The 54914-nt window shown below is 40.7% G+C and overlaps 2 protein-coding genes across 9 annotated transcripts; one reads left to right on the forward strand and one right to left on the reverse strand.

Annotated features, from left to right (window-relative positions):
• The first annotated feature begins 5344 nt into the window (after window positions 1-5344).
• UCN3 (urocortin 3) lies at window positions 5345-14644 on the forward strand. Of its 2 annotated transcripts, none has more exons than XM_051834792.3 (2): window positions 5345-5596; window positions 13663-14644. In XM_051834792.3, the coding sequence occupies exon 2, from the start codon at window positions 13669-13671 to the stop codon at window positions 14170-14172; it is 504 nt and encodes a 167-aa protein (XP_051690752.1). In that variant the 5' UTR covers window positions 5345-5596; window positions 13663-13668; the 3' UTR covers window positions 14173-14644. The 2 variants fall into 2 exon arrangements, with proteins under 2 accessions (XP_051690752.1, XP_089168522.1); XM_089312396.1 differs by lacking the exon at window positions 5345-5596 and adding an exon at window positions 6048-6113.
• Window positions 14645-29399: 14755 nt separating this feature from the next.
• TUBAL3 (tubulin alpha like 3) lies at window positions 29400-50097 on the reverse strand. Of its 7 annotated transcripts, none has more exons than XM_051834763.3 (4): window positions 49977-50095; window positions 45539-45782; window positions 32289-32441; window positions 29400-30796 (listed from the first exon to the last, which is right to left on the reverse strand). In XM_051834763.3, exons 1-4 carry the CDS (start codon window positions 49977-49979, stop codon window positions 29856-29858), a joined length of 1341 nt encoding a protein of 446 aa, XP_051690723.3. In that variant the 5' UTR covers window positions 49980-50095; the 3' UTR covers window positions 29400-29855. The 7 variants fall into 7 exon arrangements, with proteins under 7 accessions (XP_051690723.3, XP_051690727.1, XP_089168519.1 ...); XM_089312395.1 differs by having other exon boundaries at window positions 30623-30800; window positions 32252-32441; XM_051834767.3 differs by lacking the exon at window positions 45539-45782 and having other exon boundaries at window positions 49977-50097.
• Between the last annotated feature and the right edge of the window lie 4817 nt (window positions 50098-54914).

The raw sequence follows: 54914 nt of genomic DNA on the forward strand, positions 1-54914 counted from the left end.
AACAATGACAAATCCACCATACCAGTCAGGGCCACTTTTTGGCTTGTACAGTATCTGGGTCCATGTGTCCATGTCTCTCCTTCAACTCTCCCAGCATCACAATAATTTCTTTCTTTCTTTCTTTCTTTCTTTCTTTCTTTCTTTATTATTATTATTTTTTTTTGGACAGACAGAGTTAGAGAGAGAGACAGAGAGAAAGGTCTTCCTTCCGTTGGTTCACTCCCCAAATGGCCCCAATGGATGGTGCGCTGCGCCCATCAGGAGCCAGGTGCTTCCTCCTGGTCTTCCATGCGGGTGCAGGGCCCAGGGACCTGGGCCATCCTCCACTGCCTTCCCAGGCCACAGCAGAGAGCTGGACTGGAAGAGGAGCAACCGGGACAGAATCCGGCGCCCCAACGGACAGGCGGAGGATTAGCCTAGTGGGCCGCGGTGCTGACCAATAATTTCTCTTAGTAGTTCTGATCAACTCCTAACCAGAATTATAAAAGGTAGTTCTGGGAAGCATATTCAGTTTAGCAAAATTGGCACATCATAAAACTACCACAGATATATCTATCTAACAGAAATGCCCAGGGAATATAGTACAGAATGAGGAAGAGGCAATATTGAAATAGATAACGTGCCGCCACCGCAGCTCAATAGCTAATCCTCTGCCTGCGGCGCCGGCACACAGGGTTCTAGTCCCGGTCAGGGTGCTGGATTCTATCCCAATTGCCCCTCTTCCAGTCCAACTCTCTGCTGTGGTCCAGGAGTGCAGTGGAGGATGGCCCAAGTGCTTGAGCCCTGCACCCACATGGGAGAACAGGAGGGAAGCACTTGGCTCCTGGCTTCCGATCAGCGCGGTGCGCCGGCCACAGCACGCCGCCGCTGCAGCCATTGGAGGGTGAACCAACGGTAAAGGAAGACCTTTCTCTTTGTCTCTCTCTCTCTCTCACTGTCCACTCTGCCTGTCCAAAAAATAAAAAATTAAAAAAAGAAAGAGATAACGGGATTTCCAGAATTAATATATTAATAAAGCATCAGATTTAAGAAATACAGTAAGTCCTAAACAGGAGAAAGTAAAACGTTATTGTAAAACTACAGAGCCCCAAAGAGAAAAAGAAGATGACATCAAAAGCACCCGATAATAAACTGAATTATCTCAATGGGGACAATTCGTAGACCTACAGAAAACTCTACAGGAACAATTGAAAAGAGAGGACAGTAGAATAATATCTTCCCTATATGAAGGGAAAATGTCTGTTATCTAGAATTGCATTGCCAGATAAATTATCTCAAAAGAGGGAGGACAAAATAAAGACATATTCAGATGTTGGAAAGGTTTATGATTTATGAGCTTCCTGAATTATAAGGGAAGTTCTTCAGCAAGACAGAAATTGAACACTGAAGGAAGGTGTAGGGTTCAAGGAGCAGTGTCTGCAAAGAAATTGAAAATGATATGGTCAAATCTAAACAAGCACTGATTACAAATAATCATATGAATGCCTAATTTGGTTGGTGTAATGAATACCCAAGCAGAATGAAATTAAGATGAACCTAAAATATTAGACAGTAATAACATATAAAAAGGAAGGAGAATATCACAATTAATTGGTCTAAGATCCTTTTATTGTTCAAGAGGGCAGCCATACTGATTAATTTTAAAATTCCTTATGTCAAATACACATCCAAAAAGTTTATATAACTGGATTGGGCATTTCGCTTAGCAGTTAAGATTCTGGTTAGAATGCCCATATCCCACATAAGAGTACCTATTTTTGACTCCCAGCTTCAGCTTTTAATTCTAACTTCCCATTAATACAATCTATGGAGTACAGTGATGTTGAGTTGTAGCTGAGTTCCTGCCACACACATCTAGAGGTGTGGATTGAGTGCCCAGCTTCTGGTTTTAGTCTGGCCCAGTTCCAGTCACGGCAGGCATTTCAGGGCATTAACCAGTGAATGGAAGCTCTCTCTGTCTCTGCCTTTCAAATAAATCAACAAAATTTTCAAAAATAGGAGCAGTGTCTGCAAAAGTTACTACAAAGCGCAGTAGGTCTTAAATACATTAAGACAATAAGCACTAATTGAGATAAAGAGGCTTACAGCAAAATGATAAAAAGGAATCATTTATATATACCTAACCCTACAACTGTATGAAGTGGAAGTGGACAGACTTACAAGAAGAAATTGACCAATCACAAACACAATAGGAGATTGATGTATCCCCTTCTAAAAGCAAGAAGTCAAGAAAATCCAACATTTGTCAGGGAAATTAGGGAGAACTAAATGAAAAAGATGACCATAATATTCTGTACTCGTCCAAAATTTTGTCAAGCCATTGTAATATTATCTTAACATCAACCTTGTTTTAAGAAATAGGGAAGATAAATCAATCTACTGTTTATGAAACAGGAAACAGAGAACTCAAGAATTTTAGTGACAGAATCAAATAACCAAACTATCAACAAAAGCCAAAATGGAAACTACTTTTGTTCCAAGCTGAAACCCCCTATAAATCAAGTTTTTCTTGCTATTACCTTAACTTCTTTATTCTATCCTTTTCTTTCACTGCCAAGATCAGTTATTGAAAAAATAATTATGTTATTATATTAAAGTGCTTCAACAGCATGGAGAATTGGGCACTATTAATATAATAAGTTGATCCACCCATTCTTCTCACTGTGTCCCCACACACACTCTCTAGAGTATCTACCGCCTTAAATAACCTTCCAGGTGTTGCTGCTGAGTTCATAAAAGATACCAATGGCTCACCAAGGCCAGAGAGAAGCGCAAACACTGCAGCATACACATTTACACTTTAGCAATAGGTGTGGAGGGAAATCATTATTTGCGGGAAATGACACCACTGGGATCTTGCTCGCTAACCATCCTCTTGCTGTCCAAGATGCTCCTCCACCAAATGCAAGCAGAAGCAGCTTTCAGGTTGCAAACTGAATGTTCCACTTCTTAAGGTTTGAATTTCTGAGAAAAAGACACTTAAATTGGCACCTTTCTTGCTGCCCAGATCTATGAGGTACTCTGAATGGAACTGTCCAGAATGGTGAGAGTCAGTGGCCAACCCCAAGAGCCCACCCTGGCAGGATTAGTGGGAAGAGATGAACTTGCCCTGTGTGGGTGAGAGGACACAGGGCTCAGGGGACTAAGACACATTAGTCCCAAGGAGATCTGGCCTAGAAGAGGGAGGTTTCCAGGAAGTTAAGAGGAAATAGGACAGATTCCTAAGAAGCCAAGATTTATTGTCTCTCTTTACACCCCATACTCCAGAGCAGTGATTCTTCGTTGCGGGCAATTCTGCCCGCATGACACATGGCTGGAAACAATCCTGGCTGTCTCAAAGTTGGGGGAGAGGGAGTTACAAGTTTCTAGTGGGTGAAGTTCAGGGATGCTGTTGAACATCCCACAATGCTCAGGGTGTTCCCCAAACCAGGAAATGCATGGCCCAAATGTCAACTGTGCCAAGATTGAGAAATCCTGCTCAGCAGGCACCATCCAAGACAGCCTGTCCTCACACATCAGAACTCATAAAGACAGAGAAGGGCATTAAACTCAGATTTCCAATTATCTACCTCTCATCCTACATAAATCCTATCACTGTTGAATTACATGAGGTAGAAAAAAATCTAAAACAAAAACTCAAAGTCTGGAATACGTGAACAAATGAACAAAGTAATGGATTTGTATTAAAACACATTTAGTTTCACGTTGCTGTGAATCTCAAAAATATCCCAGCCCAGACAGCCGCAGATAAAGAAACAGATTGAGGTCCCATTTGTATCTCTAGAAAGAGGCTGAAACTTGGATGGGGGTTATCCCTCCACAATGGCTTTCCATATGACTCCCAAAACACTCATGGCTTTCAAGAGCTCTGATAACCTCAGAAGTCCACTGACCTCTCTAGAAATCCACTGACCTCATCTAGAAAAATTTTGGGAGCTAAGATCAGCTGTCTGTGAGGGGGGCTGAGGTCTTGCTCAAAGGCCTGGGGAGCCCCAGCTCTCCTGCACTGCCCCTCATTACTGCCTCAGCCCAAAGTTCAAGGTGGATATAGAAAGCAACAAGGCCCAGTGTGAGGGCTGGTTCTCACCCTAACTCAGTCACCCTAGGCCTGTGTGGTCCTGGTAAGTCACTTCTCACAGCCTCAGTTTCCTCATCTGTTAACTAAGGGGTCACCTGGCTGAAGTACTTCACATCTCCCTATAGAGTAAAATCCAAGCTCCCTAGGCCATCCATCAGGGCATGCCTCCGTGTGGACCAGCTCCTAACCCTCCACTGCCCACCTCCTTTCTGGTTGTCTTCCTTCCCCCTAGTCCCTCTCTTCCTTGGCTCTGTCCACATTAATCTATCCTTTTTGGTGATGTCCCTTCTGCTTCTCTCCTCTCCTGACAAAGGTGTACCTGTCTTGAGGTGGACAGTGTTACTTCCTGTGTACTGCAGCATTTATTGCCACAGGGAAATAGATTCAATGTTAGCCTATCGTTCTTTTAAAAAAATATTTACTTGAGAGGCAGTTACAGACAGAGAAGGGGGAGACAGAGATAGATCTTCCATCCCCTGGTTCACTCCCCAAATGGCCACAACTGGACCAATCTGAAGCCAAGAGCCAGAAGCTTCTTCTAGGTCTCCCACATGGGTACAGGGGCCCAAGGACTTTGGGCAATCCTCCTCTGCTTTCCCAGGCAATCAGCAGGGAGCCAGACTGGAAGTAGAGCAGCTGGGACTCAAACAGGTGCCCATATAGGATGCCAACCCACAGGCCCACGCTTAACCTAACGTGCCAAAGTGCCGGCCTGTCTTTCTAAACTGTGAGTGCCCTGTCTGAACAGACACCACCACTGACTTCTCTCTGAAACCCTGAGAGTCCTGGCAGTACCTGGCACACAGTAGGTACTCAATGAATAAGAAATGCATAAACCAGTGAAATTCAGGTGATTTTTCCATTAAAAGCTCTAGGCACAGAGCATATGACAAGCACAATCATAACAAGGCACAGATAACACTGCTCAGTCAGAACTCACAAAAATGGCAGAACAAAGATACACTTCAAATCATCTCCACTTGCAAAGAAACTCCTGTATTCAGATTTCCCAAAGGAGGGTTACAGTGAGAGGGATGTAAATAAGGCTGAAATTAGTCAGACACCACATCTTAGTTTACCAGTGAGGTGCAGTTTTGTTTATCTGTTTGTTTGTTTTATCAATGAAGCAATTGGCTAAGGGCAGGAAGGGAATTGGGAGGTGATAGGAGGGGAGGGCAGTAGGAGGGGTCAAGGCTATGGAGCACCTGTCATCTGCATGACGTCAACAGCTGGTTCTGGTTGTATTTTAAATGAAATCTCATCCCAGTGTAGATACTACGTTTGGAATTACGATCCACCCTGTGATCTGTCACTTTTATATATATACACAGGGGAGTGAAGCGGTTTCCATAGAGAAGGAATATCACAGCCCACTTACTAACAATACAGGAGAAGAAGGAGCCAGCGACCCCAGAGCCTGCAGAAGTTCAAGGTGATGTGCCTGGGGCAGACCTCCTGACCTTGAAGCTGTGCCAGCCTTCCTGAGCATTTCCACTCCAGAGTAAAGTCCACTCACGGGTAGGATTGTGGTTGGGGACTGGTTTATGAAGGATAAACGAATTTGCTCTGAGTGGGGCAGGAGGTGCTGGGTATCAGACAGGTGTGGGGGGTAAGTGTTGTTAGCATCCTGAGTAGGCACCTAGGGGAGTGAGTACTGAAGTCCCTGTATTTTTAATCGACATAAATTGGTCCCAAAGAGGGAAGTTTCATCCTCCCCTTGTTGGTATAGAGAGATCTGCTTTGCAAAAGATGATAGAACAGAAGCAGAATGTGTTCATACAAATCTACTGTTTCTGAACAGAGTTCAGTTGTGAACATGAAAGGCAGTGCTTGGTGACAGTCTCCAAACTGAGGATGGGGTGGGGATTCTGGGAAAAACAGAAACTCCAAGACATCATCCCACAGCAAAGCCGTGAGGATATTTGAACTTGTATGTTTACCATGTGCCAGTCATTAACCCTTATCTCCTTTCATTCTGTGATACACCTGGGAGATAATGCCTTCTTTTTAGGATTCAGCAACTGGAACAGAGAGGGTAAGTGACTCACGCAAGGCAAGCTGTAAGTGAGGAAATGTTGGAACCCAGGTCCTCTGCCTTATAAGCCCAGAGTCCTTTCTTTGCCACACTGTGGGGTGGGTAGGAAGAGGAGTCAGATATTTACAGGGGCTAAGTGCTAACTGTAAAGGGACGAATGGTAAAGATGAATGTTTGATGCTTATATTATGATGTTCAAGTTTTCTGAGAAATCTTGTTTGCCATTTTCTCCCTTAACATAGCTATGCAGGAATAAAAGAAAGGAGGTGGGGGGGCACTTCTGAGACCAGATTGAATAAGATCCTATAATGACTAGGGTGTCCAGAGCATGCCAACTTTCTCCTAGGTGTTCCTACTTCTTCAAGGGATATTCCTCTGATGCATAAACCCTCAGTGTTTATGTTTGTATGTGTTCCACATAAACCCTGCCACAAATCTAAAAAAGAAATTTGAAACAGCTGATTTCTATAATATTTTAAGTGCTTAAGGGTCCCCTAGGATCTGCAGCCATGGCTTCACAAAATGTTTTTCAATGGTTCATTTTTTAGTTAAAACTGGGCCACTCAGAAAATAGCTCTGCCTTCATTGTTGCCACACTTGGCAAAAGAGTGGAATCTGTGCCATTTGCCTCCTGACTTTTCTGTCCTACTTTTTTTTCCCCTCTCCCTAGCAGGTGCTCTGAATTTTAGTCTGGGCTGCTCCTCATTGCCTCACATTTTAGGCTGAACTCTGTCACAGTTTTCAGAAATAACTATAGCTCTTTAAAGAACCATCAAAAGACACTACTATAATAATAATTCAAAGGAATGGTTGAGTTTCAGGCATTCAAAGAGACAAATATTGGTATAAAGATTTGTCCCTTAAACATAACTAGAGTGCTCAGTTTCCATGGCAGGTATTAGGAAATATTAAACCTCTGTGTTGATTCACTGGGGAGTATGGTAAAAGAGTCCCAAGAATGAACAGGAGTAACTTGCTAAGGAATTAGGCTATGTGAGGAGTCAAGCACAACTTTTCTGTGTGGAAAGTTTCTTTTTGTGTATCCTGCAAACCTGAAACAAATCCTAAAATGAAAAGTCCCAAAAAGATAACTGAATCTGCCTTCCATCCTTCAGCCACTCACTTTGATGGTAAAATATCGAGGATGGCAAAAAGCCCTTATATTTTAGAAAAAATCTAAAAGTAAGATCAGCATGAGGCATCCCTGTCATGTACAATTCATGATTCTGGTGAGTGGTCTTTGCTTTATAACTCTGCATCAATGCTGAGGACAAGGGGACACTATCCAAAACCCCCACAATCCTGCCCATGCTAGAGCCAAGGGCTTGCAGATATAGAGGGAGGTTTTGCTAAGCTTCAGGCATATGTGGCAGAACCCCTGCACAGCACTTGCTCACAGGAACACTTTGTAGATGGTTTAGACACTTTAGGTACTCTCTACAAATACAATGTCTTCCCCTAATGGGCAACATGAGATTTGAAAAGCAAGAGGGTAAAATATTTTTAAAGAGTTTGTCCGCCAAAAAAATTGGGGAAAAGTAAACAAAAAGTAAAAAGAGATCACCTCCTCCATACCCTCCATGGATTGCTTTTGTAATGGACTTGAGTTCAGTCACTTTTCCAGGAGGCTATATCCTTTGGCAGCCCACTGCATGGAAAAACCTGTATTTTTTCCCAGGAAAACTGTAGGAAGTTCTTACGAAGTCTGTCTCATATTCAGAAATCCTTTTATAACTCTAGATATAGATGTATGAGTTCAAAATAAAGCACAAAACAAAAAAAAGCCTTTTAAAGGATTTTTCCCTCTGTAATCTGCAAAACTATGCATTTGCAGAGAGAATATATAGCCATGAAGAAAATTTAAAAGAGATTGCTTTGTTTTTGGAAAATGAATTGGTTTAATTAAGTGCCTGGAATACTAATCTAACTTTAGTTCATTTGACAAATCTTTATTGAGTCTGTCATTCAGTATAAGACATCATTGACCACCTCGGCCCCTCCCTAGCCTCTCAAATGGCACCACTAAGGAACAAAATGACACACAGGGAAAATCTGCCCATAATGAAATGTTTCCACATTGTAGCTGAAATGGAAACTACAAAGAAATGCAACCCTCAAAGTGTTCCTGGGTCTTTAAAGAGTGGGGGATATATGGGCAGATAAATTCAGGTGTAAAAAAAAAAAAAACTAAAAGGGCAGCCAGTGTGGTCAGAAAGAGAAATATAGATAATTTCTAGGACAGAAATATGGACTTGGACACTAAATGCATTTGGAATTCTCAACAATTCTTGTATAAAATTGCAGGAGATTGAGGCTGAAGGCAGAATGTCCTGGGAAGGAAGGGAGGGTTCTGGGGAGAGGGGAATATGATTTTGTCTGGTGCTTTGGGTTTTGTGGCAACAGTTTTGGTGAGGAGGAAATGGAGAAACCCTACAAAGTGGGGGATGGGAGGACAGCTCCAAGGCTGCACCTCCAGACAGCTCCAAGGCTGCACCTCCAAACCCTCCTTCTTTTTTTTTTTTTTTTTTTTTTTTTTTTTTTTTTTTGACAGGCAGAGTGGACAGTGAGAGAGAGAGACAGAGAGAAAGGTCTTCCTTTTGCCGCTGGTTCACCCTCCAATGGCCGCCGCTGCAGCCGGCGCACCGCGCTGATCCTGGCAGGAGCCAGGAGCCAGGTGCTTTTCCTGGTCTCCCATGGGGTGCAGGGCCCAAGCACCTGGGCCATCCTCCACTGCACTCCCTGGCCATAGCAGAGAGCTGGCCTGGAAGAGGGGCAACCGGGACAGAATCCGGCGCCCCAACCGGGACTAGAACCCGGTGTGCCGGCGCCGCAAGGTGGAGGATTAGCCTATTGAGCCACGGCGCCGGCTCAAACCCTCCTTCTTTAACTTAGGCTCACTCAGTGCCCAGGCAACCTTTACTGAGAAATCATTTCATTCTTCCAGGCTTTTTTGTAGAGGGGCCTCCTGCTTTCCAAAGTACAAGGATAAAGAAATCAAAGACTCCCAAACTGAATTTGCTGCTCTCACACAGGAAAACAGTGAGACCCGGTAGGGGGGTGGGGGCGGCATTTAGGCCTGAGCTGATTAGTGGGAGGGGCAGTCTGAAGCTGCTCTTTGAATGGAACAAGGGGACAAAGGAACAGATTTGCTACCAGCATTAACCCTTTCTGAACTGGTTTTAATTAATTCAGAGTTAACAAATCATTCAACACTGCTCCCAAGCATTAAGATGCCTTCGAGTTATAAGAGAGCTAAAACGTCCATCTTTACTTCATTTATGTATAAACAGCTAGCTATTTAATAGTACTTCGTACTATTTCCTTAGTACGAAATAAAGCCATTTGTGTGGTGTTGGATGCAATGTTTAAAAGAAGAACAAGCCCATTTTCTGAAGGACAGTCAATCCACCCTGTAAAGTATTCTCCAGGAGGTCCGGCCTGCATTCTAAGGAGAATAGGGGTGCTTGGAACTCATGGAAAAGCAGTTGTCCAAGTATGGTCCACAGACCCACAGCAGCAGTATTACCTGGGCCCCTGTGGGAAGTGCAAGTTCCCAGGCCCTGTAGTCAAATCACTGAACCAGAAACTCTCTCTGGATAGGACTCCCTATTCTGTGTTTGAACAATTCCTTCACAGGATTCTGCAGTTCTCTGAGTTAGGGAACACTCACACTAAGTTAAAGGCAAAGCTCACCAGTGTAGTTTGGGTGCATGAGAGGGTGGTATAGCCAAAAACTATAATCAAGAGGTACAACACAATCAAGGATACTGATCTGCAGAAACAAATTGCTGGCTCAAACTATCTGACATGCATGTGTGTGTGTGAGAGAGAGAGAGTGTGTAAATTGCACATTTGAAAAGATTATGTGCAGAACAAACCTTCTAGTAGGACCTGGAGATTATTATATTTATGTATAAATAAGCATAAACCAGCCTTCATTAAGTGTCTGCTTAAACAAACAGCTTTCACTGACGGACATTTTTAATTTAATCTTTCACTTAACCTTTATGAAGTATTTATTGTAAACCCGTTTATCAGCACAGGAAACAGAATTTCTCAGAGCTTAAGGAATCTACCCAAGGTCCTCAGACAAACAAAGATGAAGATGGAATTCGAGCATAAATCTGTGTAACTCCAAAGATTTCATTGTTCTCACAGCATGACATAGCATGTCCACATCTGGCTAGTGTACATATTGAATTACTTAAAGCAAGAAGGGTGAATTTTTTTATAAAATATTATGAAAAATGTTAGATAAAATAAGCTGCAAACTTTTGTAAGGCAAAACAAAAGAAAAACAAATAAAACAAACCCTGGTTTCTAGGGAAAACATTTAAAATAAGAAAGCTGATACAAGGGGGAAGGCTAAGGAAAGCAGCAGCTGCCACAGGAAACTTGTCAAGCAAAGGCACACATGTGTGTATGTGTGTCCATGTGTGTATACATATATATGTATTTTGTGTACATGAGATGTGTGCATAAATGGGTACATATACACATCAACACTTTATGTGTGTGTGGAAAGTGTGTGCATGTACTTGTGTTTATGTGTATATTGTGTAAAATGTGTATATGGTTGTGTGTCCATTTGTATATGTCTGAAGTATATGTAAGTTTTTGTATATACATATGTGAAAGTATGCCTATGCATACATTATGTGTACATGTCTGTGAAGTTTTATGTCTTAAATGTTTATATGTGTGTACATATATGTTGAGGTGTACATGAAATGTGTACATGTTAACTGGATTTTATGTGTGTGTAGATCTATGTGAGTTATGTACATGTGAAGTATATGTTTATGTGAGTCATGTATTGTGAAGTGTATGTATGAGTGTCTGTGTGTGATGTGTGTATATGTGCATGAGTTTGAGGTATATATGTCATGAAGTGTTAATGTGTGTGATATACATGAGATATGTGTATGTGAGGTGTGTAGAGCTTTGTATATGAGTAAATGTGCAGTGTGTATTTGTATACATATGTATTTGTATAGATGAGGGTACCTCAAGACATTCGCAGAAAAATAGAATTAAAGATAAGTTTATTTTGTTGCAAAAAAAATTTGAAATCCATTCATAGTTTTTTCATAAACATTTTATTTTCCACAAATGTTTTTAACACTCCTCTTATGTTTGTGTAGATGTGTATGTTTGTGTGTGTTTCCAAGGTAAGTGAAAGAGCCGGAATTTGCAGGATCGTCTTTCAGGGGAGGCTCAGTTTAAGGGCCAATTCCGATTCCACCATCTGGTTCCTTAGGCAAGGAAGTCTGGAAGGGCTTCCCACTGGAAGTCTGAAAGGTCCAATCCCACTAATGTTATAGGAAATATCCAGGTCCAGATCAAAGTGATAGTGAGCTAAAGAGCTGGGGCTGGAACTCAGGTTTCTGTTGTCATCTCAACTTGGCTGGCTCTACTCTGTGCTGTCACTGTAGAAATCCCAGTCCCAGCTTCACACTGCTGAATGCCTGGGAGAATCTCCCTGTTGATTTATTTATACAATTGTTCATACTTACTTAAAAAAAAAAAGATGCCATAAGACAATAACTACCCCAAGTGTCATAGTTAACCACATATTTCTTGCTCCTTTTGTAGAAGCCAAGTGTTATCTTGGCTAATAAAATAAACTCCAAATCCAAGTAATGCAACACAGTGTGGCAAAAGACTCCACTGTTCACAGGTACCCCATATGACAGTCCAGGAGCAGATTCATTCTGATGGTGCAGCCTGGGAACAAGCATATGTCATACTATACTGGACATCAGCTATGTATATCCTAGGAGGATGAAACTCTGGAAATTTTGACCTCCCTTTTTTTTCTCATGCATGATCAAGGATGCAAATGAAGTAAATTAGTGTCATGTCTTTATTTAAGAGCTGTGTGTGCCCACAGATGAGGCAAAGGGGACTGGGGTACAGGGTGAGTTTAATTCCAGGGCACAAGAAGTAAACTCTACCTGCCTCACAATTTCCCTAAGTAATAATGATCACAGGCCGGCACCACGGCTCACTAGGCTAATCCTCCCTTGCAGCGCCGGCACACCAGGTTCTAGTCCCGGTCGGGGCGCCGGATTCTGTCCCAGTTGCCCCTCTTCCAGGCCAGCTCTCTGCTGTGGCCAGGGAGTGCAGTGGAGGATGGCCCAAGTCCTTGGGCCCTGTACCCCATGGGAGACCAGGATAAGTACCTGGCTCCTGCCATCGGATCAGCACGGTGCACCGGTCGCAGCGCTAAGGCCGTGGTGGCCATTGGAGGGTGAACCAACGGCAAAGGAAGACCTTTCTCTCTGTCTCTCTCTTTCTCACTGTCCACTCTGCCTGTCAAAAAAAAAAAAAGAGAGAGAGAGAGAGAAAAACTTAAAAAAGTTAATGACCACAGACAATCCTAATTCTGATGACCTTCTGGCACATACATCTGTCTGCTTTTACATCAAAGGAGACTGGGCAGGAGGACATGGGTGACTCAGCATTAGTCCTCTTCCTTGGGAGAAAGCATCTTGAAGTCATAACTGATGCTATTGATGGTTGCTAGACCAACAAATATATGCGATGGCTTGAGGTCCTAACAGTCTGAGTTACAGAAGGACCATTATTCTGGGTGTTTGCATTGCCAGCATGTTTCATACAATAAGACTTAATTGTTTCCTTTTATAAAATAGTGAAAGAATGGATTCAAGTGGTCACTTTGAAAATATAATCCTTTCATACCCATCAAGGTCTTGTATTTTGGACAATTGCACATCTCACCCAGAATTTGGAAATACCAATGAACAGGCACCTGAAGAAGGTATGAGGCCTCTCTAGGTGGAGCATGTCCTAAAATAAGAGTTTCGGCTGACTGCTCCTGAGACCCTCAGCCTCACTCAAGTCTGGGAGGCAAACAAGAACACACACATGTGATCAGAGGTGACTGTCTTAGGATGGAGGCTCCAGGCCTCCCTGGGAGTTGCTAGGCTTCCTGCTGACATTTTGCTGACTTAGGTCTCATAAAATCAACCAAACTAATAAGCCTGGTTATTCTTAAGAAACTAGGAATAACTTACCAGGAAATTAGCCTTAGAGATCTGCCTTAGAAGCAATGAGCAAATACCCACCATACTGCTTAAGCCATGTGGATATATTTAATCTGCCTTCCTAATGATGACATGAATAAAAATTCATGTGGCCATTCTAATTAACCCAGTTAGGCTGCTAAATGCCTACTTGCCATATTTGTTGTTCACTTACAGGGCCAGTGGCTGCCTACATAGCTGAATTATATAAAACCCATATACTCGTAGACTTAGGGGGTCTCAAACTTTAAAGATCGTCAAAATCAAGGAAAGTTTGTTGAAACACAGATTGCTATGCCGCAGTAGTTCTGAACAAGACCAGATAATTACTTACATCTCTAACAAATTCCCAGATGATGCTGAGGCTACTGATCTGGGCACTATACTCTGGGAACCCCCATAGTAGAAATCAACAACACCCTTTGGGTGTCCTTCCATGTCCTTTCAAACTCTATGTCACCTCTCATATCACCTCCCCGTGCCCCTCTTTTCCACTGCAGGGAGAGATGCTGAGGCCTGCTCACTTCCTGCTGCTGCTGCTGCTGCTCCCAGCAGGCCCAAGAACAGGCCTCTCCCATAAGTTCTACAAAGACAAGCCCATCTTCAGCTGCCTCAACACAGCCCTGTCTGAGGCCAAGAAGAGCCAGTTGGAGGCTGTATCCCTGCTGAGCAAGAGGAGCTTCCTCTACCTGCCCAGCCAAGGTCCATCCTCAGGAGAGGAAGAGAAGGAGAGAGAGGAAAAACAAGACAAAGAGAAAAGGACTTCCCCAGGCTCTGGAGGCAGCAGTGGAGCTGGAAGCATTCGATACAAATACCTGTCCCAAGCACAGCTCCGGGGGAAGGTATACCAAGACAAAGCCAAGAGTGACCGGCACACCAAGTTCACTCTGTCCCTCGACGTTCCCACCAACATCATGAACATCCTCTTCAACATTGCCAAGGCAAAGAACTTGCAAGCCAAGGCAGCTGCCAATGCCCACCTGATGGCACAGATTGGGCGGAAAAAGTAGAAACAGTGACCAGGCAGGAGGGCAACACATCGAAGACAGAGGTCAAAGCCAGAGAGTGAGGGGGCATTGAGGGTATGGTTTAAATTACCAGGGATCAACCCAGTTTTACAGGTTGCTTCACTGCTGAGCCCCTGATCTTTCCTTGTCTATAACTCTGTTTCCCTTGTGATCTGTAAATACCCAGGGAAGTGCAGTATTAGTCAACCCTCACAGATATAAGGTGATTAATGTCTCTCCCAGTATTCTGTGTCTCAATTCTCCTTCCCTGTGGCAAAAGACAAAGGTCTCCCATTCCTCTTCTACTGTCTTCTCCCCATTTACCCCATGCCTGAGAAGAGAGCCTTTGGGGCTCCTTTCTTTCTGTACATGAACCCCTGCCAAGAAAAGAAAAAAGGAGATACAATGCTGAACATCTTGCCAGCAAATCCCTTTCCTACCTTTTCAACCCCATTAAAAACAATGGTTTCCTGAACTCCTGGCTTGTTTCAGTTCCTCTTCCTTCAAACCCTGAGCTTGGGAAAGGGAAGGCTAATGAGGAAAGTTATTGGTGAGTCAATTCCTGCTCTCTCCAAGGAGGGGAATTGTGGGAGATGTCAGAAGTAATAAAGCAGCGTTTTGGTCATCAATCTTTGTGGCTTGGTCTGACCCAAGGACCATATTCCCAGAAAGAGGGTTCACAGTACCACTCACTTTAGCATGGTGATAAAACTTAAGTAAATAAAATTAACCTTTTCATGGTAATAAATTGTAAGTAAATAAAATGGACTTCTGTGTGGTAAAACATAGCAACCACCAAATGACACCACATGACCACCAGAGGTAAAGTCAAAAGACAAATAAATGACACATTTGGAAAAATGTTTGCTACTCATATAAAAGACAAATGATTTATTGAATATATATGCTAAAATTGGAATAAGAACAAATCCAAGAGAAAAAGAAGCAAGGGCATGATTAGATCATGCGAATGCACATATGCACACATGAAAATACAACACACATGCATATATATACATATATACACACAAACAACCCTTAAATATGTGAGAAGATGCTCAACTTCATAACTGCACTGATATACAATTTCTGTTTTGTTTCTTTTTTTTTTTACAGGCAGAATGGACAGTGAGGAGAGAGACAGAGAGAAAGGTCTTCCTTTGCCGTTGGTTCACCCTCCAATGGCCAGTGCACTGCGGCTGGCGCACCACGCTGATCCGATGGCAGGAGCCAGGTACTTATCCTGGTCTCCCATGGGGTGCAGGGCCCAAGCACTTGGGCCATCCTCCACTGCCCTCCCGGGCCACAGTAGAGAGCTGGCCTGGAAGAGGGGCAACCGGGACAGAATCCGGTGCCCCGACCAGGACTAGAACCTGGTGTGCCGGCGCCGCAAGGTGGAGGATTAGCCTAGTGAGCCGCGGCGCTGGCCCAATTTCTGTTTTTTTAAGATTTATTTATTTGAAAGGCAGAGTTACATGAGAGGCAGAGGCAGAGAGAGAGAGGGGTCTTCCATCCACTGGTTCACTCCCCAGGTGGCCACAACAGCTGGTGTTGCGCCAATCCGAAGCCAGGAGCTAGGAGCTTCTTCCGTGTTCCCCATGCGGGTGCAGAGGCCCAAGGACTTGGGCCGTTTTCACTGCTTTTCTAGGCCACAGCAGAGAGCTGGATCGGAAGTAGAGTAGCCAGGAATCGAATTGGTGCCCACATAAGATGCCAGCACTGCAGGAAGCAGCTTTACCTGTTACACCACAGCACCGGTGCCTACAATTTCTAATCTATCATATTAGCAAAGTTAGTAAGTTTGGCAATATACCCCTTCTCTATTGCTGGCTGGTTGGAGTGTAAACTTACAAATTTGACCATATTTATCAAAATAATAAATTCATTTTTCTTTAACCTAGTCATCTTACTTCTGGTAGACGTTATGAGAAAAAGTTAGAAGTTAAATTTCTTAAATGTTAAAAATAAATGTCTGAGAAGATAGATGTTTACCATGATTTGAACATATACAAGGTATACATGTATCAAGACATCACATAACCCATAAATATGTACAGTATGTATCAATTAAAATGCTTTTGATTATTTTTAAACTTTTAAGTTAAAATTGAAATTCAAAATACTCTATCTCAGGAGTGGGCATTTGGCCTAGTGGTTAAGATTACTATATTCTCAGCTGGCTCCTGAATCAAGCTCCCTGCTGATGCAGACTCTAGGAGGCAGTGGTGATAGCTCAAGCAGTTGAGTTCCTACCACCCTCGTGGGAGATCTGCATTACCTGGATTGTGTGTCTAGAGCCCCCAGCTTCAGCCTCTACTCAGTGTGGATTAGTCACTGCGAACATTTGAGGAGTGAATTAGCAGATGAGAGTGCTTGCTTTCTTTCTCTCTCCCGCCCTCCTTCTCCCTGTCTTTCTGCCTCCCAAATAAAATAATTTTATATATAAAAAAAAAATATCCTGTCAACTAAACCAATGCTCTAAAAAAGTAAAAATGTCACTGTTGTTTCTATGCTGGAAAAACCACATGGTATAGCAGAAAGACTTTCGTCCCAAGCCTGCAAACAGTTATGTCTGAATGTAGTTTCTTCTATGTGTTAAACATCAGTCCAGATTTTTCACATCTGTGGCAGGAATCCGACTGCTTAAGGTACCACATTCTTTCATCCAGGGTGCACATAAGCAAGAAGCTGCAACTGGCAGCAGAGACAGGACTCAAACCTCTGCACTCTGACTTCCAATGTGGGCGTCTCAAACAACAACCTAACTGCTGTGCCAAACACCCACCCCCTAACAATCGAATTTAATAGCAAGCTTCTGCACCCAGAGAGTAATTTATGAGAATAAGATCAGCCCCACCCACATAGTCAATGATGATACAGTAAGTTTAACACATAAGAATCTGACATTGAGATTGGGACTTTTTTTGAGCACTGGATGCACAATAATTTGTCAGCTTTCTGAGACACAGTTTTGAATTACTCTTCAAGGCAGACATGTACAAATAGGCTACTCATCTGGTGAGGGAGCCTAGGCCAGTTACAGTCCCTGTGTCCCCAAGAAGACAGTGGTGCTCATTACTAATTATCACATATACCCCATACCATTAACCATAAGGTTGCATAGGTTTTTCCCAGTTAAGAATTACTGCATTTTGCAGAGGAAATTACTGATAATCTGGCAAAACACAAATATCTCAGATTTTTTCTATTTGATTCTATTTTAGGCATACATCAGAAAACCATACCTCATCCTGTTCCCTAAAACAATGATACAGGCATGATAGAAGTTGTATAGATGGGGCCTGCACTGTGACGTAGCCGGTAAAGCCGCTGCCTGCAGTGCCAGCATCCCAGAAGTGGGCACTGGTTTGAGTTCCAGATGCTCCACTTCTGATCCAGTCCCTGATAATATGCTTGGGAAAGAAGCAGAAGATAGCCCAAATCCTTGGGTCCCTGCACCTATGTAGGAGACCTGAAAGAAGCTCCTGACTCCTGGCTTCGGATCAGCTCAGCTCCAGCCGTCACAATTTGGGGAGTGAACCAGTGGATGGAAGACCTCTCTGTGTGTCTCTACCTCTCTCTGTAACTCTCTCTTTAAAAAAAAAGATTTATTTATTTATTTATTTATTCGAAAGTCAGAGTTACACAGAGAGAAGAGAGGCAGAGAGAGAGAAAGAAGTCTTCTATCCGATGGTTCACCCCCAATTGGCTGCAACGGCCAGAACTGCACCAATCTGAAGCCAGGAGCTTCTTTTAGGTCTCCCACATGGGTGCAGGGGCCCAAGGACTTGGGCCATCTTCTACTGCTTTCCCAGGCCACAGCAGAGAGCTGGATTAGAAGTGGAGCAGCCAGGTCTGGAATAGGTGCCCATATGGGATGCCAGCACTGCAGGCCAGGGTGTTAAATCACTGCTCCACAGCACCAGCTCCCTGTAACTCTCTTTCAAATAAATAAAATAAATCTCTTAAAAAATTTGAATTCCCAGCCGGCGCTGTGGCTCACTAGGCTAATCCTCCCCCTGCGGCGCCAGCACCCCTGGTTCTAGTCCCGGTTGGGGCTCCGGATTCTGTACTGGTTGATCCTCTTCCAGTCCAGCTCTCTGCTGTGGCCCGGGAAGGCAGTGGAGGATGGCCCAAGTGCTTGGGCCCTGCACCTGCATGGGAGACCAGGAGGAAGCAGCTGGCTCCTGGCTTCAGATCAACACAGCATGCCGGCCATGGTGGCCATTTTGGGGGTGAACCAACGGAAAAGGAAGACCTTTCTCTCTCTCTGTCTAACTCTGCCTGTCAAAATAAATAAATAAAATAGAGTGATACCTACTGAGCATCTACTCATCTTTAAAAAAAAAATTTTTGAATTCCCTCCCCCACATTGCTTTCATCATTTATTGACACTTGCATCAGGCCACTTCATTTCTTGCTCATTTTGGCTCTTGTCTTAATTTTTGGTGACTTGAACATATATGTAGGTGACCTCTCCAGGCCTTGGCCCCTCAGTTCCTGAAACTCTTTTACCTCTCTGACCTTGTCCTCCACCAGACCTCACTCACTCATTCCCATAACCATGCCACAGACTTTGTTGTTACACATCATAAACTTTCTGATCACTACCTCCTATTTTTTTCAGATCATTCTCTCTAGGATTCTAATTCCAACAATCTTTCAGCCCCTCTGAGACCAAGAATCTGTGAATCCTGCTCCTCTCTCACTGCCCTCACCTCCTATCTCATAACTCTGGTCTTTGCCAGCCTAAATGCCACGGTCAATATTATGGCTGCTCCCTTGTAAATACCTAGAATTTCTGATCCACTTTTGTATTGCCTCACTTTAAAATCCTCACTAGACTCCTTAAATAAATGCTTTATACTGCCCAGAAGCTACACCACATTTCCTCACACCACATATATCCATATTATCCTAGGCTTTCATTCATTCTCTTCTTTCCTCAAACTTCTAATATGTCCTCCCCCTTCAGATCTCGTTGGTGATCTTGCTTATGTTTCCAAAGTAAAATTTCACAGAAATTCCACCACCTCATTGACCTCCCTGAGGGTATCTATACTCATATACTGTGCCTTCCTTTCTATTAAGTTAGACAAACCATCCATGATCCTACTGAAGTGTTCTGCACTAAGTTCCCATACTCTCTCACCAACTTGGGATATGGATCCACTAACTTTTTCCTCTTTATTGCATATTTCACATCAGCATACAAACCCATTTTTACTTCTCCCATGTAAAATATGAAAACAGCAAACTCTTCCAGAGAGTAGTCCATTCCCTGCTCTTTCTCTAGTAACACGCTTTTTTAAAAAGATTTACTTTACTTATTTGAAAAACAGAGTTACAGAGAGAAAGAGAGAGAGGGAGAAATAGAAATAGAGATCTTTCACCCCCTGCTTCACTACCCAAATGGCTGCAATGGCCAGGGCTGGGCCAGGTTGAAGTCAGGAGTTCCATCCAGGTCTCTCACATTGGGGCAGGGGCCCAAGGACTTGGGCCATCTTCTGCTGCTTTCCCAGGTGCATTAGCAGAGAGCAGGATTTGAAGTGGAGCAGCGGGACTCAAACCAGCACCCATGTGGGATACCAAAATTGCAGGCAGCGGCTTAATCCATTACACCACAACACTGATCCTCTGCAAGTCTCTTTGAACAACTAATCAGTCTGTCTCTTCTATATTCTATTAAACTCATTTCAGTCAGGTTTCCAACTGTATAATTCCACTGAAACTGTTCACCAAGGTCAGCCAGGACCTTTGCATCGCTAACCCCAAAGGTCAAGTCTCAGCCTCTGTCTTACCTGACCTAGGACCATCGTTTGGCACAGAAGACTGCTCTCTTCTTCTTGATACACTTCTTTCCAGTTTGGCTTCCTGGACACTAAATTGGGTTCCTTCTACCTCAATGGCTGCTCTTTATAAATCTCCTTAACTGGTTCCTCTCTCTGAGTTCATTCTTTGTCCAGGTATGTGCCTCTCCTTTTTTGCTTCCTTGAAACTCTTATCAAGTGCTTCTTTCTATGGATAGTTCAGTGATCACCCTACTTTGTAAAACTACAATCCTAGGGTGTTTGGCTATTGGAAACACCTCATTTGGGTCTCCCACATCCCGTATCATTGAGTCCCAATTCCATCCCCATCCTCGTTTCCTGCTAATGTGCACCCTTGGAAGTAGCTGGTGATGGGTTAAGACTTGTGTCCCTGTCACCCATGTGGGAGACTCAGATTGAGACCCTGACACCTGGCTTTGACCTGACCCAGCCTAGCTGTTGCAGCCATTTGGGCAATAAACTGGTAGATGTGAAAGACACCTCTCCCTCTCTCCCTCTTACCTTTGTCTTCCTTTCAAATAAATAAATGTTTTTTTAATTACAATTCTTTCCGCCTCCTGTATTCTATTGTTTTCCCAAAATTATTTTTCATCTTGTAACATGCAATATGATTTTTTATTATGTTTAGTGCCTTTCACACCCTACCTGCATTAAACTCTACAAGGGCAGGGATTGTTTTGTTTTGTTCACGTTGTGTTCACAGTGGCTAGAATAGTGTACAAGCACATGACTGGTGCTCAGTAAGGAACTGGTAAATGAGTAAATTAAATAACAATGTACCATGATAAGAAGACTCTGTATATTTGTACTTAAAGTACAGCATTTATAATGTTGAACAGTACTGGCTTAAAAGAAAAAAAATCAGGGGCTAGAGCTGTGGCGTGGTTGGTTAAGTCTCTGCCTGTGGTGCCTGCATCCCATTTGGGTGCTGATTCAAGTCACAGCTGCTCCGCTTCCAACCCTTTCTCTGCTATGGCTGGGGAAAGCAGTGGAAGACAACACAAGTGCTTAGGCCTTTGCACCCATGTGGGAGACCTAGAAGAAGCTCCTGGCTCCTGGCTTCAAATTGACCCAGCTGTGGCCATTGAGGCCATTTGAGGAGTAAACAGCAGATTGAGGATCTCTCTGTTTCTCCCTGCCTCTGCCTGTAACTGTGCCTCTCAAATAAATAAATCTTAATTTAAAAAAAATGTTGTAAATACCCAGAAAAGAAAAAATCATACTCAGCCTTGAATTTCTAATTTAATTTTCTGGATTGTAAATTTTGTAAATATATGGAAAATTATTTTCTTAAGTAAACATCTTACTAGTTATAAGTAGTTTTGGAACACTTATCAGTATTAAATCACCATATTTATAGTTTATTGGGTTTTTAATTATTTAGGGTAATTAAAGTACTTAAAAGACGCCGGCGCCGTGGCTCACTAGGCTAATCCTCCGCCTAGCGGCGCCGGCACACCAAGTTCTAGTCCCGGTCGGGGCGCCGGATTCTGTCCCGGTTGCCCCTCTTCCAGGCCAGCCCTCTGCTGTGGCCAGGGAGTGCAGTGGAGGATGGCCCAGGTGCTTGGGCCCTGCACCCCATGGGAGACCAGGAAAAGCACCTGGCTCCTGGCTCCTGCCATCGGATCAGCGTGGTGCGCCGGCCGCAGCGCGCCGGCCGCGGCGGCCATTGGAGGGTGAACCAACGGCAAAGGAAGACCTTTCTCTCTGTCTCTTTCTCTCTCTCACTGTCCACTCTGCCTGTCAAAAAAGACAATAAAATATTAAATTTATATGTAATTTGAAATATTTAAGAGCATTTATCTAAAGCTTTAAAGACCAAAAATTCACATGCATACCCTTTAGAAGTGTTTAGACAAATTCATTAGGCTTATAAACAAGATTCACAAACTGAACTAAAAGCTTAATAACTGAGTTTTCATCTGACCTTTAGTAGATTATTAACTTTTAGACACAAAAGGAAATCCATAGTCTTTTTCAGGATGCTTAAATTCACACTGTATACACACACACACACACACACACCTAGACACACACATTATTTAAACATCACACTCCTGCCCTCTGGTGGCCAAAGGGAGAAACAACACATGTATATTAAAATTTTGCTTCATATACACTTAATAAAAGTGTGAAGTATTATGTAGGAAATACAAATAAGTACCTACTTCAATGCTGTCCATATAGTGAGAGGTTCCTATAGTGTATACCAATTATCCACAAATCCGGGGTGAGAATTCATGGATGCTCAAGACTGCTCTGGTAACTCAAAAGAACACAGAGAAGAAACCTGAGAGGCTTCACAGAGCAGGTGACATTTGAACTAGGCTTTGAGGTAGAAATTAAATAATGTGATTATAGGGGGAAAGAAGGAGCAGAGGAAAATTTATGCTTAGAAGTGGTGAGCAGCCTTGTTTGCCTGTGGTGTATGAGATCACAGTGAAGGATAGGATAGGAAATTTCAGTGGGATCTAGTTAGAAGAGGCTCTGCATGCCATGTGTGGGAGTTTAGGCCCTATGCTAAGGCAAGTGGAAATCATTAAATCTTGAGTAAAAGAGCAAAATAATCCAACAATGTTCAATCACAGAATAGTGTATAGGTTGGGTCAGGAAGGCAAAAAGAATCAGAAGCAGCTGGCATTGTGGTGCAGTGGATTAAGCTGCTGCTTGGAATATTTGCATCTCATTTCAAAGTACTCATTCAAGTCTCAGCTACTCTGCTTCTGATTCAGCTCCCTGCACCCTGGGAGGCAGTAGATGATGACTCAAGTACTTGAGTCCCTGCCACCCACATTGGAGACCCAGATAGAATTCCTGGATTCTGGCTTTGCCCTGACCCAGCCCTAGCTATTGAAGTCATTTGGGTAATGAACCAGTGAAAGAGAAGATCTCTATCTCTCTGTCTCTGTGTGTGCGTGACCTTATCAAGTAAATAAATATTTATTTAATAAAAAAAGAGAAATAAAAGTATTTAGATATTAGAGCTCTGGTTAAGGGGAGTGGACTTGATGACCTGAAGGAAAAGGGAAGAGATTCTGGAAACATCACAGAAGTAAAAAAAAAAATCAGAATTACTTCTATGTGGAGAACAAGGGGAAAGGGCAGTTAAAAATACAATGTAGTTTAAAACCAGCTTATGTAGGAAGATGATGATAAATAAGCAAGACAGTGCTGAAAAATGTTTAGGGAAAATAAACAGAGAGAAGAATTTAAGCATAGGCAAAGCTTCTAGGAAGATGAGCCCAACAAGTAGACAGAAAACTTAGTCACCACATAGAGATAATGTGGTTGTGAGTAAATAAGGTCAGGAGAAGAGGACCAAGGGTATCTCCATTAGGAAAAGACCACATAAAAGAGGATCCTGGGAAGATGCCAGACACAGGAAGAAAATCAAGCAGTGTCATAGAACGCAAAGAAAAGGCTTCAGGAAACTTGCCAGCTACTTAAGGGCATGACAACCTGAAGGCTGAGAAAGTCATTGTTTTGATGAATTATCAGTGATCTTCAAAACAGTTGTTTCAGCAGAACAGAGAAACCAAAAAAACAAAGTTTGGGGAACAAGCAGAAGATAAGGTATAGGCATTGAATATTTCTTGAAAAAGAATGATTGATTGAATGATTATTGATTGATTTGAAAGGCAGAGCTACAGAGAGACAGAAGCAGAGACTGGGTCCATAGGATTGACGGGGCTCCAGGAGGAAGTTTAACCTGCTATGCCACAGCTCCAGCCCCTGAACATATACTCTAGGTAATTTTGACAGAGTGGAAGACATAACAGTACATTATGTGGGTAGGAAAGTCCAGGGCAGGAGCGGAAGGGTATTGATTTTTTGAATGAGGAAAGCTAGACGTACAAGTAGGGAAAAGAACATAATCAATGAAGAAAGGGAAATGGACTACAAGAAAGACTGAGGAGCTAGATCTGCTAGATATTAGGAGTCAAATGGTACAAAAGTAACAAATGATCTTAGAAAAGCAACCATTTTTCCTGTGAAATAGTGGAGGATAATTAAAGATTCAAAATCATTTTAAGGAGATTGAAAAGAAATATAAGAAGTTAAAGTCAGATATACATGATTTTAGTTAAGATAGGAAATAAGATTATGTCCTGGTACTTTACAATTTAATAAATATTTGAGTTCCTAGAATGTTTCTTATATTACATATAATTAGCATTTACAGTCCTCAAAATGATTTCAATCATGATCTCACTCTTTGAGAACAAAAAGGCAACCATCATAACTTCTCAACACTGACATTAAATATGAAATCAAAGGACATCATAGGAGTTGATCAAAGTTAATCAACAGTTTTGACGATGACACCTAGACTAGAACACAGTATCATTTTCTCTACTGAACTGTCACTACAAAATATGTCCTCTGTCAGATGTCACTTCACAAATATCTGATTATTTTAAAGTTTAGCTTTTAAAAGATTTGTTTTCTTTATGTTGCAAGTCAAAGTTACAGAAAGAGAGAGAAATAGACAGAGACAGAGAGAGATATCTTCCATCTGCATGTTCACTCCCCAGATGGCCACAAACAGCCAGTGCTGGTAAAGGCCTAAACCAGGAGCCAGGAGTCTCATCCTAGTCTCCCACATGGCAGAGACTCAAACATTTGGGCCATCTTCCATTGTTTTCCCAGGTGCACTAGCAAAGAGCTAGATTGGAAGTGTAGAGGCTGGGCCACAAACCAATGCCCACTTGGGATGCTGGCATCGCAGGCAGTTAACTTTACCAGCTAAGTCACAACAGAACTACAAGAAATAAGATGGTAATAAGAAAAAGTTGCATGGGGCCAACACTGGCACAGTGGGTTAAAGCCCTGGCCTGAAGTACTGGGATCCCATATGGGCGCCGGTTCAAGTCCCGGCTGCTCCTCTTCCGATCCAGCTCTCTGCTATGGCCTGGGAAAGCAGTAAAAGATGGCCCAAGTCCTTGGGGCTCTGCACCTGCATGGGAGACCTGGAAGAAGCTCCTGGCTCCTGGCTCCTGGCTTTGGATCAATGCAGCTCCACCTGTTGTGGCCATCTGGGAAGTGAACCAGTGGATGGAAGACCTCTCTCTCTGTCTCTACCTCTCTCTGAAACTCTGTTTTTCAAATAAATAAAATAAATCTTTAAAAAAGAAAAAGTTGCAAACATGTATCTCAAAACAATTACCAGGAACATCATTATATCTTCAAGAGACATTTATGAGTATTCACTATATGCACACAGCTGTGTCAGATGCCAGAAGTACTAAGATTAACATTCTGCTCTCTAGTAAATTGCAGTTTAATAGAAGTAAAGGCAAAAGTAAAAATTAGAGACTTTGTAATTCCCAAAGAAATAGAACTAAACAGCCCTGTAAGCTTTAAATATCATATAAAATCATTTCTCATTCATTATTTTAATGCATCTTACGTACTTTAAGCATCAAATTTTGTCTTTCCAAGTACAAAGAATCTTATTAATTCTCTACAGTTTTTCCAGGTATCATTGGAATAAACTGTCACAAGTATAACCATTTTGAACTCCAATTTAAAAATGTACATAAAATAGTAATAGGACTTTTCATAAATGCATGGATCTGTATCAATTCAAATGGGTTTCCAATGAAAAACAAAGATCTAACAACTACCAATAAACAGAATTGAATTGTCTTTGGAGTTTAATAGAACAAACAGATTTGATTATTTCCACACTGTATCTCCCAAAACTTAGGTAAGGTAGAAAATATACAGCTGAGGCCGTTGCTGTGGCGCTTCGGGTTAAAGCCCTGGCCTGCAGCACCCGCATCCCATATGAGTGCTGGTTCAAGTCCTGGCGGCTTCCCTTCCCATCCACTCCCTGCTAATGTGCCTGGGAAAGCAGTGGAGGATGGCCCAAGTGCTTTGGCCCCTGCACCCATGTGGGACACCCAGAAGAAGCTCCTGGCTCCTGGCTTTGGATCAACTCAGCTCCAGCAGTAGTGGCCATTTGGGGAGTGAACCAATGGATGGAAGACCACCTATTTTCTGTTTCTACCTCTCTCTCTAACTTTGTCTTTCAAATAAATAAAACAAATATTTTTAAAAAAATAAAGAAAATATACAGCTGGAAGGAAAGAGAGATGGGAAAAAATATTTAAAATAAAAAAATTTGTAAATATGTGGAAATATGTAGAACATGTGTTGCCTGAGTCTTATGAAAAGAGAACTTGGTCAAAAATAATATATGAATAAATGCTGGCCAAGCATTTCTACAATTTATAGACGATATCAAGCCACAGATTATAAAAACTCTAAAAAAAAAATCCCAAGTAGCATAAACACAATAAAAACCATACCTAAGCACAACATTGTTAAATAACTGAAAGAAAAAACCTTATCTTCAAAGATACAAAATGGATAGCTGAATTCTCAATAGCAATAATAGAAACCAAAGGGTAATGGAATAACATCTTTTGAAGTGTTACAGCAGAATAACTATCATCCTAAAACTCTATACCTTCAAAGGTGAAGGCAGTATAAAGATGTTTACAGGGGCCTGGTGCTATGGCATAGCAGGTAAAGCCACCACCTGCAGTGCCAGAATCCCATATGGGCGCCAGTTCGAATCCTTGATGCTCCACTTCCAATCCAGCTCTCTGCTGTGGCATGGGAAAGTGGTAGAAGATAGCCCAAGTCCTTGGCCCCTGCACCCATGTGGGAGACCTGGAAGAAGCTCCTGGCTCTTGGTTTTGGATCAGCTTAGCTCCAGCTGTTGCAGCCATCTGGGGAGTGAACCAGGAGATGGAAGACCTCTGTCTCTCTCTCCCTCTGCCTCTGCCTCTCTGTAACTCTGCCTTTCAAATAAATAAAAATAAATCTTTTAAAAAAGATGTTTTCAGAAAAATATCCTCATCAATTAAAGGTTTTCTTTCACACTTAAATAAAGAACCAGACAATTCACTGTTGGTCAATGTTGGATATGAAGATAACCACTGAGGATTACCAAAACACTTCTTTTGGGGAATTTCTCTTTAACATGTTTGACCATAGCAAGGCAGAGACACGAGATTGAGTTAGGTTCATTTCCCAGTTATTAAAACTAAAATCTTAGAACACCTTGAAATTAGCAACCTACAAATTCCAAATGAAATTCTATAATGTTGTTCTAGTGTCAGCACAGATAAAGTGCTTAGCAAAAGGGCTTGGAAGTCCAAAGGGGACCCAGACAGATACTTGGAGACTGAAAAAAATGCAACTTCTGATAGTTGTCTGAGCTGCGAAACCATAAACTTTACAGGCACTGAAGACTAACTATCATTGCCACCCAACTGTTTGCTGTGGTTTGGATATTATTTGCACCCCTAAATGTTCATATGTTGGGAGCTTGGTACTCAGTGCAGCAATGTTTGGTGGTAAACCTTTAGAGTAGGAGGTCCTTGGGCCAATTGCAGCATGCCATTGAAAGAGACCATGGCACCTCTCATGAGACCTTAGTTCTCTTGAGAGGATTGCCATAAAAGCCTGTGCCTGGCCACAGCTAGTTTGAATCCGGTTTCCTATATGGAGATGTGCTATCCTCCTCCTACACACACTCCTGCTGTCTGCCATGAGGCTTTGTGGAAATCTGTTCCATACTGTTTGGTCTTTTAGCCCCCAAACTGTGAGGTAAATAAATGTTTTCTCTATAAAGACATGTTGCCTCAGGTGTTTCATTACAGTAATGGAAAACTGACTAATATACTAAGCATTGTTGTCCACTATGACTATGGTTTTCCTGTTGAAAATAGGCAAAAATGGCATATTGCTAAAGGTCACATTTCAGGACCATGATTTTAGAATGTTAAAGAATCACAGGGCTGGAGTTGTGATGTGGTGGATAGAGCAGCTGTCTGTGACACCAGAGTCACATGTGGGCACTGGTTCATGTCCCAGATGCTCCACTTCCAATCCAGCTCCCTGTTAATGGCTTGCGAAGGCAGCAGAAGATGGCCCAGGTGCTTGGGCCCCTGGAAACTCCTGATTTGGCCTGAACCAGTCCTGGCCACCGTGGCCGTCTGGAGAGTGAACCAGTAGATGGAAGATCTTCTCTCTCTCTCTCTCTCTCTCTCTCTCTCTCTCTCTCACTGTGACTCTGACATTCAAATAAATAAATCCTTAAAAAATAAAAGAAAAAAGAATATCCAGAGAACTGTTAAAAAATGGAGAGTCATGCTTTCCACTCAATTGTGCTGTGAAGCTGAAATAAGTAAAGCACATTTTACAGAATGAGGAGAAGGAAGAAGAGGATTCAGGAGGAGGAGGAAGAGGGGAAGGGAGGAGGAGGGGAAGGAAGGAGAGAGTAATGAGGAGGAGAAAGGAAAAAAGAAAGAGAGGGAGGGAAGGAAGAAAGGGAAAGAGAGGAAAGGAGGGGGGGAGGAAATGATGAGGTGATGCACAAGCAAGAGGAAAGTGGCAGCAATGTAGTTTGGGAAGTCTCACAAAAGACACGGCTTCGTGTCTCTAGCTGAGACTGTAGTACCCACTACCTTTAGATGTCTATGTGGGCTAAAAGAATTTACCATGTAGAAGGCAAGAGGAAAATGCAGCTGGAGAGCTAAGGCCCTACGGTAAAGCAGCAGAGGAACGAGGCTCCTGGAGAGCACCCTCTGTTCAAGAGCAACACCTGAGCCCACACCAGCTCGTTTGCAGTATCTACTTCACCTTAACTCTGAAATATTAATTGGCCTAAACATCATGATTTTTAAAAGTCTTACTAGTGGTCTTAAACCATTTATAGTCCATTAACAGTTATTTTGTAAACTGTATTCCACTGATATTTTTTAAATGTTAAATGCTCAGGTCATAACCCCTATTGCTCCCCATATTGCCATTTAATATTTAACTCTTGGGGCCTGCGTTGTGGTATAAGGGGTAAAGCCATCAGTCTATGAGGCAGGTATTCCATATGGGCACCAGTTCAAGTCCTGGCTGTTCCACTTCCAATTCAGCTCCCTGCTAATGGCCTGGGAAAGCAGTAGAAGATGGCCCAAGCGTTCGGGTCCCTGCACCCATGTGGAAGACCTGGATGAAGCTCTTGGCTCCTGGCTTCTGGCTGGCCCAGCCCTGACCCTAAAAAATAAACATTCCCTCTCTCTCTCTGTGTCTCTGCCTCTCCCATTCTGTAACTCTACCTTTCAAATAAATAAAAATAATTTTTATATAAAAAATGGAAAAAAGAATCAGACTCTTAACTGAATGTCTAAAATGGCTCTGATGGGCTCACTGGACACGCTTTGAGGACAGCTCCTCAAGGACAAGGTTGCTGAAGAGACAATTTTCACTCTCTGACCTACAGGACACCCAGATCCAAATGTTGAAAAGATCTAAGGATTTTCTTTTTGTTTGTATGATAAGCAAACTGATGGCTTAAGGTATACATCTGCAGGAATAAAAAGAAACATATTAAAAATGATCATAATTTAATCAATGTATAAAATATAGATATGGGGAAACAACATTCATAATCATCATGTGATATTTTCCATCTCAAGTACAAGAAATAAAAAGCATAAACTTTAGGGATTCCCAGTCTCGGTTAAAAAATATAAGGAAAGAATAAAGCCAGGTTTTCATTCTGACAAAAGGCAAACAAACAAACAAAAATCACCAACTAGAATAAACCAGTTATTCAAAGAACTCTGAACCTCAGAAGGCTCTCAGGGATCACAGCTGAATTAGACAAAGAAATATGTGATCATTGTTAATAATGACCCACGTAATTTAGTGTGGAACTTAGGGTCTTGCCTGATTTGATTTAGATACTCTTCTAAAAGGAGAAACTATCTATTAAATGTATAATGGCTTGAAGAGAAAGCACATATTAGAACTTAACATTCATTTCCACCATTCACACTTGCATCAGGAACTATGCCCCACTTCCTCATAATCCTTCTCCAGGGCAGCCAAATCTTCCCTGGCCTCTGAGAATTCTCCTTGTTCCATGCCTTCTTGAATGTACCAGTGCAGAAATGCCCTCTTGGCATACATGAGGTCAAACTTGTGGTCTAGGCGGGCCCAGGCCTCCACAATTGCCGTGGTGTTGCTCAACATACAGACAGCCCTCCGGAGCTTGGCCAGGTCCCCCCCTGGCATCACCTCTGGTGGATGATTGTTGACGCCCACTTTGAAACCAGTTGGACACCAATCTACGAACTGAACAGAGTTCCTCGACTTCACAGCTGCAATTGCTGCATTCACATCCTTAGGGATGACATCCCCCCTGTAGAGCAGGCAGCAGGCCATGTACTTCCCAAGCTGAGGGTTACACTTGACCAGCTGGTTGGAGAGCTCAAAGCAAGCAGCAGTGATGTCTGACACGGAGGGCTGCACATGGTAGGTTTTCTCGGCAGAGATGATGGGGGCAAAGGTTGTCATGGGAAAATGTATTCTTGGATAAGGGACTAGGTTAGTCTGGAATTCAATTAGGTCCACATTCAAGGGCCCTTCAAACCGAAGAGAAGCAGTAATGGAAGATACCACCTGACCTATCAACCTATTAATGTTGGCATAAGAGGGGCGTTCAACACCAAGTTTGTGATGGCAGATGTCATAGAGGGCCTCATTGTCCACCATAAAGGCACAGTCCAAGTGCTCTATGGTAGAATGGGTAGTGAGGATGGAATTGTAGGGCTCTACTACAGCAGTGGAGATCCTGGGAGCTGGATAGACAGCAAACTCCAATTTAGTCTTTCTGCTATATTCTGCTGAGAGCTGCTCCATTAAGAGAGATGTAAATCCTGATCCAGTACCTCCTCCAAAGCTTCGGAAAATCAAAAACCCCTGGAGTCCACTGCACTGCTCTGCCTGGGTAAAGTAAACACAATGTGAGAAATCAGACAAGTAAATCCAGAGGCAGTGAGCTTGAGGGTAATGGAAGGATACAATTCCTCAAAACAAAAAAATTTCAAGAAAGAACTAGCTTACCACTAACTCCACAGCAAACATAGCTACTTTGAAATATATCTGAGAGGTACTAATTCATAAAGAATAATCTAAAACATTTTGAATCCTGACGTGATGCCACACGTGGAAAATTCCAAACTTGACTTCATGTGATGGGTGTAGTCAAAATGCAGACATGCTAAATATATAGTATAAAATTATATAAAATTATCTTCAGTCTGTGCATATAAGATGTATATAAAACATAAATAAATTTTATGTTTTGATTTGGATTTCATCCCCAAGATATCTCATTTCATATATGCAAATATTTCAAAATCTAAGAAAAACCTAAAATCTAAAACATTTATTTTCCCAAGAATATCAGATAAAGTATACTTAATCTATATAAGCAAAGCATAAAAATTAAATTTTCACTACCCTCCATGTATTTATCTGTATAAGATCTATAGCAAGGCTTTTATCAATCAAAAAGGAAAAAAGAAAAAGAAAGAGAAAATGATAAACAAAATATTCAAATGGTGCAGGGGGCAGATCATTTGGTGAACCAATTAGGATGCTCACATCCCATATCACAGTGCCTAGTTCAAATCTGGCTCCCTCATTTCCAATCCAGCTTCCTGCTAACACGCACCAATAGTTTGGTCCCTGCCATCCTTGTGGAAGACCTGAATTGAGTTCATGGCTTGAAGCTTTGGCCTGGCCCAGGCCAGGCTGATCACTGTAGGCATTTTGGGAGTGAACCAACAGATGGGAGACCTCTTGTCTATCTGTCCACTTCTCAAATGAGTAAATCAATAAAAATTTTAAATATATGTATACATAGAAGCAAAATAATGTTCCCCCATAGTAGATGAAAAGCCCATTATTTGTATGCTCTATCTGTAGTGCTGATGTAAAAGTATGGCGTTAGGTAAAGATTATGCCAAACACCAAAACACTTACTCAGCAAGGAATCTTCAGACTCAGCTCCTTAACAGAAAAATTAACTGTCAGTAAATAGAATAACTAATCTCCAGGCAGGGTGTGCTCTGTTAACGTCACAAATAGTGATGACTATTGGAAAATTAAAATGTTTTGGAGTGCTTCAGAAGTCTCTGAAAACAAGGCAAGCCCTGAGTTAGCAGAAGAAGGAAAGATGGGGACTACTGGGAAAGAATAAGGGCTTTTGTCATCCTTCCCACCTAACAGGGTGTGTTCAAAGCCCAGATTAAGAGCCTTCCCCAGTTCTGATCACCCAGAGTGAGAAGGCTAGGTGGCAATGGTGATGGTGAGATAGATTGATCAATAGATAGGTCGACAGATCAATAGATAGATAATGCTAGGGAGTTCCGGTACAGGATCATAACTACCCAGGCACAGTCTGGGTCAGAGCAGAAGAGGAGCCACTTGCCAGCTTCCGGATCCTCTCTAGCACAAGATCGATGATCTCTGACCCCACAGAGTAGCGACCGCGTGCGTAGTTGTTCGCAGCATCCTCCTTCCCACTAACCAGCTGCTCTGGATGGAAGAGTGAACGGTACTTCCCAGTACGTATGCCATCTGCAGAAAGTGAAAGGAAGTCAGCTGTTAGCCCTTAGCTAATCCTCAGGGGCCCCTATCCTGAATCCCATCTTTCTCCAAATGTTGTGGTAAAGGAATGAAATTTAAACTCCAGAATTCCTAATCAAGAAAAAGATTTTTCAAAAAATAAGTGTGTGTGTGTGTGTGTGTGTGTGTGAAAGGAATAATAGCAGAGAAAGAGATCTTCCATCTGCTGGTTCATATCTGAAATGGCTGCACCAGTTAAGGCTGGGCCAAAACCAGGAAGCAGAATACCATCTGGTCTTCCATGGGGGTGGCAAGGGTACAAGTTCTTGGGCCATTCTCCATTGCCTTCCCACAAGCATTAGTTTCCCACTGGATCAGAAGTGGAAAAGCCAGGACTCAACCTTGGCACCAAAGAGCTGTGTCAGCCCTAGAAGCTTACTGCCTAAGTGGAGATTCATCAAGAGCAACAGTGTTCTCTCAATTCACCTTGCACTCCTGTGTATGACCATGAATTTCTAAACCCCCATTTGCATACCCCAAAATGATCTTAAAATTGAGTTTAAATAACTTTTAACTGCTTACGTACAAAAGAAAACCAAGGTTTAGATGTTGTGAAGATATAGTCATAAATAAGATATATATGCATATAATTCTTGGTTGACTATTTGCTTCCTACTTGTAGCTATATGGTAATTTTCAGTCTAAGGAGGTAATTTACAGACGCCTTCTTGTGACAATTTCCAGTGGGGTTCTTATTGGCCATTAGGTCCATAGATTCCTTTAGTAAAATTCTTGCTTCAAGTTTAGTAGTTATAGAATCTGCTATTCATAACAACACCCATGCCATCCATCCTGACTTTCTGGACATTTGCATACTTTGCTCGAAGACTTCTGTACCTGATCTGGTCTTCTAAACCAACATCCTCAGAGATTTTGATGGTTTTTTAACACAGCTGTTTCACTGTCCCTTAGCTTCCTTAACTCCAATGTCAGTCAGCCGCACTTGAATCATCATCACTCAGAACTATTCCATTTCCAAAATCTTTTTTTATTTTTTATTTTTTTGACAGGCAGAGTGGACAGAGAGAGAGACAAAGAGAAAGGTCTTCCTTTTCCCTTGGTTCACCCACAATGGCCACTGCAGCTGGCGCGCTGTGGTCGGCGCACCGCGCTGATCCGAAGCCAGGAGCCAGGTACTTCTCCTGGCCTCCCATGCAGGTGCAGGGCCCAAGCACTTGGGCCATCCTCCACTGCACTCCCAGGCCACAGCAGAGAGCTGGACCGGAAGAGGAGCAACCAGGACAGAATCCAGCACCCCGACCAGGACTAGAACCCGGGGTGCCGGCGCCGCAGGCGGAGGATTAGCCTATTGAACCACAGCGCCAGCCCCATTTCCAAAATCTTAAACTTGCCAAATCCTTTCTTAGCTTCCTAACCTCCCTGTAACCATGCCCATGATGCAACCCCTGGCTGTCTTCTCAACTTCATCCCCCTTTGTTGTTTTGGTCACACATTCTAAGATCTGGCCACATGGAACACCTTGTTAAACCTGCTACAATCCTTTGTGCATCTATACAGATTTGCAAATGTAGTTCTCTCATGAGGTGTTTGATGACTTCCTGGATTGTTGTTGTTTCCACCTTGTTGAAGTCATTCCTTCCATTATTAGCTTGAATCATATGAAATTGATGGGGTTTTTTTGTTTGTTTGTTTAAAACTAGTCACACTCACACACTGGCAATTTTACATAGCTCAATTTAATACCTATGTTAGTGTTATGACCAGTTACATTTTGTTCTCCTCTAGAATACATTACTTTTCTGTTAAAAATGTGACTTTTATTAAAAAAACAAACCTGGAACCAAATCCATTTCCACATTTAAGTCAATGACATTTGGCAAGTTTCTTAAACTTTCAAAGATTCAATCTCCTCATCTATAAAGTGAGAATGACAATAGTGTCTCCTTACAGAGTCCTTGATAAATTAGCAAGTCCTTAATTGAGAAGGAGTAACTGCTTTCCTGAATATTTACCCCTCAAAAAGTCATCTGTCAATGCCTAATCCCCAGTGTGATGCTGTTGGAAATGGGGTCTTCAAGATGCAAGTGAGTAATGAGGGGATCATCAGTTAGATTAGATTAGTGCTGTCCTAAGAAGTCATGAGAGATGATTTCCCAGCCATGTGAGTACACTGCAAAGTGGGGACCACCCGAAAAACAGGAAAACAGCCCTCTACACAAAATGAAATTTTTAAGGGGTGGGATATTTGAATCCCACATCTGAGTGCCTGGTTTTAGTCTTAACTCTACTCCCAGTTCCAGGTCCCTATTAATTTGCAGCCTGGGAAGTTAACAAGTGATAGCTCAGATGCTTTAGGTCCTGCCACCCACATGGGATACTTGAATTGAGTTTCTGGCTCCTGGGCATTTGGGGAGCATGAATCAGAGGATGGGAGTGTGTGTGTATGTGTGCACCTGCACATGTGTATGTGCAAGCATACATGCCTAAACATGCATGCATGTGCTCATGTTTCTCTCTCCTCCTCCTCCTCCTTTCTGAATTAATTGAGAAATAAATTAATAATTTTTAAAAAGAGCCCTCACCAGAGGCCAACCATGGGGGCACCTTGATCTCAGACTTCCAGCTTCCAGAATTGTGAGGAACAGATATCTGTTGTTGAAGCTCCACATTTCCAATTGGAATCAACCTACTGACACTAACTTCCCATGCCCTGGTCAGATCTGTGCTATACTAAGGTGGTAGCTGAGTAAGAGGTTTGAGTAATCACCTTCCCACGGAGACACGATGTGAACAGCTATACACACACCAAGTTGTCTTCACTGCAGCTATGGAAGCCAAGTAAGAGAACACAGTGCCTTATCTTGTTATAGTCACAAGAAAAGTCAAGAAGGAAAGAGCTGCATATATCATCCCTCCCCCATCTCCCAAGGAGCATGGCCTAGAAAGATGCCTCTCACTTGGGAGAACGAGAGCAAACCAAATCCCAGTGCTAGGCCCACTGTGAAAAACAAAATCAATCGGGTTGAGCCTTCTGGCTCCTGCCCACAAGCCCTTATCCATTCAGTAGTATTTGGCGCCTCCATAACCAGGTGGTATCCACTCCCCTCCCCAAACACCAGAAGAAAGCAAAACTCAAGCCTTGCAGAGAAAACAGAAAAAGGGAACTGAGGACTGCACCTTAGAGCTCAAAACATAGCCTACTACTCTGAGACCCAGCACCTGAGAGAGTCCAAAGGCCTCTACCACCCAGCCAACACTCACAGATTGAGCCTGTAGACTTACCTGGCATCAGGCAGAAACCTGTGCTCCAAGGGGTAGGACTCATTTTGGGGTGTGTCACTGCCAGACTTCAATGGGCCTGGAAGGCACCCCTGAAATTTTGTGAGGCAATGGAATCCATGTACGCCCAGCCTGGGGCCAATCTGGGCAACCAGAGAACTGTCTGCCCAGACGACAAGGAGCCAAGGGACTGTGTCTTAGAAATCAGTGCTGGGCTGGTACAGCCCAACTCTGGGAAAAACTGTCCACTGGGTTTCCATTCCCAGGCCAGTGCCTGTGGACCATCTCTGGACTTGCCCCAATGTCACGTGAATACCTCTGCCCTAGTGAGATTTTTTGGTGTGCAGCACCTTTTGCCTTTTGTGGGCCTGGTGTGCATCCCTAAGATTTCACAGAACTTGGTGACTGTGAGACTGTGTGATCCTCCTAGTACTTGCCTGAGGAGCTACCTCTCCCATCACCCCTCCAACCTTGGGCACAGAGAAAGGAATCATGGGACCGTTTTAGAACTCAATATCAGGTTGATAAAACCCAGCATCAAGAAGATTCTGATGGTTCCTTTCCCTAGGTCAGTGACTAGATGGAGTGTTAGAACTTGCTTCAGTGTTCAGTGGAGTTCCATGTTCCTAGCTGAGCAGTCTTGTATCCCAGTCAGATATGTGCAGCATCAGGCAATCAACCACCTCAGTAGCCAACAGAACATAGCCTACCTCATCAGCAGAGTGGATTACTTAGACATTCTAGAAGGACAGCCACAAATGAAACCAGATTACTATAATCCTTCAATGTGCAGATGTCATAGTTCAACAAGCATCAGAAAATTCCAGGGAAACAAAATTTCACCAAAGAAGCTAAATAGGTGCCAGAAACCAACCATCTAGGAATGGAAATTTTGAAATGCTCAGAAGAAGATTTCAGAATTGCTGTTTTAAGTAAACACAATGAAATTCAAGAGAACATAGAGAAATGATCAGTATTCTAACAGAGATTGGATAGAGTAGGAAGTAATTAAAGTCAAGCAGAAAACCTTCAACTGAAAAATATACTCAGTGAAATTAAAAAAAACATGATAGAAGGCATCAGTAGTAGAATAGATAACACAGAAGAAATAATCAGCGCACTCAAAGATAGGCTATTTGAAAATACAAAGTTAGAGAAGAAAGAAGAGAAATGAAGAAATTGTTGGGAAAATATGAGATAGCATGGAAAGAGCAAATATTTGAGTAAGTGGGATTTAAGAGGGACTTGAGAATGACAAAGGAATAGAAAAAATATTCCAGGAGATAACCACAGAAAACTTCCCAAACCTACAGAAAACTATAACTAGCCCAGTACAGGAAGGTCAAAGGTCACCCAAGACAACACAACCAAGTCTACTCCAAGGTATATTACAATCAAACTCTACAAGGTAAAGAGAGGATTCTGGAAGCTGTGTGAGAAAAGAAGCAAGTAACACAAAATGGGGGACCCGAGTCACCTGACTGCAGACTTCAGAAGTCTTACAGCCCAGAAATTTGTTCCCTTTATATAAATAAGATAAAATAAAGAGAAAAAAAGAAACCTTATTGTCCAAGAGGGAGTGGGTTGAGACTTTCACAGTACCAAAAGAAAAACAATTGCCAGCCAAGAATACAAGTATCAAGCAACGCTCTTCTTCAGAGGAGAAGATGAAGACATTCTGAGCCAAAGAAAAAGTAAAAGAATTTATCATCACAGACCTGATTTACAAGAAATGCTAAAGGGAATTATTCAAACTGAAAGAGACTAATAAGTAAGAAGAAAGTGTCAGAAGGTAGAAAACTCACTGGTAAGGGTAACTCTAACAACAAATTCAGAATGCTCTAATATTGTAAACATAGTGATGTTAATCATTTACATTACTATCATGAAGATTCTAAAAATTGTAACTACACTAAAATATTTAGAGACAGGCAAAATGGGAAAAGTTCATATGTAACAGCAAAATTCCAAATGCAGGGAAAAATGGAACACAAATGTAGAGTGCCTTATTAGGATTATTCACCTCAATTTTTGATTGTCTCATTTCCCATTTTTAAGATCAATGTCAAGTTGTTATCATTTCAAGATATCTTGTTATAAGCAAAAGGAATATTTTGCAAAAATCAAGGTATAACCACAAAACAAAACCTACACATAGGGATACCAAAAACAATAACCAGGGACTCAAAGTATACCACTAGAGAGAATCCCTTAACCACAAATGAAGATTGGGACAAAGAAATAAAGGAATTATAATAAAAATACAAATTAAGTATCAAAATGGGCATATTAACATCTTACCTATCAATAATTATCTTACATTTCAATGGAGTAAATTATTTAATTAAAAGACATAGAGTGACCAAATGGATTTTTTGAAAACAGGACCCAACTATACACTGACTACAAGAAACTGACTTTACCTGTAAGAACACAGAGAGATTGAAAATGAAAGGATGGAACAAGCTATTCCATGCAACTGAGATACAAAAGAAAGCAGGAGTAGCCACAGTTCTATCAGACAAAATGTGTTTTAAATCAAAAGCAGTAAAAAGAGACCAGAAAGGTCATTATATAAAGGGTTCAATCCAGCAAGAAGGAATAATACTTGCAAATATATATACATCTAGTATTTGGAGCACCCAAATACATAAAACAAATATTAATGGACCTGAAGAGAGAGATAGACTCTAAGACAATAACAATAGAATACTTTAATACCCTTGTAGAAATGGACAGATCATATCCACAGAAAATCAACAAAGAAACAACAGAGCTGATTTGTGCTCTAGATCCATTGTACCTGAAATCTATAGAACTTTCCATTCTTCTCCACAGTAAATAGGACATTTTCCAGAATAGATCATATAGTATTTCACAAACAAGTTTCAAAAATTTTAAAAAGTAAAAATAATATTGAGTATCTTTTCTAACCACATGTAGTAAACCTAGAAATCAACAATGAGAAAAATGTTATAAACTACAAAAAGAAGTGGAAGTCAAACAACTTACTCCTAAGCAATCAATAGATCAAGGAGGAAGTCTAAAAATTTCTTGAAATGAATTCAGAAACACAGCATACCCAAATCAATGGGATACAGCAAAAACAGTACTAAGAGAGAAGTTCATAGCAATCAATGCCTGCATTAAAAAAAAAAAAACAACATGATTTCAAATAAACAACATATGGGTACACTTCAAAGAACGAGAAAAACAAGAATAAATCAAATCAAAAATTGGTAGAAAGAAATAACAAAACCCGGAGCACAAATAAATAACATAGATGAAAAAACACAAAATGATAATAAAATGAAGTTGCTTCTTTCAATAGATAAACAAAATTGATAAACTCTTATCTAGACTCACAAAGGTAAAAAGATAGACATTTCAAACATATAGAATATGACATGGTAATGGAGATATTAGCATTGATACCACAGAAATACAGAAAAAAATGGACAAATTATTGGATATATATACATTATACAAATTGAATCATGAGTAAATAGAATACATAAACAGATCAATAATTAGTAGTAAGACTGAATCAGCAATAAAATACTTCACATCAAACCAAAAAATGGCTTCACTGCTACATTCTACAAAACACTTGAAAAAAGAATTAACACCAATCCTTCTTAAATTATTTCAAAAACAAATAAAAAAGAGGAGGGAATTCAAAATTCATTCTATGATGCCAGCTATAACTTGATACCAAAACCAGCAAAAATACAAAAAAAAAAAAGCTGCAGGTCAATATCCTTGATGAACATAGATGCAAAAATCTTTACAAAATATTAGCACATAAAAACCAACAGCACATAAAAAGATCACTCACCATGATCGAGTTTCAGCTCAGAGATGTAAGAAGGGTTCAACATACACAAGTCAATAAATGTAATAACACCATATCAAAAGAATGAAGGACAAAAGTCATATGATCACCTCAACAAATGCAGAAAAGGCATTTGATAAAATTACTTCATGATTAAAAACTCTGACCAAATTAAGTATACAAAGAACATACCTCAATATAATAAAGACCACAATTAATATCATATTGAATAGGGAAATAATCAGACTTTCCAAGAACTGAAACAGCACAAGGATGATCACTTTTATTCAACATAGTACTAGAGATCCTACCTAGAGCAATTAAGCAAGAGAAAGAAATAAAGGGCATCCAAATTAGAAACAAGGAAGTCAAATTGTCACGGCTTGCAGGTGATAATTTTATATGTAGAAAACCCCAAAGATTTCACCCAAAAAATGTTCAAAGTAATAATTCAGTAAAATTGCCAGATGTGAAGTAGATGTAAAAAAAGTCATTAGAATTGTCAAACACCAGCAGAGAATCATCTAAATAAGAAATCAAGAGAATAATCACATTTCCAATAGTTACCTCCCCCCAAAAATGCATAAAATACCTGGAATAAATTTAACCAGATAAGTGAAAACTATCTAGAAACAAAACTATAAATCATTGATGAAAGAAATTGAAGAGGTCACAAAGAAATGGAAAGACATTCTGTTTTCATGGATTGAAAAATCACTATCACTAAAATGTGCAAACTACCTAAAGCAATTCACATATTCACTGTAATCCCTACCAAAATACCAATGATACTTTTCCCAAAACTAGAAGACACTACTAAAATTTGTGTGGAACCACAAAAAAACTACAAATTGCCGAAGTGGTCATGAGCAAAAAGAACAAAGCAGGAGGAATTATACTACCAGTAATTAAAACAAAGCTACAGTAATTTAAACAGCATAGTGTTGGCATAAAATCATAGACAAACAGAATAAAATAGAGACCCTAGAAGTAAACCAATACATCTATAGTTAACTGATCTTTAACAAAGATCCTAAAAACATGCATTGAATAAAAACAGTCTTTTTAATAAATGGTGCTAAGAAAATTGATTATACACATGCAGAAGAATAACCTAGAGCACTCTCACCTTGTACAAAAATCAATTCAAAATAGATTTTCTGGATCCGACCCCAAAAGCACAGGAAATGAAAGCAAAAATTGACAAATTGAGTTTCATCAAACTAAAGCGCTTTTGCACAGCAAAGGAAACAATCCACAGAGTGAAGAGACAACCAACAGAATAGGAGAGTTTATTTATAAGGTAAATGTCTCATAAGGGTTTAGTGTCCAGAATATATAAAGAACTCAAACAATGCCAACAGAAAAAAATGCAAACAATCCAATTTTAAAATGGACAATAGACCTAAACAGATATTTATCAAAGAAAGACATACAAATGGCCAACAGATACATGAAAAATTCTCAGCATCACTAATCATCAGGTAAATCCAAATCAAAACCACAATAAGATAGCTCCTCACTGCAGTAAAATTAAATATTATCAAAGAGAGAGAGAGAGAGAGAGAGAGAGAGAGCAAAAAATGAGGCTAGGGTTATGGCTGAGAGGATTAAGCTGCTGGCTAAGATGCTGGCATCCCAATGAGCACTGGTTCAAGTCCCAGCTGCTCCAGTTCCAGTCTAGCTCTCTACTAATGTGCCTAGGAAAGCAGCAGAAGATGGCCCAGAAACTTGGGCCCCTCTCACCCATGTGGGAAATCCAAAGGAGATCTAGCCTCCTGGCTTCAGCCTTACCCATTTCAGCTGTTGCAGCCGTTTGGGGAGTAAACCAGAAGATGGAAGATCTTTCTTTTTCAGTAACACTGTCTTTCCAAATAAAAAAAATCTTTGAAAAATGGTAACAAGTGTTGGCAAGGATGTGGAGAAAAGGGAACCCTTGGACACTTGGTAGGAATGTAAATTATTGCTGCCATTGTGGAAAACAGTATGGAGCAGAAAAAAAAAATAGAACTACCATATGATCCAGCAGACCCTCTTCTGATTATAAATCTAAGGAAAAAATTTTTTAAAAAAGGCAGGGTAGGGCTGGAGAGAGCAGTTGTGGTGTAGTGGGTAAAAAGCCACTACCTGCAATGCTGCCATCTCCTGTGTGAACTGGTTCAAGACCTCGCTGCTCCACTTCTAATCCAGCTCCTTGCTAATATACCTAGGAAAGCAGCATCAGATGACCTAAGTGCGTGGGACCCTGCACCCACATAGGAGACCCAGAAGAAGTTCCTGGTTCCTGGATCTGCCTGGCCGACCTCTGGCCATTGTAGCCATTTGGGGAGTGAACCAGCAGTTGAAAGATTCTCTCTCTCTCTCCCCTCTCTCCCCCCCCCACTCTTTCCCTCTCTCTCCCTCTCCTCTCCCTCTCCTCTCTGTGTAACTCTGCCTTTCAAATAAATAAATAAATATTTTTTTAAATCTAAAGAAAATAAAATCCATCTCTGAAAGAAACATCCGAACTCCCCTGTTTATTGTAGTACTATTCACAATAGCCAGGAAATGGAAATGATTTAAGTGCCCATCAATTGATGAATGGATAAAGAAAACATGGTACATACTTAGCCATAAAAAGGATGAAATCTTATCATTTGCAACACCATGGATGGAACTGGATAGAGGTGAGTGTGTTAAGTGAAATAAGCCAAACACAGAAAGACAAATATCACTGATCTCACCCATCTGTGGAATCTAAAACGTTTAGGTGATCTCATAGAAATTAAAATTCAGTGGTGGTTACCAGAGGCTGGGGCGGGAAGTGGAGAAGGAGGGAGGAAGAAAGGGTAATTGATGGGTGTATAAAGTTCTGGGGTTCTGTTGCATAGTAGGATGAAGATAGATAATGTTGATTTATTATGTGTTTCTATATTTAAAAACTAGAAGATAGGATTCTTGGATGTTTCCAAAATAAAGAAATGTTAAATAGTTGAAAGAATAAATAATTTACCCTGATTAGATATCACATAATATATACACGTAATGAAGCATCACATAGTGCCTCATAAATATGTACAATTTCCTGAAACATTTTTAAAGAAAAATAAACACATAAAATTGGAATTAAGAAGAAATTTAAAAAATTAAATTCCATGTCCCACGTTGAACTTGTCTCTACTAGAAAATAAGGTCCTCCTCTAATATTCATATTTCATCTATCAATCTCATTATTGAATCAGCAAAGTCTGGGAGGCCCTTCTGTCTTCTCTGTCTTGAACATTTATTTAACACGTATGGGAGTTTTAAAGATATCAAGGAAGAATAGAAGTAGAAGATAGCATCCATTTTCTAGTAACTTTTTCAGATCTTCCCTCATATAATCTATTCCTTTAATCTATTTTACACAGACATTTCCCTGATCAGTTTTCTTTTCTATTCTCAACACCAGGGCATTAGGTGAAGCCCGCACATTACAACAGTCCTATAACTTTCTCCAATTCTCACTGTCTCAATAAATATCCGGCACATAGCATGTACCAAGTAAATGTTGAAGAAATTAATGAATAAATCTCTGTGACTAATCTTAGTAACTCAATTTGTTTTTAATCATCTTTTTCCATGCTATAAAGTCGTTACTGCCCCCTACTATTTCCTTTAAAATTCAGATTAAGCATCTTATTTAAGGAGACTCCATTTTTTGCCTTCTAAGACTACAGTTTTTGAAACTGTTTGTTTTCTAAACCACTAGATTGTTATTTATAATCCTGTTTTAGCCTTCAATGATTCCTGTTTATCAACTCATTTTCCATGTTCAAGCCAAAACAATACTCACAGGTGTCTGAATGTATCATTGTTTGTGGTTTCTATTCTGTCATCTGTGAACTATTCTGCACCCATTCAAGACTCAGATGGAATATCACTTTGTCAAAAAAGCTTCTGATATTTTCCAGAGAAGTAATTCTGAACTTCATTTCCTTCAGATCCCTATAATTAGGTCCATGACAATCTTATAACCCACTGATTCCCACTCACAACAGTCCCTGCCCCATCACCCCACTCTGTTTTTCTCCATACCACTATCAACATTAGACATGCTATTTGTTTGGTTCTTATTGGTCTGAACCCCACTTGAAAGTCAGCTCCATGAGGACTAAGACTATATACCTCTCCAGAGTCAAGAATGATGCCTAGGACAGATAAGGCTCTCTTACTTGTTGAATAAAACAAGGAAAGACAGTGGCTTCTCCTGAAATCTGAGAACTGTGTTCAGGGATCTTTGAACCAGCTCAAGACCCCCAAAGTCACCATTCCTCCAGGCTGAGTCCCAGAGGATTGGAATTTTTCTTTCAGTCTTCACCTTCTGTCTTTCTCCTCTGACTTCCTCAGCTTCTGATCCTGAGCCTTAATCCTCCCATTTGCCTAACATCTCTGGATGGGCACAAGCTAAAATATCTGCTTTAACATCCCTAATACTGAGATGTGACTTCTTATATTGATCCCTCAGCTACATTTGTCAAAGTTTGCTAGGGACATACATTTTCTAGCCTGCCCAGCTCCCAGACACAAGATCTCTGCTGATGCTCACAGTTGCAAACTCCTACTTGTCTGAAACAAAAACACAGATATTCTATTAAAGCATGTATAACTCAAGTCAGAATATAAAACAATTGCTTCTCTTAGCCTTCGTATGAATCTCATCCTTTCTTAAAGTCATCAATAATTCCTTATTTTTTACTTTTACAGTATCCAACAGAGTAATGTTGGACCCATATATAGATCTCAACAGGTTTTAATTTCACCCTCTCAAAATTATTTATCTGTTCATTCACATGGGTATGAGTCTACTTTCCCCTACAATTTTGTAACTTATTCTGGCTCTACTCTGATAAGAAAATCAACTCCAATCTAGTATGGACAGAATGTGTTTTCCAAAGATGGCCACAACAGTATATCCCATCTCACACGTGTTTCTAGAACCTCACTATTCTGTAACAAAAGGAGGGATTTTTGTCTCTTGCCTGGGGGATCTTTATAACTGCCTAGATTCATTGAGAATAGCTGAAGTGACACTCTGTGATTTCAAGGAATGAGTTATAGAAATGCCGTGAACTTCTCTCTTGTTTTCATGGGATTATAATTCTTGGAACCCAGCTGCCATACCACAAAGAAACCCAAGCAATCCATAGAGAAGCCCAAGTCAAGAGGGGCCAGGCCCCCAGTTACAGCCCTGGCCCAGGCCTCAGTCAATAGCCAGCACCAACTTGGCAGCCATGAGAGTGAGCCACCTTCAAAGTAGATCTCCCAGCTTCCCCTTGAACCTTCTTAGCTGGTCCCAAGTGAAACAGAGAGGTGTTGTTCCTCTGAGCCCAATGCAAATGGCAGATTCATGAACAACATAGTGAATGTTACTGTCTTAAACCACTAAGTCTGGGAATTGTTAATTACACAGGAATAAATAACCAACACACAATCTCAACTCAAATCTACATTCTTCTCTAGATTTTCTTTTAAGTCAGTAAGACTCCAGAATTCTCTAGTTTCAAGTTTTTGAACAAGAAATTACAAAGTTCAGCATTAACAATCATAAAGTTGTGATGTTTTCCCCCACAATTTGAAGATTTATTTGACTCTTTTCTTCTTTGAAATCATTTTCAAATAGTCTACAAGTAAAAACTGACAACATTTTAGATTCTTTATCAATGGTTTCTAACAACTGGCTCTCAAATCCAGGAAAAGATTTACTGTTTTATTCTGATAAATGTGCAGATAAATTTTAATGGCTTTAACTAGTTTTATTGCATAGGGAAACCTAATCTTCCCTTTGGATATGTTTGTCTTGCTCATCACTCTAAATTGTCACTGAATGAAGCTTTACAATTGGAAAACTTCCACATGACCATGTACAGGTAGATTAGCTAGCTCTGATAATCACAAGCACTTGACTTGCTTATTTTGTCTGGGTTATGTACACTAGAATGCAAAACTGTATTACCTATAACAGTTGGTTCTAAATCCATGAAGAGTGCTCTGGGCACATGATTCCCAGCCCTTGTCTCACAAAAGAAGGTGTTAAAAGATGTACTCATATGCTCCATGTTAGCATTTTCCAGCTGATGCTGTTTACTGTCAAGAAGGATGCCATCTGGCTGGATTCCATGTTCCAGGCAATAAAGTTCCCAACAAGCGTCCCCAATCTGGATGCCAGCTTGACCAATATGAATGGAAAGGCACTCCCTCTGAAACAAGCCATTGTAAGTTAGAACTAAACAGGTGTTTTTAGACAACATGAGCAATGTCATTCAGCACCTCTTGTTACAGATGACAGAAGTCAAATTATAAATATTACAAAAGAAATTCGTTACAAGGATAATCAAAAGTGTCTCATGGAAACCAAAAACTATCATATAGGTAGCTCCAGGAACAATTGAACCAAGGACTCAAATCCCACTAAAATGTTTCTTACGGCAACAAAAATTATGTACCCAGTGTATGGTAGACTAAGAACTGGGTTAAGCTTATTTATAGACTCATAATCTATATAGCAATTTCTATAGATACTTATATAATCTATAAGTATCAGGCTGACTTATCAAGGAAAAAAGTAGCTAGTTTTTGGCAAGGAATAAAACTAAAGTCAATGTATAAAATTGTCACATGTTAAAGCTCATTATAGATAAATTAAAGACATTACCTTTTTCACATGCTTAAATTTTATATTTCCTATTATATGTACTCTGAATAAGGAAGGGTATTCTAAGGTTAAAAGTAATGGAGTGGGAGGCCAGCACCACGGCTCACTAGGCTAATCCAGGGCGCCGGATTCTGTCCTGGTTGCTCCTCTTCCAGTCCAGTTCTCTGCTGTGGCCTGGGAGGGCAGTGAAGGATGGCCCAAGTGCTTGGGCCCTACACCTGCATGAGAGACCAGGAGGAAGCACCTGGCTCCTGGCTTCAGATCAGCACAGTGCGCCGGCTGTGGCGGCCATTTAGGGGGTGAGCCAATGGAAAAAGGAAGACCTTTCTCTCTGTTTCTCTCTCTAACTGCCTGTCCAAAAAAAAAAAGGCTGGAAAAAAAAGTAATGGAGTGGGGTCAGCTCCATGGCGCAGAAGGTTAATCCTCCACCTGCGGCGCCGGCATCCCATATGGGCATTCATTCTAGTCCGGGCTGCTCCACTTCCAGTCTAGCTCTCTACTAGGGCCTAGGAAAGCAGTAGAAGATGGCCCAAGTCCTTGGGTCCCTGCACCCACATGGGAGACCAAGAGGAAGTGTCTGACTCCTGGCTTCAGATCAGCACAGCTCTGTCCATTGCAGCCATTTGGGGAGTGGACCCAACAGAAGGAAGACTTTTCTCTCTTTCCCTCTCACTGTCTGTAACTCTAGCTCTCAAATAAAATAAATAAAATCTTTAAAAAAAAGTAATGGAGTGTTTACCAAAGAAAAATGCCTTAGGTTTAACTACCAAAAATATGAACTTCTATACCATAGCAAACAGATTGATATACAAAACATTTATTATAGAAAGGGCTCTATGAGTCAATTTTATATGCACTAATTTTAAAAAATCCTTGAGAAACCCACTAAATAGTCAAATTACATAAACAAATGAATCACAAAAAGACAATATGAAATGCAAAGATATGGGCACAATGTCATTTAAAGGACTAAAAATGTGAGAGTGAAAAATGAGAAATAATCGATTTATTACACTTAACCTCTCATATATTGCTGGCCTTTTATTTAAAGGATGATGCTTCAATGCAATGGCATGTCATGCAAACCTTAAATGTTTACTCAAAAAAGAAATGATTTATGACTTGGGAAATGCTTATAACAAAATAAATCAACATTCTTTTTTTTTTTTTTTTTTGAAAAGGCAAATAACATTTTGGTGAATTTAAACAGAGTTATCTATTCTTAGGAGAGGGAAAGAACATTCTAAAAAACTAAAGCAAAAACAATTGTTAATTTTAACATTGTTGGGTTTTGATTGCCGGTGGTCCTGGAACAAGTCTATGCAGAAGGTTTACATAGTGAGCAGCCTGTAATGCACCAGCTGAGTCCTTCAAGCTTGTTTACTCAATAACCTAAATGACAGCTCTGCACTTGTCTACAGCTGTGTTGTCTCAAAGTCAGAGTCAACCATAGAAAGACCTCAGGCTTCCCTGCCTATCACTGGCCTGTGGTCTACACAGATCACTAGTCAGAGAGAGCGAGAGAGAGAGCCCTGACCAGCCACACCCCAACAGACTTGGACTCTGTTCATGTTCAGTGGCATCAAACCCTTGGACTTTGTCTCTGTGATTCATGAGGTGTAACATAGCCCTCTTTGCTTCATGAGAAATTCAAGGTCAGTACTTTCACAGAGCTTCCATAGTTCTTCTCTGTGTGGTCTCTCATGATAGACTATGAATTTCATTTAGAAAGCACTGCACTTAAGATTGATGAATATTCAATATTTGGAACATAAAACAGTTTCATCATAAATGGACTTTTAATACCCTTAACTTCAAAATCAGTTTCATTTCTCCACCCCGCCTGTCAGACTTAAAATGTTGTAAATATTTTAGCTACTCTAATTACACTAAAACTTGGTTCCTTAAATTTAAGTTAAAATTTAGAACAAGAAGATGAATCTTCATTGTTTCTCCATGATTAAAACCTCTTAATCTGCAAAATTTATATGCAGGTTTCACACAATTTCCATCCCTAGCTGTCTACCACTCAGTATACTCCACTGGGAAACATTCATGAAATTTGTTCACAGTATTCACAGCAAAAATAATAACTAGCATGAAGAAAAATGTTGCTCTTCATGTAGTCTGTTGACCAAGTGGTTCAGACATCAGAGCAATACTGCTCTTTTTTAACTCAGCAGGAATGTCTTGGCCCAACAAGTGCTCCTCTTGATTTTCAGAAGCAGCCGAGTTTATACCATAACTGTGTCTAAGGGTATAAAAACCGCCTTCATCTTATTCTTCTCTTAGCCTCTTCTTCCTTTCCAAACTGTGTTCAACTATTCGTCTCACTATAACACAGCATGAAATTATACAATGTTCACTGAATATCAACATTGGAAAGTCATAGCAAATTAATAAATGCTGCTAAAAAAAGATTGGAATTACTAGGAAGGTATAAATTTTCAATTCTAAGATCATTATAGATTCATATGCAGTTCTAAGAAAAAACCCCTAGAGAGTAGGCATTTGATGCAGTGGCTAAAATGCCACTTGGGATACTTGCATACCATATCAAGATATCCGGTAAAAGTTGCAACTCCGCTTCCACTCCAGCTTCCTGCAAATGTGTATCTTGGGAATAACTAGTAAGTTTAAGCAGTTTAGTTCTTGCCACCCATGTGGGAAACCCAGACTGGAGGTCTGGGCTCCTAACTTTAGCCTGGCTCAGCCTTGGTTGTGAGAAAACATTTCTCTCCCTCTCTCTCCCTCTCTCTCCCTCTCTCTCCCTCTCTCTCCCTCTCTCTCCCTCTCCCTCCCTCTCCCTCCCTCTCTCTCTCTCCTTCCCTTATCCCTCCCCCCCACTTAAAATAAAATTTAAGAATGTCAAAAGATCTCATGCACTCCTTACTCATTTCCCTGCAATGGAAATATCTTTCAAGGTTACACTGAAATATCACATTGACATGTTGACAGTGATTCAGTCAAGATACAGAGCATTCCAGTACCACAACTATCCCTCATGTTGGAACACATAACTTTAAATTTCCTTAACATGTTAGGTAGTTCAATGGACTAAGAATATTACAAATGAAAAGAAGTTTGAAAGATTGCTTCCATTGAAGACTTAAAAATTATAAGATACTAAAAATTGAGTCATACAGAAGATTAAAAAAAGTTAAGTGGGTTTTAAAAGGTGGACTCAAACAGAATTATTATAATTATTGTTCATTGTTGAACCCAAAGAACTAAACTCAAGTGAAGACAAAAAGGTATCCTTGTACTTTACCCTGCTATGCATTTATATGCCTATCATATAATCCTAGCAACAGTAACCCAGGTCCGATGTCCCCAGAAACTCTAACAGCATAAGTAAAAGTAAAACAATTGATCTCTGCAGAAAAATCAGCACACCGGGTGCAAAACGAAAGTAAAAACTAAGGAAGGAGGAGATCTTGCTTCAGTGTTTCAATTAAAGGTCGCAAATAACTACAAATCAACGGAACTTTACTTAGAATAAACAAAACTACAAATGAACAGATTACAGCCTATCCAAATCTGCTTCCAAGTTTTATATATGTTTGTGTGTGTGTGTGTGTATAAATATTGACAGAAACAAATATGCCTTTAAAAAGTTCTCTCAAATAACCACTTATTAAGACTACTTTTTGGGTGAAGGGGCCAACCATGATAAGCAAAACTTACTACAGTACCAAATCAACACTGTCAACAATGTATAAGGACCATAGCCACTTACCATGCTGATCTGAGTGTGCCCCTTCTGCCCTGTGGAAATGATTAAGGAGCATTCCTAACTAGGCTTTATCACCAGCCCGGAAGTGACTCCACCTGAGTGCTGAAAAGCTTTCTTCACTTAAAGCAGTACAGTCTCTTTTCAGTTTTTCAGTTCTCTGGTCTCAAGGTAGGTGTGTTGGACCTGAACAACTTGTGATAAAGTTTTCACACAACTGAAGATGAATTAATGATAACTTATTCAAATCTCCTTCCAATTTATATCTATGCTGAAATAACCAAATATCCCTTTAAAAATCCTCTTGTGTAAGAACTTATTAAGCATTGATGGGAAAAAGGCAAGAATGTGAGTAAAATGTGTTACAACGGCAAATCAACTTTTTCTATTACATGAGTATAGTAGAAATATCTTCCCCTTAAATAAGATTTAAACAGCCCTTAAACCCATAGAGAAAAACAATGAGGTGTCTTTCCTTACTCAAAAGTTTAAGGCATCAGAAGTGTTTTTAACCTCTACCTCCCACTCATGCACCTCAACCACCATCACTTAAAGAAGATGGGGATTTGTGGGGTTTCACTTATAGCAAATTATCAGACTGCCACATATAACAATTTTTGGTTAATTGAATTAAGATCAGACAACACAGTTCAAATGATTTCTTTCTTTATATTTTATTGAGATTCCCTTTGTATACGGTATACTGGTTAACTTGCTAAGATGTTCCAAGAATTTTTTTTTTTTTTTTGACAGGCAGAGTGGACAGTGAGAGAGAGAGAAACAGAAAGGTCTTCCTTTGCCATTGGTTCGCCCTCCAATGGCTGCCGCGGCCAGCGCGCTGCGGCCAGTGCACCGTAAATTCTTTTTAAAAATTTTAAAAAGCCAGAGTAAATTCTTTTTAAAAATTCTTGGAACATCTGGCCGGCGCCGTGGCTCACTAGGCTAATCCTCCACCTTGCGGCGCTGGCACACCAGGTTCTAGTCCTGGTCGGGGCACCGGATTCTGTCCCGGTTGCCCCTCTTCCAGGCCAGCTCTCTGCTGTGGCCTGGGAGTGCAGTGGAGGATGGCCCAAGTGCTTGGGCCCTGCACCCCATGGGAGACCAGGAGAAGCACCTGTCTCCTGGCTTCAGATTAGCATGGTGCGCCGCCCGCGGTGGCCACTGGAGGGTGAACCTACAGTAAAGAAAGACCTTTCTCTCTGTCTCTTTCTCTCTCTCACTGTCCTCTCCGCCTGTAAAAAAAAAAAAAAAAAAAAAAAAAAAAAGAATTTACATTCTGCAGTTGTAGGATACAATGTTTTAGACAGCTTGGTCAAACTGATTTATTAGCCAGTCCAATTTTTATGCAACAATTATTTTAAAGGCTTTGTTAAAATTTTGTTATTAAGAATTTCTCTAATTTCTTTTTCTGTCAATTTTTGCTTTATATATTTTGAGACTTAACAGAAGCATAGATGATTTAAATTTTTATGTTTTCTTTGTAATTGAAACTGTGTCATTTTTGAATGGCTCTTTGTATTAAGTATTTTTGCCTTAAGGTCTTTATTATTAAATATTAATATTACTATTTTAATACAATTTGTTGAATAGTATTTTAATATCTTTTCCCATCTTTTTCTATTGTTTGATAGTTAAAAACTTTTAGTATTCTAATATTTTGGTTTTTTTTTTAAGATTTATTTGTTTATTTAAAAGGCAGAGTTACAGAGAAGCAGAGGTAAAGAGAGAGAGGGGGAGAGGTCATCCATCAACTGGTTCACTCCCCAAATTGCCACAATGGCTGGAGCTGGGCTGATCTGAAACCATGAGCCAGGAGCTTCTTCCGGGTCTGCCATGCAGGTGCAGGGTCCCAAGCACTTGGGCTGTCCTTTATTGCTTTCCCAGGCTGTAACAGAGAGCCGGATCAGAAGAGGAGCAGCCGGGACTTGAACCACAGCCTATATGGGATGCCAGTATCACAGGCTGAGCAGCTTTACCCACTACACCACAGTGCCAGCCCCTCTCATATTTTGGATGTGTCCTTTGTAAGCATAATATGACACAATTTTTTTCTATTTTTGTATTTTAACTAGATAATTCAGTTAATAATATTTAATTCAATAGCTGGATTTAGATATACTATCTTATTTTCTGCTTTCTGTTTTCTGTGCTAAGTTCCCTTTTCTCTCATTTCTGGTCTTTGAATTAATGAAATGAATTTTAGCATGATAATGCTTGTATAATTCAGTAATCAACAATATATTTTTTGTTACTCAAGAATCATAAATCATGGTCCATACCACTTCTTCCTCACAACTTTGGGAAAATGAAGAAAGCACAAAGATCTTCAGCAGTTTCACCCTCAACGTTTTATGTGTTACACTTGCCTCTGGTTTTGATTTTCACTAAGCCAATCTTGTCTGTCTCTCTCTGCCAATTTTTCTTCTACTTTTCAGGGCCCTGGTCATTTCATATATTAAGGAGAAATAGTGAACCGGTTTAATCTTATAAAATTACAGTGATATTTATTTTGTTGCTACATCAAATTTTTCTTATTGTCTCCTGACATTTTCAGTTTGAAATAAGATGAGAGAAAATCAGATAATTTGAGTTATTTCATTTCTGGTCACCTGACAGATTCAGTGATTTTCATTATTTTTTTTTTAATTCTCAACCTCAAAGCTACGATTAACTTAGATTTACAAAGAAATTAAAAGAAAATTAGAAATATCTCCCTTATAATGTAATTTCAGAAGTGCATCTTTTCTTTTAGCATTTTTTTCTTGGAAATATTAACTCCTAAAGGGAAAAGCTTCCCCTAGTAGTGATAATTGGAATTTCTAGACTTAAAGGGTCTTCTAGTGTAATATTAGCTTAGTGTGTCACCTTGGCTAGGCTACAGTCCCCAGTTATTCACTCAAACACATTAATCCAGATGTTGCTGCAGAGGCAGTTTGTCAGTGTAGGATCATGAGACTTCACCAATGTTTTCCAGGTGCTGAATGACAAACCCACACAATAGTACAATCTCTTCTAGTCTGCTTCTTTGGTGCCTGGCAATTTTCTGATTCAAATTTGTTATTCTTTATTTCCTGTGCTACTACTTAGCTCGAGGCCTAGTGTAGAGCAGTAGGAATTTAATGAAAACTTGTGAGTAACTGACAAAATCATAATTTCCCAAGAGAATGAAAATTGGAACCAGTCATCCTGCCTAAATCAACACTATTTCACTCACTGAAATCCCCATTTCAACATCCTGGAGTATCCATCACTTTGGGGACGATTCTTACTGCAGATCACCTCTGATTATATCATTAAAACCAGTTTTAGGACCTGCAGAGTTGAGGACAGACTTTGATTTCTGAGGCTGTCACCAGGAATAGTTAAGTGGGAACTATGAAATTGCTGTTTCTGTGGGTAAAAAAAAAATCAAATGCTGGTGACTCCTTGTGCTTCGATCTAAACACCTGCATCCTGTGAAGCACTGTTTGAGTAGAGACCGGATTCCCAGACATTTCTATATTCTTACACCTTAAGTGCTATGAAGCAATATTTTCTTCTTTAATTTTTGGAGAGTAATAAAGTGAGAAGGTACAGCGGTTTTGTTAACTAAAGTTTTTTAAAACTAAGACTTTTTTTCCTTGTAGAGTAATGATAATACAAATTTAGCCTTTGACTACATTTATGAAACTATTAAATACAAGAAAGCAAAAATGAAAATATTTTAGAAACCCAGTGATAATCTAGAGACATCTTAATACATTTGACTCATTCTTTTTCTTGTTTAATCACTTACAATTCATAACTCTGAATTTGCCTCTAAATCTGTTTCCACTTAAAATTTCAATATATTGTTCTATCACACACTTCACAGTTCATTTTTATTGGCTGAAAATATTCTTTCCAGGGCATGGGCTATCATTATTTATTTCCCTAATTTTTTGTTATAAACAATGTCATTAATATCTTCATGAATAAATGGTTTTATTTCTTGGGACAAATTCCCAGGAGTGTGATTAATATTGACAAATGACACAGTAGTCAGAAGCCATGAGCCAAGAATTCTATTGAGGTCTCCCACATAGGTGGCAAGGACCCAACTACAGGGCTATCTTCTGCTGCTTTCCTAGGTGCATTAGTGAGAAACTGTATCAGAAGCCTCTAACTGGCACTCCATAGCTGAAACCTGTGGAGTGAGACACGTTTTCCTAAAAACTTAATTTGAAAGATTGAGGTTTACATTTTTTAATTTTTTTATTTTTGACAGGCAGAGTTAGACAGTGAGAGAGAGAGTTATAGACAGTGAGAGAGAGACAGAGAGAAAGGTCTTCTTTCCATTGGTTCACTCCACTAATGGCTGCCACGGCTGGCAGCTGCACTGATCTGAAGCCAGGAGCTGGGTGCTTCCTCCTGGTCTCCCATGTGGGTGCAGGGCCCAAGCACTTGGGCCATCCTCCACTTCCCTTCCTGGGCCACAGCAGAGAGCTGGACTGGAAGAGGAGCAACCGAGACTAGTACCCGGCGCCCCAACCAGGACTAGAACCCAGGGTGCTGGTGCCATAGGCAGAGGATTAGCCAAGTGAGCCATGGCGCCAGCCAAAGTTTACATTTTTTTAAAGATTTTTAAATTTTTTAAAGATTTAAAAGTTTTACTCTTATGGTTGGTGTTTGGCACAGTTTTTCAAGTGCCACTTGAGATGCCTGTGTTTCCCATATCAGACTGCCTGGGTTCGAGTCCTGGCTCTGTTCCTTATTCAAAATCCCTGCAAATGCTAACCCTGGGAGACAGCAGGTAACATCTGAAGTACTTGTGTCTATGTCATCTACATGGGAGACCAGGATTGAATTTCTGGTTCCACTCTACAGCAGGGCACAATCTCAGCTGTGGTGAATATTTGGGCAATGAACCAGTAGATGGAAGATCTTTCTGTGTGCCTGTGTGCCAGCCTTTGTCTGTTTCTTTAT

The sequence above is a fragment of the Oryctolagus cuniculus genome, chromosome 13 (genome assembly GCF_051225735.1).
Source record: "Oryctolagus cuniculus isolate XC-2025 breed Fujian yellow rabbit chromosome 13, ASM5122573v1, whole genome shotgun sequence".
In the NCBI taxonomy this organism is placed as follows: Eukaryota; Metazoa; Chordata; class Mammalia; order Lagomorpha; family Leporidae; genus Oryctolagus; species Oryctolagus cuniculus.

Coding starts and splice junctions, on each gene's coding strand:
- UCN3 (XM_051834792.3), top strand. CDS start 13,669: ATGCTGAGGCCTGCTCACTTCCTGCTGCTGCTGCTGCTGCTCCCAGCA.
- TUBAL3 (XM_051834763.3), bottom strand. Junction 32,442..45,538: donor TTTAGAACCAACTGTTATAG/GTAATACAGTTT, acceptor CACTTTCTGCAG/ATGGCATACGTACTGGGAAG. Junction 30,797..32,288: donor GAGGATCCGGAAGCTGGCAA/GTGGCTCCTCTT, acceptor TTACCCAGGCAG/AGCAGTGCAGTGGACTCCAG.